Source organism: Malania oleifera, chromosome 12 (assembly GCF_029873635.1).
Source record: "Malania oleifera isolate guangnan ecotype guangnan chromosome 12, ASM2987363v1, whole genome shotgun sequence".
Lineage (NCBI taxonomy): Eukaryota > Viridiplantae > Streptophyta > Magnoliopsida > Santalales > Ximeniaceae > Malania > Malania oleifera.
The window spans coordinates 76,998,827-77,066,918 of NC_080428.1; the positions used below are offsets into that span (position 1 = coordinate 76,998,827).

Here is a 68,092-nt window from a genome sequence, read left to right on the forward strand (position 1 = left end):
GGGGATGCAATGACATTAGGAACTCTGATGCTGAACTTGGAGCTTCTGAAGATGTATCTGGTGATTTGCCAGTAGAAGAAATTTGTAACATTAAAGAAAGATGGGCCTTGCACCGGAGAAATGCAAAGAAACATCGTAGAAGGTCACCTTTGAAATTGAAATCTACCTTCAGCTAGCCCGTATAAGATTTATCCACAGCCTCTCTTTTTTGTGTATCTGAAATATAGTAGTATTGTCCTGGAATGTTATTATCATGTAGAGGTATGAAATTAGGCTCTTCTCGGTGCTAATATTTTTTGGGTCTTCCCCATGTTGTTATCCATAATGTTTCTGTTGCTCTTGAAAGATTAAATGTATTGCATTTGTTTCTGCAATTCCATTTCAACTTCAGCAAAAAGAAATCTCAAGTCTAATGTACTTAATTTTGTGCTTGCCCTAGATTGTTCAGCAAAGATATAATATATTGCTCTGGGCCCAGAGTTTCCCAAAAGCTATCAGTGAATCATTATTGGACCCCCCCTACAATAATGACAGTAAAAAAAAAAAATGAAATCCTTTATTGGGTTTCCAGTGCTGCTGTTTCCCCTTTATTTCTCCATTTTGTAACCTTCTAAAGTTAATTGCACTTGAACTAGATTGTTCATTTTCCCATCTTAAATTCTCAGATCAGAGATGAAATTTCTCTGTAATATGTGTGAGATTTGCATAAAGTCCAAGTAGATATGAAACAATCTTAATGTAGAAGTTCAAAAGTAAAACACAGTAAAACCCAGTGCCATAAATATGTTAAACTGTGTTTATTTTGTTTAACTGTAGAGTATATATACTTTAGTATGTTGAGGGATTAGTTATCAATTTACAACTGTATTAAGATTTCCTTTTTTTATTCTCCTTTTCTCTCTCTTAGGCGACTCTCTACTTCTTTCCCTTCTCCTTATCTTCTCTTTTTCTTCTTGCAAACCAAACGGCGTCTGTTACATTTGGGAGTGTGGATTTTGGAATTTGAATTTGGATTTATGTGGATTTAAACAAATTTTCATAAAATTTATATTATATTTTACCCAAATCCAATACAAATTCAAATCTAAAACTTTTTCAAACATACGGTTATGCCTAGTCTTCAAACACTACCTTTCTTATCCTACTTCCAGTGCTGCTAAAAATTGCCTCACCTTCTATCTTAAATTTTCTTCAAAATCTTTTGAAATGATCTAAGAGAAACCTTTATCTTGTCTCTTTGGCAGAGCAAGTAATTATATCAACACCAACAACCGTATATTATTGTTGTATTTTGTGGGTTAATAAAGAGAAATATTTGGAATTTTGCAATGTGATAAAAAATACTGTGAGAAATTAAAGAATGTTAACAAGAAATTCAATTTTTTTGTCAAAAAATTGGAAGTGAAGCTTGAGGATTTGTAGGAATAGCTGAGATCGATTGCAATTTATATTTTAGCATATCCAACTTGATTAATGTTTATATGACTAGGAAAATTAGTAAAATTGAATAGTTTGAAGTTTCTTAATGAAGAAAAACATAAAAAAGGAAGAAATGTCGTTCCCCTTTTTTCATGTGAATATCTTTGAATAATTTGTTTAATTGCATCTTCATTCATGTCATTAGTCACTCATTTATTAGATCATGTAGGACTATGTCATGTATAATAGATCATCAGCGCGACCGTGTGCTCACATACTATTATAGTTTTTAGTACTCAAGCTAATTGTAGTGAAGTTTATTCTTGCTTAGCATCACTTATTCAATTAGACTTTTACATTTTTCCACAATCACTAAAAGATAATTAACGCATCCCATTGAACCTATACAAATCAACACACAAAGTTTGTTTATTCATTTAAACACTCCAAAACTTTGTAGGCTTTAAGCTTGAGCAACTCACTAAACAATTTTCACAAGTTGTAAAGTTGTTGGGTGAGCTTCCAATAATGAGACCTAGATGAGTCAAGTAGACAATCTAATGAGTCTCCATATTCCATAGGGGCAACCTTCGGTATTTTTCCAACTCATGACTTCATGCTACTCCCAATAGGATGAGTTAGGCCCCTAAACTACTCAACCTCTCCATCCTTAGGCTGATCCATTTGAGGAGCTTATGCTATGTGTCATGGTCCAACTATTTTCACACCGTTGTGAAGGTCCGTGCGACACTAGCTAAAGCACTCTTGTTTAACTAGTCAGTCTATTGTTTACCAACATTCATTCACAAAACACTTTCATTAGCATTCAATCAAATGACAACAGAAACAGTAAGCAATCATGAAAGCAATGGCAAGCAAGCAATAAACATTGAATTTACGCAATTCATTAACAACACCTCTGTTGACAATGTGTGTTTAGCAAGGGAGGCAAGTAGGCTAAACATGTTGACAATAGCTAGTGAGTTTTACAATGACTGATGAGTACTCACCCTCCTCTAAAGAGCTTTCTAGGTCATTTCCACTCTAACCCTAGAAAACATAAAAGTGACCAAAGAGTCATATTGTCATATTTGGCATACAAAGATACTACTAATAGAAAATAATCCTACACTAATATTTCCATGATGGAAACTCATCTCAAGCACACAAGACAAGCGTCACAGGCAAGCATAATGCCATGAACAAGTTTAACTCGTGACACTTTGTGATGGTATTATAGATGAAACAAGTTACACAATTTTCAATTGTCATTAAGACAAAATTAGGGGAAAAAAAGTTTTTAGTCTTATCATCTTAAGAGTATTAAGGATGCCTACCAAAAGGTCCTTGCCATCGGATATCTCTTACACAACATCTATTAAGGAGAATTAACCATGACAGGTTTAGCCCGGTTTGGGAGCACTTTAAAAAAAAAAAAAGTGACATTTGATTTCCACTCCAACAAACACTGATTACAAAAAGTACTTTTCTAGAACTACTTTTTTTACAACTATTTAAGTGAATTTTGATTAGTAATTTAAGATAATTTTTTTGACACTTACAAGTGGTAATGTTCCAAAACAAAAAAGTGACATATGATTTCTACTCCAACAAACACTTATTACAAAAAATACTTTTCCAAAACTACTTTTTTGATAACTATTTAAGTGAATTTTAAAAAGTAATTTAAGGTAAATTTTTTTACACTTATAAGTGGTACTGTGCATAGGTAGTGTCAATTTTGTAAATATAAAAAAGTTTAGTGACTATTTTATAATTTAAAAAATTACATTAGAAGATAATCATAAATTATTTTATTATGTTTGATAATATATTAATTATTAATGAAACATAATTCAATTTTGGAATCAAGAAGAAGAACCATCTACTAATTTAAATTCATATTAAAAATTAAAAATACTAATTGGATTAATAATATTATTTTAACATAAATTAATATGAAATCATATGATACAAATATAAATTAAGAACTAGGCTATTGTTAATCAAAAAAATTAATATATTTTATTTTTACTTAATAAAAATATTTAAATGTTAATTAAAAATAACAATTAAAATAATTATTGATTAAATTGTTAATTTAAAATTAATTATATATTATTTTATTATACATTATAACCTATTAAATTGTTAATTAAAAATTAATTATATATTATTTTAGTGACTATTTTATAATTTAAAAAATTACATTAGAAGACAATCATAAATTAGTTTATTACGTATGATAATATATTAATTATTAATGAAACATAATTCAATTTTGGAATCAAAAAGAAGAACCTTAACATAAATTAATGTCATAATCATATATTATAAATATACATTAATAACATGACTATTGTTAATTGATAAATAATATTATACTAGTTTAGTTAATAGAAAATATTTAAATTTTAATTAGAAATTAAAGTAATTATCATTTAAATTTTTAACCATAAAAATGTTAATATTTTTATTTAAAATATATTTTAATATACATATTAGTTGTTATAATTCAATTTTGGATTGAACAAGAACTATTTATTATTTAAATTAAAATTTTAAAAATTAAAATTTTTAATTAAATTAAACTAATAACATTATTTTTTATCATAATTTAATGTGATACTAATATGTTATTAATAATCTTATACTATTTTTTCAATAGAAAATATTTATTTGTTAATTATAAATAATTACAATAATTTTTAATAAAATTTTTAATTTAAAAATAATAATATTTGTAATTTAAAATATGCTTATCATAGGGTATTCTATGATTGGTTACTAACAATTCAACATCTAACTACTGTGCCTCAATCCTAGATAACTTAGCATACCCCGACAACACGAAAGAATGGGTGGCATCTATATCAAACAAAACAATAACTTTATAAGGTAAAGTAGCAATAATACCTGTCACGACATCTTCAGCAGCCTCGACATCTCCCGGCTTCAATGCATAGACCCTCACCGTTGTTGTAAGCCATCGTCGTCGCCCACGCTGCACAGCCTTACAGCCGCAAGTAGCTATCCACTCTCATCTCCGGTCTAATCTGTCAAGTTAGATCTGGTCACCGCAGCCATCAAACCCCATCTCCAACTACCTTCACGATTCCTGCACCAGCGTCTTCCCCAACGCATGTGTGTTCGTCATCTCTGGTGCCGTCGCCCCTAACGGCCACAGTCTCCTAAGAGTGAACCCTAGCTCTAGCAATGACAACGACGGGACCCCAGCCCTCACAACGACGACGACTCGGTACCGTTCGGGGTTTGGAAGAGGAGACTCAGATGGCGGTCTATGCAGTTTCGGGTTTTTTTAGAGGAGATTCAGAGCTCTCACGACGGCGGTCTAGATTCAGAACCAGGGGAAGTTCGACACCCACGGGGACTTCGAGCTATGCCTCTCTCTCGCTCGCATCCCACATCCACATCCCCAGCCTCCTCCTACTGTGCGCATTTTGCCAGAGAGCAGAGTCATTAAACACAACCACGGTCGCCCATCTCGCCGCTTGTCAGATCTCCAGGTCATTGAATTCAGCAAGCCATTTTTCTACTGGTACTCGAAACATCCTTAATCAGGTATGTCTCTCTTCAACCATCTAAGATTTCGCTAAAGTAAGACGCCGACGGTCTAGGGTTTCAATGGCGGCGCCTTCCGGCCCTCCAGGGGATCTTCCACCAGTGGGGCCTCTTTTGAAAGGTGGTTCAAAACATTTGTCGTTTGCCCATGTAGTATCACGTTCTCATGCTGTTAACCCGTCATCTTCCTCTTTCAAACTAGCCATGAGATATCCTGTTGATGTAGATGGAGATATTGGTTTCATATTCTTTGAGGCTGAGATGAACAAAGTGACGAAAGATTTTTGGTTTGCATTGGTTTTGAAATTTTTGCACTTTAGACCATCCATTGACGTTATCCGTTTGAATATCATAAAGTCGTGGGGCCTTTCGGAGATCCCTTTTGTTAGTTTCATAGATGATTTTCACGTATTGGTTTAGATGAAAAATGAACGAGATTTTCTTCATTGATGGTCTCGTGAAGGAAGGATTTTGGTTGGGTTTCCATTTCGTCTTTTTCGATGGATAAAGGATTTCAATCTGAAGCAGGAACCATCCTTGACCTCACAATGGTTATTTCTCCCTGGTCTTCCGATACACATGTACAGGCCTAATTGTTTACAAATTCTAGCCACGAGGTTTGGTCGATACCTGGGAATTGACAATGCTACGCTTAACCAAACTAGGGCTACAGGTGCGAGAATGTGCGTGGAGGTGGATTTATTAGCAGATCAGGTAGATTGTAAGAACCCAACCCAAGGCATGTAGATTGAATAAATGAAAAAGGGTAAAAAAGGTAATTTTTGCAAGCTTCGTCGACGAAGCCATTATTTTCGTCGACGAAGGCCTTCATAATCTTCGTCGCCAAAATTCAGAGCCTCATCAACGAAGAGATACCGAACGTGTTGTAAAATATCGAAATAGGGTTCATCGCCGAAGGAGTCGGTTCGTCGACGAAATGTATGGATGATTCATCAACGAAGGCGCCATATCATCGATAAGGTTGGCCTGGTCAATGGGGCTATAAATATCCTCTTTCATTGCTTCATAGCTAGGTAACCTAAAACTCACTCTCTCTCTCTCTCTCTCTCTCTCTCTCTCTCTCTAAAACTAGCGGGATCTCTCTCTCTCTTCGATTCTTCACTGTTTGTCTCCTAATTCGACGATCTGACGTTACTGCATGGATCAAGGGAGGAATCTCTTTGAGAATAGTGGATCAGATCTTCGTTTCGGGGATTTTCGGGTTTTGACCCAAAATCGAGGTAAGGGTCCGATTTCAGTTTCGTTTTGGAATATATGTAGTAGCAAGAATTGTAGTGAAGTATAGTTCTCGGTTGTTTAGGTTTTGGTGTCTCAATTCGTAGTTTTGGAGGTGTAGAGTTCGTATTTTGGTATTCGGGAAAAGGTAAGGGGATTCTAGTTATATCAGTTTATTTTTGAAATCGAGATCGATAAACCTGTAGTTTACAATCGTATGTATGTTTTGACTACTTATTTGGGAAAATCTATTGGGTGAAAATACAGGATTTTTGGGTTACAGTTTTTGGGAAAATTTGGGGGTTTCGGGTATCATCTCTATTTTGTTGGAGAAACCATATATTGTATTAAAACTGTAGTATTGAGATGACCGTACCCATATTTGTATTAAACTTTATTCTTGAACTGAAGACGATAGGATTTGTTGCATACAAAATAAGTATGGAATGAATTGTTGTACGTAAAATGTTCTAAGTTTTGTAAAAACAGCTAAGGGTGGCTAATTACCGTACGCTAATGAGTATAGGGACATGAGTTCCAAAAATGTTCCAGGTTTTGTAAATCAGTTAGGGGCGGCTAAATACCGTACGCTGAATCAGCTAGGGGAGGCTAATGACCATACGTTGACGCCATGTCTAAGCTAATTACCGTGGTTGAGAATGTCCAACTCTATATCCAAGGGCGTGAAATATTGTCTATTCTTTTCGGCTGATCACTGATGGGTGTGAGCTACACCATAGTGGTAAAAATGTCGAAGTGAGGCTTCGGTTATCACAGGTTATCGAGTGCTCGTATTGGCAATGTTATCGATGTGAGGCTTTGGTTATCGCTGGGTAATTGGGTGCTTAGTATGACGACACTAACCGTATGTTTGGGTATCATATGTACTGGAACTAGATTGTGAAAAATACTAGAACTGTAATGTATTGTATTGTACTGTATTGTGTTATGTTTTATGTTGAAATAACACTCATATGCCACACACTAATATAACTTGTTTTCTTCCTTACTGAGAGGTGTCTCACCCCGAATATACAAATATTTTTCAAGTCTTTTGGGTAACCAAAACTAGCATCCTAGCATCCAGAAGCGGGGGTGTCGGTTAACTGCATTTAGTACCTATGTAAGTACGAGTTTTGTAACCAGGTTTCCATTGTTGGGTTTTGTAGACACCCGGAGTATGTACTAAAATTTTGGGAACATATATTCTAGTTCTGTATAAACTCTGGTATGGTATGATATATGTATAAAAAGAATATTTTCGTTGCGTATTTGATGAGTATGGATATGTATGTGAATGTGTATAGGGTGTACGTGTACCCCACGAGGTCAGACCCTCATTTAGTTTAGTATCATATATGTTTTAATTGATACAGAGACATGTTAGGTTACTATATTCACACCTGGGACCCATCTGCGGGTTTAGGGCGTGACATCTTGGTATTAGAGTTAAACCAGGTTGTTAGGTCTTATAGACTTGGTTAGGCGTAGTTATGTGTACATACCAGAGTATAGGATGTAGGAAGTGGGTAGAGTAGGTCGAGGGTTGTTTTTTTGCTAGACGGGGACTCATTGGCGGTGTTCTGTGTTTTTCATGGAATGACGATTTCAGTAAAATCATGGTAAACCATTGATGGATTCGTGTTGGTGTAGTAGGACAGACATGGACCCGTGAGAGTAGCAGTTGACAAGATTAGCTTTCAATGATTGTGTTAATTGTGTACGATATAGGAATTCAAACTGATTCCTATCTTACTTTCAGAATGGAGCCCAAGGATAACAACTTGGATAGTGGTTCTAAGGGGATTGCGAGTGATGAGTCTTCTTCTATGCCTCGGGGTTTGACGAGGTAGGTTATGCGAGAGATCGGGAAAAGTGTTAAGAGACTGAGCGTCTCCTACTGCTATGGGTTATACCATAAAGAGGTTCACCCGTATGCACCCTCCGACGTTTACGAGAGGACCCGATCCGATAGTAGCAGAGAATTGGGTACAGAAGACCGAGAAGATATTGGAAGTTCTGCACTGTACTGACCAGCAGAAGGTTCTCTATTCTACCTTTCAGCTGGTAGGAGAAGCAGAAAAAAGGTGGAAGGCGGTGAGTCTGCTTAAGAAGTAGAGAGCTGGTCCATCTGGTATGACGAAGAGTCGCTTCAAGGAGGTATTTTTCGAGAGATAATTCTCGACTTCCACTCGTGATGCGAAGGCAGATGAGTTCTCGAGCCTAACGCAGGGAACCCTGATGGTGCAAAGATATGCAGCCAGATATATCGAGTTATCTTGTTTCGTGTCATACTTGGTCTAGAACGAGTATGAGAAGGCTCGGAGGTTCGAGAAGGGTCTAAGGAAGGACATCTGCAAGCTTGTGGGGATGCTACAAATCCGAGAGTTTTCTTGTGACGACCTGCTTAATTACCACATTTTTTTTATAATACAATATCACAAAGCTCGACAGATCATAATCCACTTGGACCTGTGGGTACCAGGGATACATCAGAACACATAACGGAAGCCTAAGTAGCAGGAAACATACAATCACAATATTATAAATACGAAAACATCCATCACATCACCATAAATATTAGAGTCACTATATCCACTGTATTTTAGTATACACATCCCAAAAACAAGATCTAGGGACATTTCCCACAAAATCTAACTGTCCCTACTAAAACTTACCCTCAAGAAGGTAGACAAACAGCACTAAATTAGCGGGGCTTTTCCCGCTCTCCTATCTAGGGCTCCTGAAAAGTTTATAAAATTTTGAGGTGAGACACCTCTCAGTAAGGGAAATAAACTAATACCAGTTTGTGGCAACATTAGCATTCCGTGTTATACATATACCATAAAGAACATATTCAATAACTGTTATTTCAAATCTGGGAAAACATATATATATATATATATATATATTATATCAAAACATGGCAGAACATACTGCATTTTCATAAACAAATTTCATCTCATATAATAATAATATAAAAACATTCCTGGTAGGTTAGCTGGCTGTTGTCATGTATTACCCCCACATGACTGGGTTGTGTGGCCCGAAGGCGGGACCTGACAATGGTTAGCCGACCATTGCCAAGTCAAAAGTACAGTTTGTAAGTCTAATGGGTCTGCCAGACCTGGTCCATACACCAAGGGCGCTCACACACTTCTTAAAAACAACATCGACCATCCAATCTTACACCACTCCGTACAGCGGCGTTAACACAGATATCATGATCATGATGACCATGGACACATAGCAACGATACCGTGCAAGTACTAACCTAGACCAAACCATCCAGGTTCTGATATCATATAACATATACTGAAACTATGATACATGGATATTTCATATCATTAATTATCAAATCAATCATATCATTTTGCATATATATGTATATCATGAAAATCATTGGCCCGTACGCCGGTATTTCACATTTTACCATAGCTAGGCCCATATGCTGGCAAATCATATCCATAGCTCAGCCCGTAAGCTGGAAAATCACATCCATAGCTCTACTCGTACGCCAGCAAATCATATACATAGCTCAGCCCGTACGCTAGCAAATCATTTCCATAACTCGGCCCATATGCCGGCAAATCATATACATAGCTCGGCCTGTACGCCGGCAAATTATATACATAGCTCGGCTCGTACGCCAGTTTTCCATTATAAAATTTTGTATCATTAACACATTCCGAGAAACAGCATTTCATATTAATTTCTACTCATGCCACACTAAACAGGTTTTTTCGTATATTTAAAATATCATCACTTTCAATAGCATTTTCCCTAATATAAATCATATATAAATATATTTATTTTCCTGAAATCAAATGCTATAACAATATATATATTTTTCATAAAATACTAGTTTAGTTTATCCAATTACCTGATTCTTGAAAAAAAACCCCTAAGAAAATTTGTCCCGCACCCGCAGGGTTCCCAACTCAACATCTTGGAAATAGCATTCCCCATAACTAAAGTTTAGTATTTCTACGTGTATAAAAATTCCTACAACTGTCAAATAACCAAATACTGAGTAGAAAGTCTTACCCTGGATTTGGGATGGTTTCCAACTTAGCCCCACCGACAATTTGCTCCAGCAGACTTGTAGAGAACTTTCTCAGGAATGTCGTGGTGGCTTCAGATCGTCGAACCCACGAAAATCCGGCCGAAAATCTTAGTGAGAAAGAGGAGAAATCGTATGAGGAGAGAGAGAGAGAGAGAGAGAGAGAGAGAGATTCGGAGCAGAAAAATGATTGAAAATTCTCGTTTAACCCTATTTATACTGCGGGATTCGTCGACGAGCCATGTCACCTCGTCGACGAGTCTTATAGAAAGTTCGTCAACAAACTTCAACCCTCGTCGATGAATTTCAGGTTTCCACAAATTCTCTCTCGGTATCTTCTCGTCGACGAATCCTGTCCTCGTCGACGAGCTCCTCCTATACCCTCCTCAACGAGTCCCAGGTGTTAGTCAACGAGGAGCTGAAAATTCCTCGGGATTATGCCATCCAAAATGTAATGTCGTCGACGAACGCTTTGACTGCCTCCTTCTATTCCTGTTTCCATTTCCTTTTCTTTTATTATTTAAATAATATGATTCTTCGTGTTGTTACATTCTTTCCTCCTTATAAAATTTCGTCCTCGAAATTTATTATTCACATAACTCATCATCCTTTAACAGAAAAAAGGGTATACTTATTTTATTATTAACCCTCACTAATGGCGGAGGAATATCGTGGTTACATTCCGAGTCCTGGGAGATTACACATATACAAAAGAAAAATTCCCCCAAAACTAAAATGCTACACTAGTTAAACCATTACATGTACCTGCAAAAGAAATATTACCTAACTACTTAAGTTTCTTGAAATAGTTGTGAGTACTTCTGCTTCATCTGCTCCTCAGACTCCTAAGAAGCCTCTTTAATTGTATGATTCCTCCACAGAACTTTTACCTAAGGAATCTCCTTGTTACGTAACTCCAGCACTTTCCTATCCAGAATCTGTAGTGGTACCTCCTCATACACCAGTGAATCACTAAACTCTAATTCATCATAACTGATGATATGAGAAGGATCTAGGACGTATTTCCTCAACATAGCAATATGGAATACGTCATGGATCCTGGACAACACAGGTGGTAAAGCTAGACTGTAGGCTACCGGCCCCACTTTATTTAGAATCTCAAATGGACCGATAAACCTAAGACTAAGTTTACCCTTTTTCCCAAATTGCATAACCCCTTTCATCGGAGCTATCTTCAAAAACACATGATTACCCACATCAAATTCTAGATTCCTGTGGTGATTTTCAGCATAACTTTTCTGTCGGCTCTGAACTGTACTGACCCTGTCTTTGATAAGCCGAACCTTATCACGCACTTGCTGTACCAGCTCTAGCCCCACAACTTGCCGCTCACCCATCTCATCCCAATACAAAGGAGATCGACATCTTCTACCGTACAGTGCCTCAAATAGTGTCATGCCAATATTGGACTGGTAACTGTTATTATATGCGAACTCTACCAACGGCATGAACTGAGTTCAACTACCCCTAAAATCTAAAACACACGCACGGAGCATATCCTATAATGTCTGTATCGTCCTTTCAGTCTACCCGTCTGACTGAGGATGGAATGTCGTACTAAACGATAGCTGAGACCCTAAAGCTTCCTACAAGCTTCCCCAAAAATGTGATGTAAAATGCGGGTCTCGATTTGACACAATCGATACTGGCACCCCATGGGAATGAACTATCTCCTGAATGTAGATCTCCAATAAACGATTAAGGGAGTAGCTGATCTTGATAGGTAAATAATCACCCAGATGACATTCTGGCTATGCGATGTCGACGGCAGCCCTGAGACAAAGTCCATGGATATATGATCCCACTTCCATTCTGGAATAAATAACGGCTGCAACTGACCCGTTGGCCTCTAGTGCTTAGCTTTTACCTGCTGGCATGTCAAACACTGGGCTACATACTCAGCGATCTCTCTCTTCATACCACTCCACCAGTACGAATTTCGTAAATCTTTGTACTACCGAGATGAACTGTATACAAAGATCTGTGAGCCTCCTCTAAAATAGTCTTTCTAATCTCAGTATCAATCGGAACGCATAATCTAGAACAAAACCGTAAAGCTCCATCATCTACAACACTGAATTCCTCCCCCTAACCACTCTGCACTCTATCTATCACCTCGACTAATTTTGGGTCTTCTTTCTGAGCGGTTTTAATTCGTTCTTGCAGAGTAGGCTGCACTACTAAACTAGCAATGTGAGCCTGAGAACCACTCTTAACTAATTCAATGTCAAAACTCTCCAGATCCCTCATGATCGGATTTTGGATCTCCATTGTCGCCAACGTTGATTCCCTGAATTCGCTGCTCAATGCATCAGCTACCATGTTTACTTTCCCTAGGTGATAACTGATGGTACAATCAAAATCCTTAATTAGCTCCAACCACCTTCTCTGTCTCATATTTAGTTCCTTCTACGTGAAGAAATACTTTAAACTCTTGTGGTCAGAGAAAACTCACACTACTCGCCATACAAGTTATGCCTTTAAATTTTCATTGTGTGTACCACTGCAGCCAATTCAAGATCATGTGTAGGGTAGTTCTTTTCATATTCTTTCAACTGCCTAGACGCATACGCCATTACCCTGCCATGCTATATCAATACACAGCTAAGTCCCTTCAAAGATGCATCACTATAAATGACATACCCCTCACCCCCTGATGGGATAACCAATACTCGTGTTGTGACTAATCTTTGCTTTAGTTCTTGAAAACTCTGCTCACAGCTGCCGTCCCACTCAAATCTAACATTCTTCCTCGTCAGTCGTGTCAAAGGTCCTGACAAAGCTGAGAATCCCTCAACGAAACGATGGTAATAGCCAGTTAGCCCCAAGAAACTCCTGATCTCCCGGACACTCCTCAGTCTAGCCCAATTCACTACAGCCTCAACCTTACTAGGATCCACAAAAATATCGTCTCCAAATACAACATGCCCCAAGAACACGACCTTCTCAAGCCAAAATTCACATTTTCTGAACTTGGCATACAACTTCTTTTCCCGAAGCATTTGCAGAACCTGCCTTAAGTGTGTCTCATGCTCCTCATAGCTCCTCGAATAGACCAGTACATCATCAATAAAAACAACAACAAACTGGTCTAGGTATTGGTGGAAGACTTTGTTCATCAAGTCCATAAATATCGCAGGAGCATTTGTCAAACCAAACGGCATAACAAGAAACTCGTAATTCCCGTACCTGGTCCTAAAGGCCATCTTCGAGATGTCTTCTACTTTCACTTTCACTTGATGATAGCCGGATCTGAGGTCAATCTTCGAATACACCGTTGTACCCTAGAGTTGGTTAAACAAATCGTCGATACGGGGTAGAGGATACTTGTTCTTGATTGTCACTTTATTAATTTCCCTGTAGTTTATACACATCCTCATAGACCCATCTTTCTTCTTCACAAATAAAATTGGAGCTACCCACGAAGATACACTGGGTCGTATGAAGCCCTTATCAAGTAGATCTTGTAACTGATTCTTCAATTCTGCCAATTCTGCTGGCGCCATCCGGCAAGGCACTTTAGAAATCGGCGTTGTACTGGAAGGTAGATCAATAGGGAAATCTACCTCACGATTGGGTGGCAAGCCTGGTAACTCATCTGGGAAAACATCTGTAAACTCCTTTACTACAGACATGCTAGCAAGTTTCAATTCATTTTCTAACATCTCCTTCACAACAGCCATAAACCCCTGACAACCACTCAGCAGTAGTCTTCTGGCTTGAATAGCTGAAACTAGCTGAGGCGGGGATTGCACCTGCGACCCTACGAACTTGAATTCTGCTTTCCCCGGAGATCGGAATATCACTTCTCGTGCTCAGCAATCCATGCTGGAAAAATTAGCTACCAGCTAATCCATGCCAAATATAACATCAAACTCGTGCATGTCTAGCACTATCAAATCAGTAGACAAAGTCTTTCCTTGAATATCAACTAGACAACCTCGAAGCACCCTATTACACCTCACTGCTGACCCAGTCGGTGTAGATACCAATAGTTCGGTATTCAACAGCTGTGTTTCTGCCCCACATAGTTTAACACATCCCAAAGACACGAACGAGTGCGTAGCTCCTAAATCAAACAATGCAATAACTTTAAAAGAAAGCATAATAACCATGCCTGTCCCCACGTCACCTGTCGTCTCAGCCTCATCTGGCGTCAGAGTAAACACCCTAGCTGGAACCGCATTCGTCTGTTGGCCCCCACGTGGCGCCTGATAACCTCCCCAGTATGGTCTGGGAGCTAGAACTGCATCTGGTGGGGTAGGACAGTCTCGCACCATATGCCCCGATCTACCGCAGCGATATCACGCCACACCACCAGTTCGACACTCTCCTCAGTGCCTCCTACCACAAGTCTGATAGACTTAAGGACCCTGCCCTGTCTGCACCTTGCGTCCTTCTGTCTTCTGCCTCCGCCCTTTGCCATGATTTCCTCTCCTCCACTGACTCGGTCTATGACCCTGCTGGTAGCCCATAGATATAGATCTCTTCCTCTGTCCCTGCTCCTCTGCATCGAGACGCTCACCAATCTCTGCCAAGGCTGCCCTGTCAACTAACTCAACAAAGTCTTGAATCCACAGCACCACCACCTGCTTGAATATACTTCGCCTCAAACCCCTCTCAAACTGCCTCACCTTCTTCACTTCATCTAGAACAATGTATAGAGTGAAATGAGAGAGTTCGATGAAACACGCCGCATACTACTGGACGAATAACTGTCCCTACTTCAGACTTAAGAACTCTTCTACTTTAGCCTCCCTGATAGTAGCTGAAAAATATCTATCAAAGAATAATTTTTTAAACCGGTCCCATGTTATAGCTATTGGAGTTGCCTTCTGCTGCTCCAGTAGTCTCACCGCAGTTCACCACCTCTCAGCCTCTCCCGTCAATCTATAGGTGGCGAAGAGGACCCTCTGCTCCTTAGTACACTGCAACACGGCCAAGACCTTCTCGGTCTCCTGCAGTCAGTTCTCAGCGGCTGCAGGATTATCTCCACCTGAGAATGTCGGAGGATTCATCTTCGTAAACTTCTCGATAGTGCACCCATGGTCTGCAGATGGACCACCCACCTCCCTCGAGCTCCTAGCGATCTCATCCATAACATATTGAGCCACGCTACGTAATACCGCGTCAGAGTCGGTCCCAGCTGCACCTGAAGGCCCTGCTCCATCACTGCCACTCGCATAGGCACTACTGCCTCTTAGATCCATTCTGAAAAATAACAATTGCTACTCAGTAATCCTACCCTTATTACTTACCTACCTATCCTCACTACTTATCTTAACATTTCCAACTTATTTCTAATCCCCAATCCTACATTCTAGGAACACAACCCGACAATATCTTACTATGATTTTCCTGAAATCGTCACCCCAAGAAAAACATAGAAACTACCATGGAAGTTCGGCCTCTAGATCGTAGAACAGAACCTCAAATCAATTCCTAAACTCTGGCATTATTTCCACTGCATTCTAAAGTCTACAGAACTAGCAACCTAGGCTCTGAAACCAAACTGTGACGACCTGCTTAGTTTCCACATTTTTTTTATAATACAATATCATAGAACTCAGCAGATCATAATCCACCTGGACCAGTGGGTACCAAGAATACATAAGACACATAACGGAAGCCTAAGCAGCAGGAAACATACAATCACAATATTATAAATATGAAAACATCCATCACATTACCATAAATACCAGAGTCACTATATCCACTGTATTTTAGTATACACATCCCAAAAACAAGATCTAAGGACATTTCCCACAAAATCCAACTGTCCCTACTAAAACTTACCCATCAAAAGGGCAAACAAATAGCACTAAATCAACGGGGCTTTTCTCGCTCTCCTATCTAGGGCTCTTGAAAAGTTTATAAAATTTTGGAGTGAGACACCTCTCAGTAAGGGAAATAAACTAATACCAATGTGTGGCACATGAGTATTTCGTGTTATACATATAACATACAGAACATATTTAGTAACTGTTATGTTAAATCTGGGAAAACATATATATATCATCAAAACATGGCAGAATATATTGCATTTTCATAAACATATTTCATCTCATATAATAATAATGCAAAAACATTCCTGGTAGGTTAGCTGATTGTTGTCATGTATTACCCCCACATGACTGGGTTGTGTGGCCCGAAGGTGGGACCTGACAATGGTTGGCCGACCACTGCCAAGTCAAAAGTACAGTCTGTAAGTCTAATGGGTCTGCCAGACCTGGTCCATACACCAAGGGCGCTCACACACTTCTTAAAAACAGCATCGACCATCCAATCTCACACCACTCCGTACAGTGGCGTTAACACAGATATCATGATCATGTTAACCATGGATACATAGCAACGATACCGTGCAAGTACTAGTCTAGACCAAACCAACCAGGTTCTGATATCATATAACATATTCTGAAACTGTGATACATGGATATTTCATATCATTAATTATCAAATCAATCATATCATTTTTCATATATACGTATATCATGAAAATCATTGGCTCGTACGCTGGTACTTCACATTTTACCATAGCTCGGCCCGTACGTCAGCAAATCATATCCATAACTCAGCCTGTAAGCTGAAAAATCACATCCATAGCTCGGCCCGTTCACCGGCTAATCATATATATAGCTCAGCCTGTACGCTGGCAAATCATTTCCATAGCTCGGCCTGTACGCCAGCAAATCATATACATAGCTCGGCCAGTACATCGGCAAATCATATGCATAACTTGACCCGTACGCCAGCAAATCATATACATAGCTCAGCCCGTACGCCAGCAAACATATCAAAATCTCGGCCCGTACGTCGATTTTTCATAATAAAAATTCGTATCATTAACACATTCCTAGAAACAGTATTTCATATTAATTTCTACTCATGCCACACTAAACAGGTTTTTTGTATATTTAATATATCATCACTTTCAACAGCATTTTCCCAAATATAAATCATATATAAATATATTTATTTTCCTAAAATCAAATGCTATAACAATATACATATTTTTCATAAAATACTAGCTTAGTTTATCCCCTTACCTGGTTCTTGAAAAAAAAACCCCTAAGAAAATCTGTCCCACACCCGCAGGGTTCCCAACTCAACACCCTAGAAACAGCATTCCCCAGAACTAAAGTTCAGTATTTCTACTCGTATAACAATTCCTACAACTGTCAAATAACCAAATACTGAGTAGAAAGTCTTACCCTGGATTTGGGATGGTTTCCAACTCAACCCCACCGACGATCCGCTCTGGCATACTTGTAGAGAACTTTCTCAGAAGCGTCGTGGTGGCTTCAGATCGTCGAACCAGCGGAAATCTGGCCCAAAATCTTAGTGAGAAGGAGGAGAAATCGTATGAGGAGAGAGAGAGAGAGAGAGAGATTCGGCGCAGGAAAATGACTGAAAATTCTCGTTTAACCCTATTTATACTGGGAGATTCGTCGATGAGTCTTATAGAAAGTTCGTTGACGAACTTCAACCCTCATCGAAGAATTTCAGGTTTCCACAAATTCTCTCTCGGTATCTTCTCGTCGACGAATCCTTTCCTCGTCGACGAGCTCCTCCTATACCCTCATCGACGAGTCCCCTGTTTTCGTCGACGAGGAGCTGAAAATTCCTCAGGATTATGCCATCCAAAATGCAATGTCATTGACGAATGCTTCCTGTTTCCATTTTCCTTTCTTTTATTATTTAAATAATATGATTCTTTGGGTCGTTACATTTCTGTTCTGGTGGATATAGCTACCATAATCGAGGCTGACCTTCAGGGAGATGAGGTGGTACAAGAACAGAGGAGGAGGCCAGTATCTTATGGTTCTTAGACGGGTCCTCAACAGGGACAGTGGAAGAAGAAGAAGAACTATAGTTCAGGTTATCAGTAGAATACCGAGCAGCAGAGTTCTGAGGGGGATGGATCCTCTGCACCATACACCAAGTGTAGTAAATGGCACGATGGTGAATGCCAGTCGTTCTGGCATAATTGCTACAATTGTGGCAAACCAAACCACATGTCTTGAAACTGTCAGGTACAGAGGAGCAAAATGCCTACATAGAGCTAGAACCGTGGGAGTAATCAAGTGTAAGAACCCAAACCGTGATAAATGGGATTAAATAAATAAGAGAGGGGCAAATTGGGAATTTGGTAGATTTCGTCAACGAAGTTAGAGTTCGTCGACGAAGTTCATGTAAGTCTCGTCGATGAAGTTCAGAGACTCGTCGACGAGGAGAAGTCGAGGAGTCTCGGGAAACCAGTGATATCAAGATTCGTCGACAAGAGGACTATAGAGCCTCGTCAACGAGGACCCAATTTCGTCGATGAGTTTACCCAGGTCAAAGGGTTATAAATATCATATTTCATTGCTTAACTATTAAGAAACTTCAAATATCTCTCTCTCTCTTTCTCTAGAACTCTCCCTACTCTCTATCTCTCTAAATTTCTTTGCTGATCATTGCTGGAATCGGGAATCTGAAGTTACCACGAGGATCGTGGAAGGATTCTCTACAAGTTCTATGGATTGGAATCCCGTTTCGAAGATTTTTGGGTTTCAGCGTAAAATCAAGATAAGGCTTGGTTTTCAATTCTGATCTGGTGTTTTTGTAGGAAACAATCATGTGAGTATATTTTGTTCTATGATTTTTAGGTTTTGGAACTCGATTCGCTGTTTAGGGGCCTTGGAGTTTAGGATTTTCTATTCGGGGAAAAGGTAAGGGGAACTGTGTTTATATCGGTTATTTTTTAAATCGGACTCGGTGGAATTGTGGTCCACGGTCCTGTGTGTGTTTTGGCTACTCATTTGGGGGGATCTAACGGGGAAAACTATGGGTTTTTCATTATTACAGTTTTGGAAAAAAGAGGGCGACGGGCTGCATCCCTGGTTTTGTTGAAAACAGAGCATATATAGTGATTTATACTGTGTTATTGGGATGGCTGTGCCTTGACTTGTTTAAACTGTATTTTTTTGGAAAACCATGATTTAGATTACCAAATGGGTGTGGTTTGTTTGGTTATATGAGCATGCATGTGTGTGTGTAACTGTTGAAATGCTAGTAGGAACGTGGTTCCGAATTGTTCCAAGTACTGAGAGTGTCTAGCTTTATATCCGAGGGCATGTGTTTATCACCTGCCACGTAGGCAAGAGTCTCCGGCTCTATATCCAAGGGCGTGAGCCTATACCTACAGATCAGGCCGAAGGGTGTGGATTCACCAGTTAGCGCCGGTACGATACCATGGGAGTCGGGGACTAGCCATGTGTCGGTGGCGCCGTGTATGTGGGTTGGCTATGGGCCAATGCCATATAACACAGGCCAGCTTCGGGCTGAAGGGTGTGATGACACCAGGATTTCTGATCATGTCTATGTGTGCGTGTATGCACTGTGTAAACTAGTACTGGATTGCATTTAACTGCGTGTATATTACATCATAATAACACTCAAATGTCACACACCGATATAACCTGTGTTCTTCCTTACTGAGAGTTGTCTCACCCCTGCTGTACGTACATTTTTACAGGTCCTTTTAGTAACCGGAACTAGCATCTTGGTGTAAGGAGCGTAGTGGCCAATGTACTACGGTTAGCGCTTGGGTAAGTGTTAGGACTGTATTTTTTTTGGATTGCCATTTTGAGATGTATTTGGGCACCCGTTTGTACGTTTTTTATAAAGCCGTGTTCTGCTCTTGTATAGACTCTGGTATGGTACTGCATATGTATATATAGAATGACCTTTTCCGCTGTGTATATGATTGTGTTTGGATGTGTTTAGGGTGCTTGGGAACCCCACGGGGTCGGACCCTCATCCTTTGTACTGTATCTTTGGATGTTTTATCGGATACAGGGACATGTTAGATTATATTTTCACCTTTAGGTCCCATTTCGGGGTTCAGGGCGTGACATCAGGTGCCTCAGGGAAACTATTAGGCAAACACGGCTCTGGTGAGGGTGTACTCCCTTACTCCAGCAGATGAGCAACACGCTGGGAACGTGGTGACAGATACCATGTTATTACTTTCGAATAGAGCTTTTGTTTTATTTGATTTGAGAGCAACCCATTCCTTTATATCTGCTAGTTTTGTAAAACTGTGTGGGGTTGAAACTCAAATGATAGATGAATAGTTTTCTGTGGCTACACCAACTGGGAGTGTAACGATCTGTAGTAAGATGTTGGGAAACTGCCCAGTGGTTATTCAAGTAAGATAACTACCGGGGACCTTAGTAGTGTACGACATGTGTGGATTTGACGTCATACTGGGATGGATTGGCTATTCTTTAGCTATGCGGTGATTGATTATCATAGGAAGGTAGTAGTATTCAGACCTTCTGGGGAGCAAGAGTATGAGTTCGTGGGATGGTGTGTGCATTCGATGCCATAGATTCTATCAGCTGTATAGGCGAGAAGGTTACTCTTGGAAGGTTGTCAGAGGTACCTAGCTTGCGTGAAGGAACCACCTCGGGATGATCTAAAATTGGAGGATATACAAGTGGTTAACTAATTTTTGGATGTATTCCCAGAAGACTTACCCAGTTTACCTCCCGATCGTGAGGTGGAGTTCACTATCGAGTTGCTGTCAGGTAAAGCACCAATCTCTAAAGCTCTATATTAGATGGCTCCAAATAAACTTAGAGAGTTGAAAAAGTAGTTGCAAGAACTACTGGACAAGGGCTTTATCAGACCTAGTGTTTCGCCCTGGAGAGCTCCAATATTGTTTGTAAAGAAGAAGGGTGGGTTGATGCGAAGTGCATTGATTACCATGAGATCAACAACGTAATAGTGAAGAATCAATACTCGTTGCCCCATATAGATGATCTGTTTGACCAGCTACAAGGAACGCAGGTCTTTTCGAAGATCGATCTACAGTCAGGGTATCACCAAGTGAGATTCGGGATAGAGGATGTTGCGAAGACTACTTTTCGAACCAAATACGATCATTACGAGTTCTTAGTTATGCCTTTTGGGTTGACTAACGTTCTGGAGATATTTATGGACCTAATGAATAAGGTTTCCCATGAATACCTAGATCAGTTTGTAGTAGTGTTCATCGACGATATTCTAGTATATTCTAAGAGTTTGGAAGAGCACAGAAACCATCTGAGGTTGGTGCTTCAGGTTCTTCATGAGAAGAAGTTGTATACTAAGTTAAAGAAATGCGAGTTCTGGCGAAATCAGGTGTCATTTCTAGGCTATATCGTGTCAAAGGGTGGTATCGCAGTTGATCCTGGTAAGATTGAAGCAGTGGTCGATTGGGTGACACCAAAGAGCGTACAGGATGTTCGGAGTTTCCTAGGACTAGCTGGGTATTACCAGCGACTCATGGAAGGATTCTCTAAGTTATCTGGCCCTCTAACATGGTTGACGAAGAAGGGTGTGAGATTTGATTGGAATGACGAGTGTGAGCAAAGTTTCCACGAGTTGAAACACCGATTGGTCACTGCTCCGGTTTTAACCATCCCATCTGGGTACGGTGGTTTTGTGATTTACAGCGACACATCACTGAAAGGGTTGGGATGTGTGCTGATGCAACAGGGTAAGGTAATTTCTTTTGCTTCTTGGAAACTCAAGGAGTACGAGAAGAATTACCCCACGCATAATTTAGAGTTGGCGGCAGTAGTATATGTGTTGAAGATCTGGAGACACTACTTGTACAGTGAACAATGTGAGATCTTCACGGATCACAAGAGCCTCAAATACTTTTTCACACAGAAGGAGTTGAACATGAGGCAGAGAAGGTGGCTGGAACTGATCAAGGACTACGATTGCACCATTAACTATCACTCGGGGAAGGCTAACGTGGTAGCCAATGCGTTGAGTCGGAAGTTAGAGTATGCGTCAGTATCTGTAGTAGTAGGTCAGCATCATATCAGACGGGTTCTAGAAAGTCTTGGCGTGGAGTTGGTGGATGGTAATCATCAAGCTTTCATTGCTAGCTTGGTGATCTAGCCAACATTATTTGAGAGGATTAAAGCCACACAGGCTAATGATGCAGAGTTAGTTGAGACTGTGGAGAAAGTGCGGTAAGGGTTGGCTGCAGATTTTAACATCTCTAAAGGAGGTGTGCTGAGGTTTGGGACCAGGTTGTGGGTTTCAAATGACGAGGGGATAAATAGGACGATTCTGGAGGAGGTGCATCATTCTTTGTATATGGTACATCTGGGTAGTACGAAGATGTATCGGGATTTGCGTGAATCTTTCTGGTAGAGTGGCATGAAACGAGAGATTGCTCTATTTGTAGAGCATTGTCTGACGTGTCAGCAGGTGAAAGTTGAACATCAGAGGCCAGCAGGGCCATTGCAGCTATTAAGTATCCTAAGGTGGAAATGGGAGTACATCTCCATGGACTTTGTCACCGGATTGCCACCAACACTACATGGGCAGAATGTCGTCTAGGTAATCGTGGATAGGTTGACAAAATCTGCTCACTTTATACAGATGAAGGTTAGCTACTCTTTTAGTAGGCTAGCAGGTTTGTATGTGTAGGAGATAGTTAGAATGCACGGGGTACCGATGTCCATAGTTTCAAATCGAGACCCAAGGTTCACTTCTCAATTCTGGAAGAGTTTACAGGAAGCACTGGGGACGAAGCTTACTTTTAGTATAGCGTTCCACCCTTAGACTGATGGACAGTTAGAAAGGACGATACAGATCTTGGAGGATATGTTACGGGCTTGTGTATTAGATTTTAGAGGTAGTTGGATTCAATTTCTACCGTTAGTGGAATTTGCCTATAACAATAGCTTCCAGGCTAGTATCGGGATGGCACCGTTCGAGGCATTGTATGGTTAGAGGTGTCGGTCTCCTTTGTATTGGGACGAGATTGGTGAACGGCGGGTATTGGGGCCTAAACTCGTATAGAAGGCTTCTAAGAAGGTTGGTTTGATCAGGGATAAGATTAAATCAGCTCAGAGTCGATAAAAGAGTTATGCTGATGTTCACCATCATGAGTTGGAATTTGAGGTTGAGGGTAAGATATTTTCAAGAATCGCTCCGATGAAAAGGGTGATGAGATTCAAGAAGAAGGGCAAGCTGAGCTCGAGGTATATCGGACCATTCGAGGTACTAGAACGAGTGGGTCCGGTGGCCTACAAGATTGCACTACCCCCAGCACTCTCGAGGATCCATGATATGTTTCACGTATCCATGTTGAGGAGGTATGTGTCGGATCTGTCGCATGTGATTAGTTTCGAGTCCTTAGAGATTGGGGATGCTTTGGCGTATAAGGAGATACCCGTTCAAATTCTAGACCGTAAAGTTCAGAAGTTGCATACCGAGGAGATACTGTTAGTGAAGGTGCTGTAGCGGAATTACGCGGTTGAGGAAGCTTCTTAGGAGTTAGAGACAGAAATACTCCAGAAATATTCACAATTGTTCTAAGTAGTAGTTTTGATAGCAGGGTCAGTATGGTTATGTATGCATGTATGTATGTAATACTCTGTTATCGTAGTAGTATTATGTGGTTAGTATCTGGGCAAGTTTTGTAATATTGTGAGCTCTCGAGACAGCATATATATGTAACCACGCAATTCCTCCGCCATAAGTGAGGGTATGTATGTATTTGGGATGGGGCTTATATATGGGTGGCCACCGGCTCTTCCCAAGAGTTGGGTATACGTATAGGTATGTATATGACTAGGTAAATGAGAGATTGCAAATTTTGAGGACGAAATTTTTGTATGGAGGGGAGGTTGTAAGAACTCGGCCTGAAGTATGTAGATTGAATGAATGAAAAATGGTAAAAAGGTAAATTTTGCAAGCTTCGTCGATGAAACCATTACTCTCGTCGACGAAGGCCTTCATAATCTTCGTCACCGAAATTCAGAGCCTCGTCGATGAAGAGATACCGAACGTGTTGTAAAATATCGAAATAGGGTTTTTCATCAAAGAAGTCGGTTCATCGACGAAATGTATGGATGATTCGTCGACGAAGGCGCCATCTCGTCGACGAGGTTGGCCAAGTCAAAGGGGCTATAAATATCCTATTTCATTGCTTCATGTCTAAGTAAGCTAAAACTCTCTCTCTCTCTCTCTCTCTCTCTCTCTCTCTCTCTCTCTCTCTCTCTCTCTCTCTCTCTCTCTCTCTCTCTCTCTTCGATTCTTCGTTGTCTATCACCTGATTCGATGATCCGACATTACTACGTGGATCAGGAGAGGAATCTCTTCGAGAATAGTGGATCAGATCTTTGTTTCGGGAATTTTCGGGTTTTAACCCAAAACCGAGGTAAGAGTCCAATTTCAGTTTCATTTTGGAATATATGTAGTAGCAAGAATTGTAGTTAAGTATAGTTCTTGGTTGTTTAGGTTTTGGTGTCTCGGTTCGTAATTTTGGAGCCGTAGAGTTCGTATTTTGGTATTCGGGAAAAGGTAAGGGGATTCTATTTATATCAGTTTATTTTTTGAAATCGGGATCGATAAACCTTTAGTTTATGATCGTATGTATCTTTTGACTACTTATTTTGGAAAATCTATCGGGTGAAAATGCGGAATTTTTGGGTTATAGTTTTTGGGAAATTTTGGGGGTTTCGAATATCATCTCTATTTTGTTGGAGAAACCGTATGTTGTATTAAAATTGTAGTATTTAGATGCCCATACCCATATTTGTATTAAACTGTATTCTTGAACTGAAAATGATAGGATTTGCTGCATACCAAATGAGTATGGAATGAACTGTTGTACGTAAAATGTTTTAGGTTTTGTAAAAACAGCTAAGGGCGGCTAATTACCGTACGCTGATGAGTATAGGGACATAAGTTCCAAAATTGTATCAGGTTTTGTAAATCAGTTAGGGGCGGCTAATTACCGTACGCTGAATCAACTACGGGCGGCTAATTATCGTACGCTGACTCATGTCTCAGCTAATTACCATGGGCGAGAGTGTCCGGTTCTATATCCAAGGGTGTGAAATATCGCCTGTTCTTTCCGGATGGTCACCGATGGGTGTGAGCTACACCATAATGGCAACGATATCGCTGTGAGGTTTCGGTTATCGCAGGTTATCGGGTGCTCGTATTGGAAACGTTATCACTGTGAGGCTTCAGTTATGGCAGGGTAATTGGGTGCTTAGTGTGACGACACTGACTGTATGTTTGGGTATCGTATGTACTGGAATTAGATTGTGAAAGATACTGAAACTATAATGTATTGTATTGTATTGTACTGTATTGTGTTATGTTTTATGTTAAAATAACACTCGTATGCCACACACTAATATAACATGTTTTCTTCCTTACTAAGAGGTGTCTCACCCCGAATATACAAATATTTTTCAGGTCTTTCGGGTAGCCGAAACTAGCATCCTAGCTTCCAGAAGCAAGGGTGTTGGTTAGCTGCATTTAGTACCTGTGTAAGTACAAGTTTTGTAATCGAGTTGTCATTGTTGGGTTTTGTAGACACTCGGAGTATGTACTAAAATTTTGGGAATGTATATTCTAGTTTTGTATATACTCTAGTATGGTATGATGTATGTATACAAAGAATATTTTCGCTGCGTATTTGATGAGTATGGATATGTATGTGAATGTGTATAGGGTGTATGTATACCCCACGGGGTCAGACCCTCATTCAGTTTAGTATTATATATGTTTTAATTGATACAGAGACAGGTTAGGTTACTATATTCACACTTGGGACCCATCTGCGGGTTCGAGGCATGACATAGATGCTTTCCCAATTGTTATTTCTGCAAATAAGAAAATTTGGCAAGAAGTGAGGTACAAAAAGTAAGGATTTTATTGTGAGAAATGTCATAGACAAGGACATTCAAAGGTGGTATGCCGACGGGGTGAAAGGAAATAGAAAATTGGGGATAGAAGTAAGGATACGAAAAATGCTAGACAAGAAAATCAACAAGTTTGGCATGTGAAGAAAATGGATAAAGGGAATGAAGTTCAGAGAGAATTGATAGATCCATGCATTGTTGAAGAACCTTTAGAGGTGGCTCATGTTCAAGAGGGTGCAACGACATCACAAATTTTGTCAGTGGTTGAGACAGTTCCGCAAAGTGAGATGGAAGAAGGGGAGATTGTTCCTGAAGATCTAAGGCCTGAAGTGGAGATTTTGCAGATGAACACAAAATAATATGAGATTGTGCAGAGGAAGGAGATTGTTGAACCAGTCTTGGGTGCTCCCGACGCTAATATTCTGATAGTGGAAGATGGTATAGTAGTGCGTGATCAGTTAATTACATCTAGTAATATGGTTTCAGAAATCTTGGAACAAGAGTGTACAATCATGCCCAAGTATGTCCCACATAATTGTGAATCGGATAGGGAGGTGGAGGCAAATACTTTTAAGAAACTCCCATTGGAAAAAGGCTATTGTTCAAATGATGATTTACATGTTTCACTTGTTAAGTCGAAGGATATTAATGTGCAAAGTGAGAAAAAGTCTCAACGGGTTATTACCCGTCCAAAGAAACTTGATTTATGATTAATACAATTCTAGTGTGGAACATGCAGGGTTTAGGCACGTCTAAAAGCCTTTTACAAAAGTTAATGAAGAAATTTTCACCTTCTATTTTGGTTCTTTCAAAGCTATTTTCTGATGAAAGTCTGATGTCACAATGGGCTGACCTTCTAAAATTTTTGAATTTTTGTGCGAATGCATCAGTGGGGGGTAAACTTTGGATGTTTTGGGAAGAGAAAGTGCACTTTGAGTTACAACATATGTCTGATCAAGTTATTTCGAGTATTTTTAGTTCTGTGGACCAGAATTTCTTAGTTTCATTTGTTTATGATAAATGTCATCAAACATATCGCCAAGAACTTTGGAATGATTTGGAGTTTGTAAAGAGGGATGATTTCCCTTGGTTAGTGGCGGGAGATTTTAATATCATTCGTTCAGATTTGGAACATATTGGTGGTCATACGAGGCCATTATCGGTTATGGAAGAATTTAATACTTCCTTGGACAACTGTGGTCTTATGGATTTGGTTGGTACTAGCAGCAACATGTCTTAGTGTAATGGTCACAGTGGAAATTCTCAGAGTTGGGAAAAATTGGATAGGGTCCTCTATAATTCGAACCTTCTCTAATCTTTGCCAAATATTTATTTTGAGTATGGAAAGAGGAGAACTTCATATAATAACCCATTGATTATTCGATTTCATAGAAATTTGCATTGGTATGGTCCTTCTCCCTTTAGGTATCAGAATATGTGGAGCACTCATCAGTCTTTTAAGTCTTGTGTGGAGGAAGCCTGGAGGGAGGAGTCACATGGCACGAGTAGACTTGCTACTAAATTGAAGCATACGAAAGTTGCAATCCGAAACTAGAACAAATAGGTTTTTGGACATATGCATCAGAACATTAAAAAACTGGAGGAAAGTATGGAAGTTCTAGAGGCTCAGCTTCAAAAAAGGTATTCGCCAGAAATGGAGGAAGATTTCTTCCTTACTAAACTCGAGTTGGAAGCATAGGAAAAGAGGGAGGAGATTTGTATTTCTCAACTAGCCAAAAAGAAGTGGTTGGATGCGGGGGATAACAATACAAAGTTCTTTCATGCATTTGTGAACCAAAAAAGGAAGAAGACTATGATTCATTCATTGAAACTTCCGAATGGAGAAGTGTTGGATTCTATGGAGGCTGTTCATGAGGGTGCAGTAAGGTATTTTCAAACTTTCTTAACAGGTGTAGGCCCCAGTAGAACAGCTAACCTTGTTGATATAATATCTCCTATGGTTTCTGAAGAGGAGAATATTACTCTTTGTCGTGAACCATCCGTGGTGGAGGTAAGGGATGTTATTCTTTCTATCCCAAGAAATAGTAGCACAGGTCCGGATGGTTTTGGTTCGTCTTTTTTCCATGATTGTTGGGATATTGTAAAAGAAGAGGTGATCGATGCAGCTATTTTTGTTGGGTCTCCTCTTTCTAGATTTTATTCTGCATCTTACATTGTTCTAATCCCAAAAGTTCAAAATCCCAAGAGTTTTGACAAGTTTAGGCCTATTAGTTTTTGTAGTGTTATCTACAAAAATTTTTCAAAAATTATTGTTGCAAGGATGATAGGTTTATTGTCTGCATTGATTTCTCCGGAGCAGGGAGCTTTCATTCCTGGTAGAAGTATATTTGAAAATATTTCATTGGCACAAGAAATGGTTCATTCTCTACATAAGAAGTCTAATGGTGGAAATGTAATGATCAAAGTAGACATGGCTAAGGCATATGATAGGGTCGATTGGGATTTTTTAAACTTGGTTCTGAAAAGTTTTGGATTCTCACGGAGATTTTGTGGTTTAGTGGCGGAATGTGTTTCCTCTCCTTGGTTCTCCATTATGATGAATGGCACTTATAAAGGTTTCTTTAAACCTTCTCGAGGGCTTCGCCAAGGAGACCCTTTATCTCTTTATCTATTTATTATTTTACAGAAAGTTCTTTCTCGGTTTCTAAAGAAAAATTTTATGGAGAATAAGATAGGGGCTTACTATCATCCTCGTGAGGTGCCTTTGGTATCTCACATTCTCTATGCGGATGATATTCTTATTTTTGTCAATGGTAAGAGAAGTTTCATTCGAATGCTTATTAAGACTCTTAAGAAATATGAGGATTGGACTGATCAAATGATAAATAAAGACAAGTCAACTATTTTTTTTGTCAACGAGAAATGCTTATGCTCAGAAGAGATCCTTGCTAAGGATGACTGGCTTTGCGGATGGAGGTTTCCCTGCTACATACTTGGGTGTTCCTTTGGTATCGAGTCATCTTACGGCCCGTATTTTAGAGCCCTAGTTGCTAAATTAAGGAAAAAGATAGCGAGTTGGAAATTTAAGCTTTTATCTCAAAGGGAGCGCTTAATTTTAATTAAGCATGTATTATCATCAATGGCAATTCATCAATTGGCGGTAATAGACATTCCTAATATTGTCTTCACAAAAATAAATTCTATGTGAGGGTGGTTTGGGTATTAGGGATTTTGAGGAAGTAAAAAAATCATTACATATGAAATTTGTATGGAGATTGCTAACTATAGATAATCTGTGGACTCGGTTCTTTAAAGCCAAGTATTTGTATAATATACACCACTTGAGAGAAATGAAACTAGATAAAGGAACTAGATTTTAGAGATCGATTGTTCGTGTGATACCTAAAGTATTAGAGCATGTTCGTGTTCAAATTAAAGAAGGGTCGGCCTCTTTCTGGTTTTGTCGATGGTTAGCCTGCGGTCCTCTTTGTGCTAAGGTTTAAGAAATCAACAACCATAACCTACGAACACAGATTGTTGGGATAAAGATGGGTGGAATGTTGATTTATTAGTGGATATGTTGGATGAAGATCAAGTTGAGGAAGTAATGAACTCTACTATCTCTTGCAATGAGGGTCCAAATATAGTAATTTGGGAACCTTCAACAGATGGGAAATTTACCACAACAAGCGCTTGGGAAATTATAAGGGAGCGTAAAGAGGAATTCTTAGTTGCAAAATGGATCTGGCATCCTATGTTGCCAAAAAAGGTGTTAATTTGTATATGGAAATCTTAGTTCGCTTGTCTCCCGATTGATACTTGTATTAAAGAAGTAGGTGTTCAAATGGCCTCTCGGTATGATTGTTGTTCAAATGTCAAGATTGAATCTCTAGACCATATGTTTTGCACAAGATCTTTCACTTAGGAGGTATGGAAACTAGCAATAATAGCGTTGGGTGTTAGTTGTATGGCAACGAGTACATGGAAAGCCAGAGTTAATATCTAGTTTAGTTGTGCAAGACGGGCCTCACAATTAGGCATTTTGGTAGGTCTCATACCTAGTCTCATTATTTGGAGATTTTGGACTCGTCGATGTAGAGTTAGGATGGAATCAATTCATGATTCGGTGAGAACTGTACGACTTGATATTAGATATTGGCTGAGATCCATTTCGAACAAGTTAACTAAATGTGCACCTACTTCTTGTACGGATATTACAGTCCTTCGTGCTTTAGATATTCAAGTAAAAAATGTGAGGGTTCGTCTTCCTCGTGTAGTCAGATGGTGTAAACCTGAGATAGGTTGGGTTAAGTTGAATGTAGATGGAAACTGTAGAGGTAACCTAGGTATTTGTGGTGATGGAGGCGTGATAAGAGATGAAAGAGGTTTATTTAAAGCAGTTTTTTCCTCATTACTAGGTTATAGAACCAATAATATGGCTGAATTAAAGGCGATTATTATAAAAATTAATCTGTACAAAGATCTCGAATTTGATCAAGTGGAGATTACATATAACTCTGCTTGGTTGGTTAAGTGGATAAATTATGGGAAGCGTTTGGCTTGGAACTTATGGGAATTGTGGGAAGAGTTTGTGCTAGCATTGAGAGGCATACATTACAAAGTGAAACATATTTACAGGGAGGCGAATAAAAGTGCGGATTTTTTTGCCAAGCAGGGTGAATCTAGTATATCTCGATCATATAATTGTCAGGATAATCTTCCACAGCAAGTCAGGGGAATGATTCGATTGGATTTGTTGAGATTTCCTTTTTTGCGCTCGTGATGCTTTATGTTATCTTCCGCAATTTTATTTATTTTCCACTTGTAGTTGTTTAGTTCTTATTTATTTGTTTAGTTGTTGGTCATTAGTTTATTGGTTTTGAATAAGTTGGTTAAGTTAGTTTTAGAGTCCTAGAATTTAATTTTGTCGTCATCAAGTCTCAAGATTGGAACCATGGTATTTCTCCGTCATAAATGAGGGGTTTTCTAATAAAGATAGGAGATGCCGCCTTCTTTTTCCCAAAAAAAAAAAAATTAACCATATGATAAAAATAAGTATCCAAAATACCACTCATTTTAAACATAACCAAACACCACTTATAACTATCTCCACTACATGCACTACCCAAATACAAATATATACTCTGAGACTAAACCAACTAATTTACATTGCCACACATTAACCCCTAAATGATAAAAAAAATACAAAATAGAATTAATACATGCATCCTAATTTTCTAAATCTATGCATAAATTAGACATGCCGAATAGGTGGCCTAAATGGCAGTGACAGTCCACCTTCAGATTGTCTTGTTTACAATCTCTTATCCGTGGAGAAATCCATTTGGAGAAATCACCACAATCGCTAAGCAGCATATACATTGCACTCTATGCTTTCAGCATAATTGAAATCTCCTACTGGTGAGCTTTGAACTTGATCACCTGCATAGGACCCATTACCTGGGCATTGTACCGCAAACTGATTATCCATCAAGATATCAGAGTCATGCTTTTCATAGCTAATGAATGCACCCAATGCTCCAAGAAAGCCTTCGTGCCGCAAAAACATTGCTTTAGCCTCGCCTTTAGACCTGAAAAGATTTCAAGAAAAAGTTAGCTGAAATCTGTGAGAGAATAAAGGATGGAAGAAGCGGAAAGGGTGTTGAATTTAATGGCTTTATTGAAGACGAATACGGTACAGAGAGAGGCGAAGGAATGAAAACGAAGTACGAATAGAAAAAACAAGAGATTTTAGACACCACATGAAAATTAAATAATTCCCATTTTCAGTGTGGTATTCAAATGAGTTTTGATGTTTGCACACGAGGCACCATTTTTAGGAATTCAAGAAAAAATGTGGTATATTTTTATTCCAATAAATCATGCCTGGAGATAGCATGAAGGGAATACAAAGATCCAAATCCCATTAAGTAGAAAGACAGCCTCGGGCTTGACCTTTAGTCTGATACATGGTTGCAAACAATAGGGGGAAAGTCAGAAATCCTATTCCAAGGCAGAAAAAATTATAAATAGTCCTCATCATTACCAGAAATGAACTGCAACGGAGATTGTGTCCATAGTATAAGCATGGCCACGGATGAAAAATCCTCCAAAAAATATCCGCTTAAGTCCAAATCGAAGCGCATTCAAATAGGATATCTGAGCAGAAAAATTTAAATGGAACTATAAAAAATACTGACATTGAACTAAAACTAACATCATCTTTTTTATTTCTAGCTACCATCTCTGAACAAAAACAAAACCAGAGAAACATCTCGCACTCTGAAATTAACATCAAAGATAAAATATGAAGAAGTATAAATCTCATCAAAAGGGAATAATCCTTAATTTTGTTCAGAATGCAGATCTTGACAGAATATGGATTGCTGGTTGCGTCCAGTGGATGTTAGGAACTAGTTTGATCCTAATCTGCAGGTGAGTTGGTATGATAACAGTTCCTGAATCAATTGGACCAAACCAATATATCATTCGCAAGGCTAGTGGGGATCTTTAGAATTTCAAACAAGACTACTGAAAATGGAAAATATCATCAGTAGTATGACATGCATGTTAACTTGCATTTTTTAGGAGTTGGCTTTGGCCATCTTAAGAAGATGACAGCCATACAGTACACAGAAGGAAAATTTATATTCCTAATGCAGGCTTTTGGAAATGCAACAACCTAAACACTTACTTTTGCATGCATGAACACATAAACCAATTGGATAATAAAACTTAAGAAAAAAAGAGAGAAGGTCAAGTGAAATGATTTAATCAGGTACAACAATGATATATGGGAACTAATCTCGCACCCAAAATCTGAAAATTAATTCCAATTCCAAAAACCAAAGTTATACCTGGTCAAAAAGCTCAGTACCTTGTAAAAACAAATGATAATTAAGATTTTGACATTTTCCATGCTCACAAATTTCATGAGTTCCATTAATCTCTTAACCTTAACCTGAATTCAATGTTTAAAATTCACCAAAAACCAATGAAACCTTTGACAAAGAAAAGGCTCTAAAATTGACAGGGACTGCTAAAATGAGATGAATGGAAGTAATGCATCCGATCCCAAACAAAGAGCATGCATCCAACCCAAAACAAAGAAAAAAGCTCTTAAAAAACTTATAAATAGGAAAACAATGAAACCACTGCAGTCCTTGATTCAGGAATCCAATCACCATGCTTCACATGCCAAAAAGCTTTTTCCATTTTATTGAATTCTCGCCACCACGATTTATTTACTTAAAGTCACAAAAAAATTTTCCTAATCTCTCATGCCCTTACCATCTATCCCTCAATATGGGCAGGAAACTTGTCACCGGGAGATATGTTTGCTTGTCTGTGTTTTTATCATATTTTTACTGTCCATCATTTCATGTAGCTCAGTGCTACTTGTGCATGTTCAGAAAAAACAAATTTCAAATGACACTTTTATACCAGAGGAATGACCGAATGACTGTTTCACGTTACATTAATAATTTATCGCATCCAAGAAATCTTTTCCACTCACCTGCCCAATATTATTTGAGATCATTCGTAACAGCGATCTAGACAAATCTTCAGGTCTGTAATCTTCAACCTCTTTATTACCAGAAATTGCCTTGCCAAAGCTTGAAGCAATGGTTGTTGATGAGAGACCAATCTGTTATCATTAGAAAGTCAGCTGGTGCAATATTTATTATTAAGAAAAAACATGAAACCAACAGATGAGCGTCCCTTGACAGTATGACAACTAAAAAGCTCTAAGTTTCCAGCAAATCAAAATTTTCAATAATTACCGTTCTCACAAGATTCTCACTTATAGTAGCAAAAAATAAAATAAAATAAAATAAAAAAATCCATGGACTTTGAAGTCTAACTACCAAAAAGATTGAGCATACAAAGAATGCCCATTTCAGAGCCATGGGTTAAACCTAGGTGACCTAAGATGCAACTTTAATTTTTGAATACCAGAAAGTCAAAGTTCTGTACAGAAAAGAATCTCATTTTTGAGTTTGCACTGTCACTCTCATAAATATGGCCAGCCAGCTTGGCAAGAGATGTGCTCAAGCTTCATCAGTATCTGAGTCAAGTGAGAGTGTCTTTCTCGTTCTCGATTGACTTACTATTGCTCTGCATGCTAGGGCCTATAAGACTATTCTTAGTGCGGGCTAGCTTCTATGCAAATCATAATATATGGAATTTGAAACCACTTTCATAAATATGGACAAAGTCATAATATATTAAATGTGAAACCAACAAAACCATTTGACCTGTAGCAGTTCAGAGAAGCAGACATACTGCATCCTAGGAACACTGACACTTCTGGGTGCCTAAAGTGTTGGTGTTCGACATGTGTCGGATACTGACATCTGATACCTCCTGACATTCCACAGCAAATGTAGGAAATTAATTAATTTACTTTTACCCTATCTTTGGAGTTGTATTGGGTTTGGATAAAATGTAATGTCAAGTTGTGTTGAAATTTATCCAAATCCACCCAAATCGAAATCCAAGACCTGAAATCCATGCTCTCAAACGCATCTTTACTTTCGGACACGGTTGAGACACTTCTTGACATGGCAAAGACACCTCCGGGACACCTATTGCACCAAAACACTGCGTTTGCTCCCCCCTCCCCCCTCCCAAAAAAATTCTGTTAACAAAACCAAAAAGGAAAAAAAAAATTTGAAGTGAAATCAAGAGAATAAGTCATCAGTCGAGGTTCAAGGGCAGGCCTTGGATCAACAGCAAGTTCTTGCCTTTGTGACCTGTTGGTCACGAGTTTGAGTCCAAGAAAACAATTTTTTTGCATAAAAGTAGGGGTAAGGCTGTGTACACTGAGAAGACCCTCTCTCTACGTTCGCAAAGCAAGGAGCTCAATGGCTCAATCATGCCCTTTAGTCAAGATGTTCTTTGCATTGGAGTAGTTGGAATTTGGAGCCCTACATCCATTGTGCTGGCCTTGTAGAGCACCAGACCTCCAAGGATCCAAAATCCCTCCCCCCCCACCCCAACTCCTCTCTTTAAAGCTATTGTCAATTAGCCACTCTCTAATAATCTTTTTCTTCTTCTTTTGAAAAAAAATAAAAAATGTCCTTGATGAGTCATGTTCATTGCCACTATTATCCATGACCTTGAGATATTTTTTTGTTGAACAACAAGAAGCAGCCTTACATCCCACTAGGTGGGGTCAGCTTCATGAATCCATTTCCGCCAAGTCACACAATTAAGGGCATTTTCCTAGGCCAGTTTAAGGGCTATTAAATTCTTCCTCACTATCTCATACCATATTATTTTAGGTCTGCTCCTACCCTTTCTAATACCATTAAAAATAACTAGCTCACTTCTCCTCACTAGTGCACTATTTAGCCTGCATTTCAAATGGCAAAACCATCAAAGTCGTCCCTCCCTAATCTTATCTTCTACCGGTGCTATGCCTAACTTATTGCAAACATGTTCGATCCTTAACTTATCCTTTGATCTTAGACCACTCATCCACCTTAATATTCACATTTTAACAACTTTTACTTTTTGGATATGCTTTTTTTAGTTGCTCAACATTCTAATCAATAAAGCATGGCTGGTTTTATAATTGTCTTATAAAACCTTTTAATTTTAAAGGTATTCTACAGTCACGCAACATGCCCAAAGCACTCAAACTTGCTCTAATTCTATGTATTACATTCTCATTAATTTCTTCTTGCGCTTGCATAATAGATCCAACAAATCAAAATTTGCAATTAATTTCTTGACCATCAAATTTAATCTTATCTCTAGTATTCCTCCCTACATGGATGAAACTAATTTCATATACTCTATCTTATTTCTACTTGTCCTAACACCTCTAGACTCTAAAGCTACTCTCCAAAGTTCTAGCTTTAGATTCTACTTCACTCCTACTTTATCAATTAAAACAATATCATTTGTAAACAACAAACATCATTGGATTGTCTTGGATATTCTTTGTGAGTTTATCAACCACTAAGGCGAAAAGAAGGGCTCAAAGTAGAACCTTGATGTGATTGGAAATTTTCTAGACTCTCCTCCTATAGTCCTAATACTAGTTGTTACTCTATCATACATATCTTTAATGACATCAATAGACCTGCTACATACTTTTCTAAAATTGACCACTCTATCATAGCCCTCTTTAGGTCAATAAAAACCATGTGCAAGTCCCTCATCTTTTCCCTAAACTTTTCCTTTGATCTTCTTAAAAGATAAATAACATTTGTTATTGATCTCAAAGGCATAAAACCAAATTGTTCTCTAAGACCCTCATTTCAAATCTTATTTTTTCCCAAATTTCATTGAATGAGTCATAAGTTTAATTCCACGATAGGTATTAAAATTTTGAATATCACCTTCTTTTTTTTGTATATTGGTATTAACAAGTTTTTCCTCCATTCATTTGGCATTCTCTTGGTTTTCATAATAGTGTTGAATAGATTAGTTAACCATATACCTCCATTATCTCCCATACATTTCCAAACTTCAATTGAAATGTTATCTAGTCCTATAGATTTCCCACTTTTCATCTTTTTTAAAGTCATCTTAAACTTCAGTTAATCTAATTTTGTAAATATGTGATTTTTAGTCTTTTCCTCATTTGTCACTTCTAAGTTTAAGGTTTCAATCTAGTTTTCACTAAACAACTTATTAAAGTAGCTTCGCCACCTATCTTTCATGCCTTCTTCTTTAACCAAGACATTATCGTCCTCATCCTTTGTACATCTTACATTACCTAAATACTTACACTTTTTTCTTTAGCTCTAGCAAGCTTATATATGCCTCTTTCCACTTCTTTTGTATCTAGTCTAGCACATTAATTATCATAAGTTCTATGTTTTGCTTCACTAATAGCCTTTTTTGCATCTTTTCTTCCCTCTTTATAATTTTCAAGGTTTTCGATGTTTTTACGATTTTGCCAAGTTTTATACCAAATTTCTTTTGTCATCCCACCACCAACGTTCTTTATTGCCCAAGAATCTTCCTCTAAATTAACCTAAAATCTCTTTTGCTATCTTTTTAATAGATCTAGCAATCCAATTCCATAAAGCGTTTGATCTATCTTATGCCCTATTGCCCAATCACCCTCTTTGATCATTCTATCTTTAAATTTTACCATATTTTCTATCTTCAAATTCCATCACCTAGTTCTCTTGCATTGATTTATGTTGTTCTTTCTCTTCCATTTTCTCGTACATATATCTAATACTAAACTCTATGTTGTATAGTCAAACTTTCATCTGGGAAAACTTTTTAAAATCTTTACATGATAAATGATCTTCCCTCCTAGTTAAGAGAAAATCTATTTAGCTTTTATTTTGTCCACTTTTATAGGTTATTAAGTGTTTTTTCTTAAAACAAGTATTCATCATAACAGGGTTGTTTGACATGTCGAAATCTAAGATATATCACCAGACTCATTTTTTTAAGTCCATATCCATAGCCTCCATATATCCTCTTGTAACCTTTATTGTCCTTTCCAATGTATCCATTCAAGTCAGTTCCTATGAATGTTTTTTCAAACCCTAGTATCCCTTGTATAATACAATTCATATCATATCTTCCCAAAAATATCTTTTAAGGGTTTCCTGCTTAGCCTAAATAGGGAGCATACACATTAATGACATTTATTATCTCTTGACCTAGGGTGAGTTTACCCCCCCCCCCCCCTTTTTGCATACTTTTTAAAAACAAAAGATTGGGTCTAATGTGTTTGGTAATAAGCTTTTCTAGCTTTTAATGCTAGCTCTTAGCTTTTTTGGGAAGTTCTCTAAAGTTGCATATTTGAAGCTTTTAAAAGCTAAAAGCTAGTTTTTTCTGCAACAAATTATTGTATTCCATTGTTGACCTTATTTTTTTTCAAATATTACAAAAATATCAAAGTATTAATTATATCTTCTAAAAAAACATGTCCATTTTAGTTATTTTAAATATTTTTGGGCACCTTACAACTTTTTTACCAAACACTAAAAGCTAGTTTTTTTCTTTTTAATAGCTCCTTTTTCAGAGAGAGGGAGGAGGGGGGCAAACATTTTTAGAATAATATCAATAAGTTTCTTTTTATTAGCTCCTTTTGAAAAGGTCCTTTCAAAAAGCCACTAGGGGCTCAGAGTCCTAGAGCTATCTTGATTTTTATAATTCTATCACCTACTCTTTTAACATCTGGCACACTATCTTTTAGGTCCCGGTTTATAAAGATTCCCACCCCATTTTATGTTTTCATTTTCCGGTGCAAAGCTTAAATCCTGATTTTTCAATTTCTCTAACTTGCTCCCGTATTTAGTTAATCTGTTGGAGCCAAATTTCCCCCCCACCCACTTGTTTTTTTTGTTGTTGGGCTAATATTCCATAATATGAATATAGTTGATGATTGTATAAATGCAGTTTGTAATTGATAATTTTACGAATAGTGCTTATGTTTCATTTTATATTAAAATACCACAATTTTATCATCTAAAAGGAAAAAACATGCCTAAAAGCATATATAAATATATTAATTAATTAACATATCCATGGCGTGTCGTATCCTCATTTTTTTGAAATTTTCATATCGTCATTTTAGTATTGTGCCATATCCGTGTCTCATGTCGGTATCAGTGCTTCCTAGACTGCATCTCTTTAAAGAAAAAACAATGAATCAATAGGAATTAGATGGTCTAAAAAAAGTTCAAAATAAGTCCAAAATAAGCATAAGGTTGAATGATCTTTCTTTGTAAAGGCATCAACTGTTAACACCAATCATTAATTTGAAAGTTCTTGCAGTAGCTTTTGTCATTGGAATCTCACATTTTCCCTTCTGTGCAGCCCATAAAAAAAAATACAAAATAACCCCTTCAGAATCAATCCAGTAGTCATCAGAACTATTCAGCATCCTCATTCTCATTTCTCACAAATAATATATTCTGCCTCACTAGCTTTTGTTCACACAAGAAGCAAAATTACAATGAAATAAATAAGAATATATACCTTGGTATAGTCCATTCCACCATAAATATCCCCAACAAGCATGTCTATCACTCTATTATTTCCATTATGACTCAATTCCAGCAACTCATCAAAACTGAAAGGAGAATAATTTTATCCTTTAATAAAAGGTTATTGAATGAAGAGACTAGTAAATATACTCAAATAAGCAAAAAATTCTCGTAACCTCTTGCACTTTGTTAATATCCTTCCCAATCCCCAGAAAGTTCCACCACCGACATTTGTTCCACTAACACGCTCAAACTTGCCGTCACCATCCACCTATACAAGCAGAGGACTATAAATCATTCTAAGAATTAACAAGGATGTAATGAGTGAAGCTGAAATGGTCAATTGCTGTTAAGGCATATGATGACTACCTTGATCATGCTCACACCAGACCCAATATTAACAAGAAGGTAGGGGTACAAATCATTATGGTCAATCTGCACAAATTCCTTCCGACCATCCATGTATGTGAAAGCTTCGTGGTGGACAGCCTACTCAAAGAACAATAAGAAAATTTCAGCCTGTCAGCCAACGTGTGAGACAAATTAGGAAAAGAAGCAGTATGCTTAACAGTATACGACAATGAAGTGAAGAAGCAACATGCTTAATGTTAGCATGAAGACCCTTGGTGCAAGAGGAAACATGTCAACAATAAGAGGGGAGTGTCTTCTGTAAGGCAGTGCCACGGGGAAGCATCCATGACTGAAGCCTGCATGGCTGCATCCGATCAGACTTCAAAGGATTGGGTCAATATCAGTCCTCCCTCAGACATGATTCCTAAAAATATCCATTTCCAGAAAGAGAAGCATCCGAAAAAAAAAAAAGCTGATTTCTGAAAAGTCTTTAGGCAATGATTTGATACAACATAATCCATGTTTGTTTGAACATATAAATACAAGTGTATTATAACTAGAAGCAACACAATATACCAGTTCCAATAAACAGCAATGAAAGTAGAAGTAGAATTCTATATTTAGTTATCAAGAGAACTTTCATATTTGATGGCTAAATGTATTTTGGGTTATCAATGAAACAGCTACTCTTATTGCAGGGGCAAGGCTGTCTACATTAGACCAGCCTCCCCAAACTCCTCACTTATGGAAGCCTCATACACAGGGCTTGCCCTTATTTATGAAAGAGAGAACATTATAATAATTGAAAATAGTCTATACAATTGCCTCAATATATTTTATTAACAAATTTGTAAGATCCACTTATCTGACAACAGATCATTTTGTGATGCATAAATTACAAATCTTGTATTAATATAACAGAATGGAGGAAACAATACCAGTTCTTCAGACATCAAAGTGCTCATATAAGACTGGTTGCAGCCAAAGAAAAATCACTTCTTTAACTGCTCAGCCAATTCATGCATCGAACCCAACTTTAAAATAATTTATTTTAAAGATTATAACCAAGAATATTTGATCCAAATTTTATCAATTACCCCTTTTACGGAGTTCTTACCTGACTGACATAATTATAAGTGAAGCCATCCAGGATGTGCTTATGTTGAGCAAATACTCTTTAGCCTTTCCAAATGTGGAGGTAAGGCTGTGGAGTCTGTACATCATGCCCTCCCCAGACTTCAGAGGCATGGGAGCTTTGTGCAACTTGCACTTCATGTTGCACCCTTCAGGCTATTCAGGGGTCATAGCCAACAACAACAATCTAAAACTGACAATTTGGGAAGTTTTCTTCGACATGTCAGAACTAAATGGCTTCGTGGAATAGCTGTTCCTTGGAATAGGATGGAGTGTAGTGAAAATCTTGGGAATGTAGGTAATAGCTATTGCTTGTTTGTTCCTTATTATTTCATTCAACATATAATAAGAAAGGAATAGACATTCCCATGGTGAAATTTAAGAATAATTATTCCTTGTTTACTCTTCGCTACGAACTCATAAAAAGTTTCACATTTTTATTTGTTGTATGATATCAACATAATTTATTGTATAACTAATTGTAACTGACCTATTATAACTAATTGAATCCTAGGAATAGACATTCTGCAAACCAAATGTAGGGTAGTTGTTTCCCTAATATTCTGATAATTGAAAGAGATAAAGCTTTAAACTTCTGTCGGAAAGTGTATCTCAGTAATACCTCCACAAAAACAAAGTTAATAAACAAATAGAAAAAGAAAGAAAGAAAAAAATCTAGAAAAATGACATTAAGTTTTGAAGGATTTGACAACATAATCAAATTATGGAATAGTTAAAGTGTCCTATTTCAGTGAACCATTGTTCATTTGTCCTCATTTGTTCATCATATGGTTTAATGATTATATCTTTTGTCATTATTCACTCATCATATTCTAGCATCACAGAGGAAAAAATGGAATAGAAATATATTGAAAAATAAACAAATGTTTCACATGCCAAGAACTCACACAAAAAGATATTGTTGAGACAAGATCATCATCACATCAATTCAAATAAAAAATGTCTATAAGTTCACCAAAAGATAAAAAAGGGGAGATTGTTTTGTATTATTAAAAAAAGCTAACTTGCACATACCAAAAATGGAATATATATGTACATATATATGTGGTATAAGAAATTTAGGATCACACCTTAAGCAGAAAATTTGCTCCAGTCACAAGACATTCCATTTCATCTTCCTTGTCAAGACTAATTCCAAGCTTTTCATGGAAGAGATCTGCAAACATGTAAGCCCCACCACCTGTGGCCTTCTCACCAATTTTTGTGACTGGTTAATAGATAACCATGCTCCAGAAATATTCAGCATATTAAAAACCAAGCATCTTATAACAAAATAAAACATACTCAAAGATATTAGCACTGAAAATAATTCCAATTCTCAAAATTGTTTACATCATAATATGTGTAACAGAAATGCTTGCAGGCTATATCCATACTCAAAATTTAGGATGTCAAAGAGCTAACAACAGGAAGCAACCTTCTAAAAGGTTATGTACGTGTGATATAAATTTCAAGTTACTCATTTGGGGTACCTAATAGACTCAAATGAATGCAGTATAGCTAGGAGGTGTCTTTCGATGAGCAAAGAAAATAAAAAGCAAGGAGAACATTAGATTCTCAACCGAGTCATGCGACTCATGCCAAAACCTTGTAATTCTGTGTGTAATTATCTAAAGCTCATGCAGCATATATTTGTGCAAGTCTCGACTGACTAGGCTGAAAGAACTGTAATTTTTTCACACAATAGTTTTTTATAGGATTTTCCAAGTCAATTAAAATTTTAAATGAATACCTCAAAGGAAGAAATCAAGAAAGATATAAAATGAAGAACTACATAGTTACTCATCCACTTCAAGAACATAACTTGGCAAAATTGATTCACATTTTTACCTTAATACTAGTGTTGCAACTAGTAGGAGCCTTGTCATGCCAGTGACCTGAAATAATATGCATATATCAGAAATTTACCAGAGGTAGAAAAATCTGAGGAAACAACTTTAAGCAAAATTATCAGTAACAACCACTAGAATGATTTCCAATCCCTTAACTGGGCATTCATCTCACAGCTTTTTTCCTTTCCACATCTTTTGCAACTACAGACCATAGAACCCAAATAGATTTCCAAACAACATAGTTTAATCAATTAATTTTGCAAAATTTTACAAAATATATTATTCTATTTCATGTTTACAGGAATTAGAAAAAGATAAGCGCGTAAAAGTACTTCTTTTCAGGGAATTTATATTCAAACTTATCAGCGTTGATGCAAAAGCATTTTAGGAACCATAATCTCAAAAAGAAATATTGCAGCTTCTAAAATTGAGATTTTATGATCAAACATTCTCAAAAGTCAGATTGTATCCATGCTTACTGGAAATCATTATGATAGACATTTCCAAAGATAAAATTTAGCTGACTACTAGATGCAAATGTTCCTCAAATATAGTTCCAAACACACCATTACTTGGTCTAGAAATTTCTAAAACACTTCCATTTAAAGTTGTGACAATGACAACAAAAACACAAAACATAGATGCATACCACCACGGTGAAGCCGATTGGAATGAATAAACTCTAAGCACTCGTTTATCTTTCTTGTCTCAAACTTTGCAAAATGAAGCCTCCCATTAATGTTAGGATAATTCCCATTGGAGTCAATCAACCTCTTGTCCTTAACATCAAATGAATAATTATTGTTCCTTGAAAAATACACCAACTTGATGAGAGTACCTGCCAATATAACTGATTTCTTTCAATATCTAAATAAATCGAAACAGAATGATGATCCACATTTCCCAACCCTAAAAGTCAATTTACACTTTGGACAGAGGAAAGCTAAGATTATCAACAAAAACATTTTTCAAAGATTAAAGAAAAAAAAAAAATTAATGAAAGCAACTTCCATGAAACAATTATACTAGAAACAAAATGACAGAAGTGAACAAAAAAAATGACAGCTAGACCTCCAACTGCAAACTACAGGAGTACATCTAGAATGACAATATTGCAAAAATATTTAGCAAAAAGAGTTCAAATCTTTCACCATCAGCTTATTTTTCAAATAAAACTCTGAATCATCTCTGGCATGTACTTTGATGCAGATAAAAACAAACAAATTTTCTTAGTTTGATGACTTAATGCTGCTGCTGATTGTTCTTAAACTGGTTGACTAGATATAATCCCCTAAAAACCAGAATTGTTTTCTGCAGGGCTGGTGGGGATCCTGATACGCATGAAAAATGAAGATAAATCCACCACATACCAACCTGCAAACTAGATGTTCACAGATTTTTTTTCTTTTCTTGAGAGAGGGTTTGTGGAATTAATGTGCTTTTCTTGCTTCTTCAAGACGTAGCCAAAATCAATGCAATATTAACTTTTTTGGTACAGATTCATTTATTAACCAAGAGCACAAGCACGGGAAACACTTTGAAACAAAAGCAAATAAAACAAAACATTAGACGCACAATCTTACAGCAAGCCAACTTAAAAATAAATAATGGCCTAATTGCCATTAATCCAACTCAAAAAAGAGTAACACCACAAAAATTTACAGAAATTCACTAGTCGAAAACAGCTCTCTCCCCTCCAGATTTTATAAGGTGCAGGTCCAGCAAGCTGCAAACAACTTACGGCATACTAGACACATGAGCATAAAATCATCCTAAACATAATTTTTTAACTTTTAGAAGTAATAAAATACTCTTAATGCTCATCAATAGTCCTCATATACTTGTTAACCAGATTATGTTCATATGTAATTAATTAGGGAAAGAAAAACTACCTATACAACCATTCCAAAAAAACAAAACTGAGCAAAGAAGGAAGAGCACACATACAGCCACACACACACACACAGCAGTAAAATGGTAGCCATGTTGCCAAGTACAGGGCAAACAAGAAAGACAGCATCATCATATCTACCCGGAAAATGGAGTCCTTTCCTGGTGATTGCTCATTTGCTTGCCAAAGAGATTGAAAGGAGATACATCAGAAGAAAACAGAAGCACGCAATTCTTAATCATAACAAATGAGATATGTTCCAATGACCCATAATGAAATCAAATTAACAGAACGACCCAGTGTGATCGTCAAGCTTAAAGTTTCAAACAATCATCAACAAGGTAACAATGAAACATCAGAATTAGGGAAAAAACAATAGTTAATTTAACCTATATTGAAAGTTAATTTGGAAGCAAAAAAAATGGAAAAATGAGAAAGATCACCCCCAATGTCCAGGGCCAGATGCGATACTGAATCAATCTCGGAATTCTTCTCATCAGAGTTCACTTCAATCTTAGCCTCTCTAGAATCGACCTCAGGCCCACAGCTGGACCCCTCCATCGCAAACACCCTGCCTCCCCTTCACCGATTTTGGACTGGGTCTTAATGCTCAGAAATAGGATTGACTACGGATTCAAGCCATAATACATGGTTTCGTAAAACCGTACGATCTCATATATATAGATAGCGGCGTTAGAAGAAGTGGGTCTTCTTCCAAATGCAACCCCTTGCGAAGAACGGATGCAAAGGGCTCTTAAATTTCCATCAACCAGGGCGCGAATTTGCAAGAGATAAAACGAGATGCGATTGCGATGCATCCGATGCTTACATCAGATGCAGAGTCATTGTGCTTCGGATTTGACTTCCCGAGCTACCCAGAATTGAATAATGGAAGAGGCAGCTTTACTGTTTGGTAAACTGGTAGTTGTTCAGTGATGGAGGCAAAGTTACGACGCTAGCAGCCAAAATCATTAACCTTAAACCTTATATGACACCAACACCATCAATCAGAAATTTTGAATGTCCTATTTGTCCGCACGAGGGGCATGCGTTTCACAAACCATTGGAGTTTTTTCCTGTTCTTTTAGTTTTATTTTATATAAAAATATATAAGAAAAGTTCGGGAAAATTTTATTTCTTAGTTTGATGTTTCTAGAGACAGCTCTTCCCAATATGAGGCCCTAGACAAATTATTTAATTAGAAGTCCTTAATATTTTGTTTAATTTTTATTTTTATTTAAAATTAATTTTTCTCAGTACACCAAATAATTTTAACTGCCCTGCATGTGCACTCCACCCACCAAACACGCATTCCATGAAACTAATAGAAATAGATAATAGTGAATGCATGCATGGGGATGGGATAACGAATTGAGAAATGAACAGTTAAATTAAATCCCAAGGGTTGGAGAGAGAGAGAGGTCATGCGCGGGTCTATAATTTATATATACATATAAGCGCATAGGCTTTATTGTGTGTAGGGGTAGTAGCTATAAATAATGTTAACATTATTGTATTAAAAAATATATTTTGGGGCCCCAAGGCAAGCACTTCAATGACCTTAATGAAAAACCGGCCCTGCCTAAAGAGTTTAGCATTTTTTAAGTAAAAGACGTTAGATCGTCCAACGTTTTTTGTATGCTCCATGCAGCATTCACTAGTCCAAGTTTTTTTTTTTTTTTTTTGTGCTATGAGTTATTTCAATATTTAAACAATTTTCAACGTTCTTTTTAGACATTAAATATTAGAAATATTTAAACAATTTTGATTTTTAACTTGTAAATCTTTTTATCACTTTTAAACACAATGAGTGTGTAATAAAACTTGAAAAATGAGTAATTCCATTATACTTTTACGTACCGAAGGTGCAATTTTAGTTTATAATAGATAACGTTCAATAAATATTGTCATGAAATAATGTAGGATATAATCTAGTGAACAAACTTTGCACAAATTAGACTGTTGTAACTCAACCTTTATACTATGGTAGAAAATCAAAGCACCTCATCTTTAGATTATGCTATTAGGTCACCTCCTTTGTCTTTTGATTTAGGAAACTCATACTATTTGAAATTTTCATTCAATCCTTAAACATTAGCATACATGAATTGCATCAAGTAGGCATTCATTTTGCAAATCATAGCCCTGTTTTTTAAATTGAAATTGCATTTCCAGTTTACACGTAATTCATCCGCTACATGCGGTGTAGTTCAAGAATAATAATTAAGCTTAACCTCATATATGCATTATGTAAATCATTTACTATTTCCATATATCATTTCATTTGCATCGTATTTCACGTTCATGACATCAATTTAGTCTAGGAAAACCATGGCGATGTATGTGTAAAAATTTCGGCAGAGTCTCCTCTTAATCCATGTTTGCACTTATTCAAAGAGAACAATTTTCATTTACAATCGATAACAATATTTTCACAACTTTCATACACAATTGTCTACATTTACAATACATCAAATTCTTGTAAAAAAATTTGACAAAGTCTCCTCTTAAAATCGAGTAGACTCATCCATGCTTGTACATGTTCAAAGAAAATAATTTTTATCGGAAATTGATAAAATTATTTTTACAACTTTTATGCACAACTGTTCATATTCATACTACATCGAATTACTGTAAAAATTTTGACAATTGATAACAGTATTTTCACAACTTTCATTTACAAGTTCATACATTAAGACTATGCAAACAGTATTTTTCAATTACATATACATATTAGGGAACAACAAATAAACATCCTCAATTATGCATAAATAATGCAATGAGGTCATACACATGAAAACATAAGAACAAGACTAATGTACGACACGACCCAAAAATTCGTACTATTTTTTTTTATATACTGTAAAATCATATTATTCTGATACCCCTGATAAAAATCTATTATAACATCTCAGTCCCAAAGTGGGAACCAATGAATACATGTTCATAATAACACACCTATGCAGCAAAAAACATAAAGTCATACATCCATAATTATAATATCATAAATCAGTTTGTTTTTTCCCAAACCATATATACATATACATCTTTCCAAAAATTCTCCACCAGACTTCCTGGATGCTACTAATAATCACACTCCCCAAAATACTTACCCTTATGCCTGGGGAATATAAATATCTTTTCTATCTTCGAGCCTAATCTGCTCGTTTAACTGGATCACCCGAAAAATGTTAAATTACTGGAATGAGACAACTCTTAGTAAGACAAAATATGTTATTACCAGTGTGTGACAACTAAGTTTACATGAATAATACACTGTTAAACAACTGAAACTAAGATAACATGAAAAATAATATATATAGTATAACTCACACCTATGTGACTTAAAATACAACTGTAATATTTGAGTTTTCTATTTAATCATACTTTTAGTACTATAAATATGTTTGTTGTTTTTCTATAAATTTGTGTGTGTGTAACTGTAAAAACTTCCCTAGATAGTTGTATGTCATGATTTAACCCCCTCATGATAGGATTGTGCGATTCATTGGCTGGACTAAACACCGATTGGCCTACCAGGATAAGTCAACTGAATCTCCCTAGTTAGATTGGCTGCCTCAACCCGGACTACCGGGGAGTTTGCAGTACCTCCCAAGGCACAATCGACTGCTGATAAATCCACACACTATCTGAGATATGTGGTTGCACTCTGATCTGTAATAGCTATATGGTACCGTGCTCTGAAAACTAATCTGATCCATCAGGGTCTGATACTATATAATACTATTCTGTATATATCTTACTGTTTTACCATGATCCTGTTTCAACTAAAATAACCATAACATTGAAATAACTGATCTGAATAACTGAAATATTTGAATAACCGAAATATCTGAATAACTAAAATATCTGAATGTTATGGTTCTGAAATCTGTATATCATGGTATTTTATAAATGTTTAAAAATATATTTTTATGTGTTTACTATAAATCATGATATTCTGAAAGTTGTGTAAATTCTGTATTGAATTGATAATTACTCATGCCACACAATTAGATAATAAAAATCCATGTACTGTAATCTATATTTTCTTGATAATAAAAGTAATTATAATCTGTAAAATATTCCCTGAGAACACATAATTTCACACAGAGTTCATATCCCAAAATACATACATTTTACTAATAAAATTCCTAAAATTACTAATATAGCATATTTTCCTTACCTGACTGACTAGAAGGCCTGACTCCAACTCTATCCTCACGCCTACAATGTATCAAACAAAAAATCTTAAAATAATTTATATTCCCAAATTCAGTCAATCCAAACTTAGATAATAACTATATTCGGCTTTTCCTCAGGCTCACATATTTCTTTATCCATAAAATTCTAAACTACTATTTTTTTATCAATATTACCTGAGTCCCTAAGAAAACACTCATTGGGATCCTCAACCTATGTCTGTGGTGTTTGGAAACCCAAATCCTGAAATCACAACACCCTAATTTAATCAACTCAAACAACAACATATTAACATCTAATACAAAATTTGGGTTCGGAAAAGTTTGATAACATCAAAAACCCCAAAATAACTTATTTACCCTGATTTTGAGATGGTGCCTGAACTACTCAAACCAAAATTATGCTCCGGTCAAGTTGTAGAGAATCTCCCTAGGATGATCGTGGTAACTTCTGATCGTCGAACCGAGGAAAAATGGAGCCGGAATCTTAGAGAGAAGGTGGGAGAACCAAATATATATATATATATGTAGAGAGAGAGAGAGAGAGAGAGAAAAAAAACCAGAGCTAAATTCTTGCCAAAAATCTAATTTTCCCGTATTTATAGGTGGCTGGCCACGTGGCTTCGTCGATGAGACACGTGGACTTGTTGACGAACCGAAGAAGAGAGTTCGTCGATCAAGGTGATGAGCTCGTCGATGAACCAAATGGTTCTAAATTACCCCTCTCGGTCACTTCGTCGACGAGACACTGAAGCTCATCTACGAACCGTATATGGGCGTTCGTCGATGAAACCAGGGGGTTCGTTGACGAACCATGCTTTTATTTCTTTTGAATTTTCCTTTATTTTTCGAGTCTCTACAATATAGGTCATAAAGTACATATACAACAAATGATTACTCAAGTGCCACAAGCAGGAGGTCTCCGGTGTCAAGGTGGCTACCGTCTGCATCCGCCCTCTCCATGTTGGCCATCTCTATCTGGTATGCTACCCCGTCATCGTCCGATAGGTCTACCATCTCAGCCCTAAGGTACTGCATCATCATCCCTATGAAGCGGATGGGGAGATAACTCATATAATGATGTTGTACGGGAGCAAAGTGGCATGACTGGTGCATCCACGTCCTCAGTATCTAGACTGTCGTTGAACAGGCTTAACGTGGATAGGCTGGTAGGAGAGTCGTACGGGGTACTCAAACTTGAAGGGCAGGAGGATGAAGGAACATCTCCAGCATACGGTCTGCTACTGGATGACTCCACAATATCAGCTCCCATCGAACATGCATATGGTGCTGACGGGCCAAACACGTATGTTAAAATTGGTGTGATCCCAAAAGGGGACTAAATTGAATATTTAAAAATATTTTGGCTAAATTAAATAATTACGCCGATTCTGTAAAAATCCCAAAAAGAGATTTAAAAGATTAGTGGATTGATTTCCAAAAAAAATAATAATTAATTAATTAACTAATTAATTAATCGAATTTAAAAGAAAATTAAAAAAACAAAAAAATTAATTAAAATTAATTTTTATTTTTATTAATAAAATATATTATTATTATTAATAAATTATATTATTATTATTATTATTATTAAATTACCTGAAGCTTAACTTCTTGGAAACTGGTGCAACCCCCCCCCCACATCATCTTCTTCTTCTTCTTTTTCTTTCTTTCTTTTCTTTTCTTTTCTTTTCTCTTCTGCGCAGCCTCTGAACTTCCATTCTCTCTCCTCGCGTTCTCTCTCCCTCTCTCATCGATTTTGTGACGAATTTTCGCCCAATCGAAAATCCAAAGATACCACTGGACTCCATTCGCCGCTGCCATCATTTCTACCGGAGCGGATCGGTGGTAGGAGCGGCGTAGGCGTATTCCTTGGGGTAAGCCATTTTTTCCTTTTTTCTTTAATTTCTTGCAAAATATAAGCCCAATTAACGAACGGACACCACCACGAGAATCTAGGGATGATTCTCTACAAGTCCAGGGGGATGGAATTCTCGTGGGGGTGTCGAGTCAAAACCCCAAATTTGGGGTACGGGGGTTATTAAGGGGCTTATTTTTAATTAATTAGTATTAATTTTAAAAATGCTAAAATATTAAGCATCTGGGACTGAAGTGGGATTTCTGGAATTTAGGACCCGGGTGAGCGCCGCGGTTGTAATTTTGGGACCCGCAGGAAAAATTTAGAAAATTAAGTGAGGATGTTAAATAATAGTTTAAATATTAATTTGGGGTATATGGAGCCTAGGGAATGCTAGATGAGTATTATTTTGGAGAAATAGATTAATTAATCTGGGGAAAATGTAAATTGTAGGAGTTAAATTTCGGGCACCAAAGGCGTAGGATTTGGGTCCTAACGAATTTCTCAGCAGTTAGGTAAGGGAATAAACTAAAACAGTTATTTTCCATACAAATTATTATTAATTATGAGTAAATTTATTTTCAGAAAAGCATATGCTATATTGTTTATTATAAATGAAATGTACAATTGGGAAAATACTGTTATGATGATTAAAATATATATATGTATGTATGAGGTGCTGGAAAATCACGATTTTAGAATATGAAGTATGACTTTTAACAGCATATGTGTGGCATAAATATTATTTTACGTGAAATGTATTATGATATGAAGGATTTTACGAACAAAGCATGATTTCAGGTATTATGAAAAGATGAGTTATATTGTGATGAATTTGATGAATATATGATAAATGATTTATTTTTAGAATATATATATACCTGAAACGATTTTGGCGCGAGGCCATGTATTTATGTTATCGGCACGAGGCCGTATTTATGATATCGGCGCGAGGCCGTATTTATGCATGATTTCAGCACGAGGCCGTAATTACTATATTTTCGGCACGAGGCCGTAATGATGTTATATATATGATCATGTATTATATGTTATCACAACCAGGATGTTAGTTTAGTTTAGTTCAGGGGCTCGGTACCGTAGCTATATTGTAGATCAGATATCTACATCAGATTAATGCTAAACATCCCACGAGGGGATGAGAGATGGATAGTCGATGTGGCTTTCAGTAGAGTGTGGACGTCCACCGGGCAATCCAAACCTGGGTGTGGCGGGTTCATCGTACTTACAGACATATTTCACTCGGCAGTGATCGGCTAGCCATTGTCGGGTCCCGCCTTCGGGCTGCACAACCCGTCATGTGGGGTAATACATGACACCTAATGTAGTGACCCGAAGAATAATAACATATTAATAATAAGAGGGAGAGAAAATAGATACAGAAACAGAAGGAACCCATAGACTTCATCGCATTTTGGAGATAATATTAAATAAAAATAATTTCAGAAAAATTGTCAAGCTTCGTCAAGGAACATAGGATCTCTTCGACGAAGGTCTTCAAAATTTCATCGACGAACACATGGCTTCGTCGACGAGAAAATACCGAGAGGGGTTCTGAGGCAGCCTGAATTTCATCGACGAATACAGGGCCTCATCGACGAAATTTGTGAAGGACTCGTCGATGAAATCCCCTGTTATATATATACGAGAATCTGGGAATAAATTCATTTTTAAGAAGTCTCTCTCTCTTTTCTCTCTCTTCTCTCTCTCTCTACGACTCTCTCTCCCTTCTCTCTACGTTTCCGGCCCCACCAGTCGCTGAATCGACGATCCAAAGCTACCACGACGCTCCTGGTGGAATTCCCTACAAGTTTGCCGGAGCAGATCGTCGAGAAAACGAAGTTGAATTTCATCCCAAATTTTAGGTAAGGTCTTTTATTGAGTTTTTGGCTTTAAGATAGTTATAAGAAATAATGCAGGCGAAAAAATAATAATATTTTGTTCTGGGATATTGTGTTTTCAGGAGGTTGATCTAGGAATCCTGCGGGTATAGAGCCAGATTTTTATAAGAGCTTTTCAAAGTTGAGGTAAGGAAAATATGCTATGTTAGGAGTTTTAATAGAGTTAATAGAGATTTTATAAGTATATTTTTATGTCAGTCTATTATACAGTTTTTATTAAAAATGAGCATAAATGCTTGTGTGGCCTAAGTAGACTTTCATGTGAAGAATGAATTTATACAGTTGTTATGAAACATCATACTATACTAAATACAAAGATATAGATAGTATATACATTTGATATGGTTTTCCAGCATATGAGATTATACAGAGATAGATTTATATTCGCAGAGAAATGTACATGCATATACAGTTTTTATATGAATAGTTCAGGAAACAGATATATATATATATATATATATATATATATATATGCAGATACATATATACAGTATTATTCGGATCAGTATTTATACCACAGCTTTATACAGAATTTGTTATGCCACGTTTCCTATTACCGTAATATACAGACAGAAATACAGTGCAGTAACCAGAAAAAAAAATATAATAATAATAATAATAAAATAATAAAATAATAAAATAAAATAAAATAATTAAATTAATAAGTAAAATGAACAGTATGATAAGGAACAAATATATATATATATATATATAAAAGGTATGAAAGCTTCTTAAAGAAGCTTTACTTTACTTTACTTTATTAAGGTTTATTATATATATATATATATTATTAAATTAGCACAAGCTTCTTTAAGAAGCTTTGGAAATCAAATTTTGGATATTTTTTTGGAAGTGCTCTCTCTCTCTCTCTCTCTCTCTCTCTCTCTCTCCTACGACTCTCTCTCTTCGATTCCGGGCTAGTTTTACGCCGGATCGACAAACCGAAACCACCACGACGCTCCTGGCGAGGTTCTCTACAAGTCTGCCGGAACTGATCGTCAGGAAAACAAAGTTGGATTTCATCCCAAATCCAAGGTAAGGCTTTATATTCAATATTTGGATTTTTGACAGTTGAAGAAAGTAATATACGCGTAAAAATACTGAACTTTAATACTGGAAATTTTCAGTTCCAGGGTATTGATTGGGAACGTTGGGAATCATCCCTAAGTTGAGGTAAGACTTTTTAAGTCGAATTTGACTTAGTGGTAGTTATAGAAAATATTGTACGTACGAAAATACTAAACTTTAATTCTGCGAGTTTTCATTTTCAGGGTATTGAGCTGAGAACCTTGTGGGTACGGGAAAGATTTTCTTAGGGGCTTTTCAGGAATCAGGTAAGGGGATAAACTAAGCTAGTTTTGTTTTGAGAAAATGTATGTATATATATATAGCATCTGGTTTCAGGAAAAATAAATATATTTATATATATGATTTATATTTGGAAAATACTGTTTAAATGATGATATGTTGAATACGTAGAAAATTTGTTTAGTGTGGCATGAGTATAAAAATGTTGTGAAATACTGTTTTTTTTTTTTGAATGGGGACGATATGGATTTCTATGATGGAAAACCGGCGTACGGGCCGAGATATTTTTATATGTATATGTGATTTGCCAGCGTATGGGCCGTGTTATGTGGATGAGATTTGCCGGCGTACGGGCCGTGCTATGTGATTTGCCAGCGCACGGGCTGTGCTATGTGATTTGCCAGCGTACGGGCTGTGCTATGTGATTTGCCGGCGTACGGGCCGTGCTATGTGGTTTGCCAGCGTACGAGCTGTGCTATGTGATTTGTCGGCGTATGGGCCGTGCTATGTTAAAATGCGTAATACCGGCGTACGGGGCGATGATTTTAATGTTTCACGTATATATGTGAAATGATATGATTGATGTGAAAATAAATGATATGAGATATTTATGTATCACGGTTTTAGTATATGTATATGATATCAGAACCTGGTTGGCTTGGTCTAGGCTAGCACTTGCACGGTACCGTTGCTATGTGTCCATGGTCCTCGTGATCATGATATCTGTGTTAACGCCGCTGTACAGAGTGGTGTGAGATTGGATGGTCGATGTGGTTATTTTCAAGAAGTGTGCTGTTATCGCCCCTGGTGTACGGACCAGTCTGGGTAGACCCATCGGACCTACAGACTACTGTTTGACTTGGTAGTGGTCGGCCAACCATTGTCAGGTCCCGCCTTCGGGCCACACAACCCAGTCATGTGGGGGTAATATATGACAACAGCCAGCTAACCTACCAGGATTGTTTTATGTTATTATTAGTGTATGAGATGAGATATGTTTATGAAAATGCAGTATATTCTGCTATGTGTTGATATGCATATATTTTTCCATATTTGATAAACAGTATTGAATATGTTATGTATGGTATATGTAGAACACAAAACACTCATGTTGCCACACACTGGTATTAGTTTATTTCCCTTACTGAGAGGTGTCTCACCCCTAAATCTTATACATTTTTCAGGAGCCCCTGATAGGGGAGCGGGAAAAGCCCCGCTGATCTAGATCAGTTGTTTGCCCTCTTTGGAAGGGTAAGTTTTTGGTAGGGACAGTTAGGTTTTGTGGGAGATTGTCCTTAGATTTTATTTTTGAGATGTATATACTGTGAGATAGTAATTGTAGTGACTCTGGTATGTGTTATGCACATTATGATGAGATGTATATGATTTTATACTTTCTACTGCGTAGGCTTCTACTGTATGTTTTGTTATATCCCTGGTGCCCACAGGCCCAGGTGGATTGTGACCTGCTGAGTTGGAATGTATGATGTGATGATAATTTATTTATATAAAAAAAATATATATATGTGAAAAAGGAGCAGGTCGTTACATACAGAGGTAGCATCAAGATGCTACAAATGCAGTATATAGTTTTACATTATATATATATATATATATATATATGTATATATAGTACATAAAGACAGCATTACGGTAATTTTGGAAACATGATGAAAACAGTAAAAGAGTATATATGTATATATGTATATAGTAACAGATCCCTAAGGAAAGGTACACAGACAGATACAGATTACAGAGCATGGTACCGTTGCTAGATACAGATAGAGTGCAACCACATATCTCAAATAGTATATGGGTACCGTCAGCCGTGCTAGAAGAGTATGCAGCTCCCCAATACACTGGGTTGAGGGGGCCGGTTTGATGAGGTAGTAGCCAGTCCCGAGCTTAAGAGATGATGTAGTTTGGTCGGGCTGAGGTAGTGTAGAGTATGATGACCTATCTGGAGGGCCGACCAGATAGAGTCCCTCTTATGGGCCGCACAACCCTGTCATAAGGGGGTTAAATCATGACGTACAGAGTCCCAGGGATAAAAGCACAGTTAAATATATATATTTACAGTTTTACAGTATATGATGAGTATAATATGATATATATTATAAGTATGAAAAGTAGAAAAATACAGATGATACAGTGTACTTTAAATTGAGAAGGAAAGATATGTTTGAAATATATGATTTACAGATTGTTTATTGCATTACAGATTAGTCATTATTTTAAAAACATACTTAACTTAGTTGCCACACACTAGTAATAGCATATTTCCACTTACTGAACGTCGACTCACCCCATTACATTACCATTTTTCAGGTGAGACAATTGGGCGAGCAGATCAGGCTTGCGGATAGAGGGTATTTAGATCACCTTGGGTTTTGGGTGAGTTTTTGACGAGTTTGTATTTTTGGGAAAGATGAGGATAGAGGGGTTTACTTTGTATGGATATGATCTGTATATATTGAATTCTGGTATTGTATAGTTATATTGTAATAGTGATATGCTTTATGTTTCTGTTGTGTAGGAATGTTTATTGTATATAAAAAAAATGATAAGAATTTTGAGGTTGTTATAGTTTGGTATCAGAGCCTAGGTTGCTAGGTTCTGTAGACTCTAGAATGCAGCGGAAAACAATACTAGAATATAGGAAAAAGATTTGAGGTTTAATTCTGTGATCTAGATACAGGATTTCGTGATTGTTTCTATGTTTTCCCTGGGGTGACGATTCTAGGAAAACCATAGTAAACTGTCAACAAGTCATGTGTTTAGGTTGTAGAAGTGGATTTTGAGATTAGAAACAGAAGGGATAGTTAATAGAGGTTTTGGAGTTTTAGTTGAACAAGTCGAGTCTATAGGAAGATAGAATTTTGAAACGGTGTCCTATGTGCTTGCAAGATAGACCTAGGGGACAATAACGCCCACGCCAATGAAAATGATGGAGCGGATCCTTCTGGTGCAGTTGGTGGGGATTCAAATGCTGTGCTACGCAGTATAGCTAAGTAAGTCATGGCTGAGATAGCGCGGAGCTCTAGAGAGCAGGGAGGTCCATCCTCAGCTCAAGGATGTACCATAAAGAAATTTATGAAGATGAATCCACTAGCTTTCTCTGGAGCTACTAATCCTACAATTGCTGAGAACTGGATGCAGGAAATGGAGAAGATCCAGACAGTACTTCACTGCACTGATGAGCAGAAAGTTTTGTATGCTACGTATAGGCTGGCGGGGGAGACGGAGAGATGGTGGACAGCCACCAGATTGTTGGAGGAGCAGAGGGCTACACTAGTGTAGATGACCTGGGCCCGATTCAGGGACATATTCTTTGATCGATATTATCCTGTTTCGGTCAGAGAGACTCGAGTACAGGAGTTTCTGAGTTTATTCCAGGGGTCGTTGACTGTCCCACAGTATGCGGCAAGATTTATTGAGCTCTCTCGCTTATGCCCTTATATTGTCCCAGATGAAGCAAAGAAGGCTAGACTATTTGAGAGAAATTTAAGGAGGGATATTTATAGGCAGGTGGCGGTACTGAAGATCCAGGATTTCTTAGAGTTGGTTGATAGGGCCACTATCGCGGAGGAGAGTCTATCTGTAGAGACGGAGGCACAGAGTCAGAAGAAGAGGGCTGCGCCCTCGAGTTATCAGGCGGGTCCCAGCCGAGGCCCTTGGAGAGGAGGTAGATCTGGTGGAGGCCAGAGACAGATGGTAGAGCAGTCAGTCTCCTGCTACTTGTGCCAGGTGTGGCCAAAGACACCCGGGTGAATGTCGATTTAGGGAGAATGTTTGCTATCGTTGTGGGAGACCCGGTTACATGGCACAAGCATGTCAGATGCCATCGGGTTATGCACAGGCTCCCAGACCATTTTGGGGTGGATATTAGGCGCCCCGCGGTGGTCAGCAGAGGAACATTGCGCCGGCGAGGGTTTATGCGTTGACACTAGGAGACGCTGAGATGGCTGGGGACGTTGTCTCAGGTACCCTTACTGTTTTACCATATAGAATGATTGTTTTGTTTGATATAGGGGCCACACACTCTTTTATATCGGTAGGGTATGTGAGAATTACTGGAATAGAGACACAACCATTAGATATAGAATTGTCAATGGGCACACTGATGAGATCTGTGATTAGATGCAGGAGGGTACTTTGGAATTTTCCAGTAAGTATTCAGGAGAGAGTGTTGTTAGCCGATCTTGTGGTCCTAGAAATGCAGAGGTTTGATGTAATATTGGGTATGGATTGGTTAGCCATTTATCATGCTAGCATAGATTGTTATCAGAAAGAAGTAATTTTCAGACCCTAGGTGAACTAGAATTTAGACTTGCAGGTTCATGTGTACGTGCCTCGCCACAGCTGGTGTCAGCTATTCAGGTGAGGAGACTGTTACAGGATGTTTGCCAGGGGTATGTTGCATACATAAAAGAGTTGCCATAAGAAGAGTTGAGACAAGATGACATACCAGTAGTGAGGGAATTCCCAGATGTATTCCCAGAAGAATTGCCTCGTTTGCCGCCAGACCATGAGATTGAGTTTACTATAGATTTGTTGCCGAGGTCTGCACCAGTATCTAAAGCACCGTACCGTATGGCCCCAGTCGAGTTAAAAGAATTGAAAGACCAGCTACAGGAGTTACTGGATAAAGGTTTCATCAAGCCTAGTGTGTCGCCTTGGGGTGCGCTAGTATTGTTCGTGAAAAAGAAAGATGGAACCATGAGGTTATGCATTGATTATAGGGAGATAAACAAATTGACAATCAAAAATAAATATCCTCTCCCTAGGATCGATGATTTATTTGATCAACTCCAGGGGACCCAAGTTTATTCTAAGATTGATCTGCGGTCAGGCTACCATCAGGTGAAAGTCAAGGCAGTGGACATTTTGAAGACTGCTTTTCGTACCCAATATGGGCATTACGAGTTCTTAGTGATGCCATTTGGGTTGACTAATGCACCAGCGGTTTCTATGGATTTGATGAATCGGGTATTCCACCAGTATTTGGACCAGTTTATGGTTGTGTTCATTGACGATATAGTGGTCTGCTCAAAGAGTTCTGAGGAGCACGAGCATTATTTGAGGCTGGTGTTGCAGGTATTGAGAGAAAGGAAATTATATGCAAAGTTCAAGAAATGTGAGTTCTCGTTAAGGCAGTTTACTTTTCTCGGCTATGTGATCTCAGAAGCAGGAGTATCAGTTGATCCAAGCAAGATAGAAGCAGTGGTGAATTGGGGGAGTCCAGGAAATGTTCAGGAAGTTAGGAGTTTTCTGGGGTTGGCAGGTTATTACCGACGCTTTGTGGAGGGTTTTTCCAGGCTATCAGGTCCATTGACACGACTTACGAGAAAAAATGTGAAATTTGAATGGACTGATGACTGTGAGTAGAGTTTTTAACAGTTAAAGAAACGGTTGGTTTCAGCTCTAGTACTGGCTATTCCATCAGGAGAAGATGGTTATATGATATACAGTGATGCTTCTTTGAAGGGTCTTGGGTGCGTGTTGATGCAGCACGGCAGGGTTATTTCATATGCATCTAGACAGCTCAAAGAATATGAGAAAAATTACCTTGTCCATGACTTAGAGCTTGCTGCAGTGGTATATGCTCTTAAAATATGGAGACATTATTTATATGGTGGAAAATGCGAGATCTTCATGGATCACAAGAGCCTAAAATATTTCTTCACTCAGAAAGAATTAAATATGAGACAAAGAAGGTAGCTAGAGCTTATTAAAGACTATGACTGCATGATTAGCCACCACCCAGGAAAAGCGAACGTAGTGGCGGATGCTTTGAGCAGGAAATCAGGGGGATCAATGCTAACAGGTATGGAGATTCAGCACTCGATTCTAGTGGACTTGGAGAAGCTTAGTATAGAATTGGTGGAAGAGAGTCCTCAGGCAGTTATTGCCAGCTTGGTGGATCAGCCTACACTTTACGAGAGGATTAAGGCAGCTCAGGGTGATGACGCAGAGTGGGCAGCAGTGATGGCTAGAGTACGTGATGGTCAGACTGAGGAGTTCAGCATATCAGATGACGGAGCTCTGTGATTTCGTTCTAGGCTATGTGTTCCTGCAGATGCTAAGATCAGGAGGACTATACTGGAGGAGGCTCACAGATCCCTATACACGATCCATCCCGGTAGTACTAAAATGTATAGGGATCTGCAAGAGTATTTCTGGTGGAGTGGAATGAAGAGGGAGATAGCTGAATTTGTTCAGCAGTGCTTGACGTGCCAGCAGGTTAAAGCTGAGCACCAGAGACCAGCAAGATAGTTGCAGCCATTGTTTATTCTAGAGTGGAAGTGGGACCACGTTTCGATGGATTTTGTTACGAGGTTACCACCAGTGCGGTAGGGATTGAATGCAATTTGGGTAGTTGTTGATCGATTGATGAAGACTACTCATTTCATCCTTATTAAAATTAGTTATTACATGGACAGACTGGCAGAGATATATGTTCAGGAGATAGTTCGTGTTCATGGAATACCAGTATCCATAGTCTCGGACCAAGATCCTCGGTTTACTTCATGATTCTGGAAAAGTTTTCAGGAGGCTATGGGCACGTAGTTAGCTTTTAGCACTGCTTTTCATCCCCAGACTGATGGTCATACTGAGAGGACCATTCAGATATGCTTCGTGCTTGTGTGGAATCATCGGTATCTGCAGTGGAGATTCAGCATCCGATTCAGATGGATCTGGAGAGGCTCGGTGTGGAGCTGGTAGAGGGCGATCACCAGGCGTTCATTACTGACTTGGTTTTGTAGCTGACTCTATAGGAGAGGATTAAAGCAGCTCATAGGAATGATGCAGAACTAGTAGAGCTTATGGGAAAGGTATAGGATGGTCAGGAACTAGAGTTCAGCATTTTAGATGATGGAGCCCTGAGGTTCCGTACCAGGTTATGTGTTCCTATCGATCCTAAGATCAAGAAAGTCATTCTGGAGGAAGCACATCGGTCCCTATATACTGTACATCCAGGTAGCACTAAAATGTATAGGGATCTTTGAGAATCCTTCTGGTGGAGCAACATGAAGAGGGAGATAGCTCAGTATGTGGATCAGTATTTGACTTGCTAGCAAGTGAAGGCTGAGCATCAGAGACCGGCGGGATCGTTGCAGCCACTCCACATTCTTGAGTGGAAGTGGGAGCATATGGCGATGGATTTCGTCTTAGGATTACTGCCAGCATTGCATGGACAGGACGCTATCTGGGTAGTGGTGGATCGATTAATGAAGATTGCCCACTTTTTGCCGATCAGAGTTAGCTACTCCATGGACAGATTGGCTGAGTTATACATTCAGAAGATAGTTAGGCTCCATGGCGTCCCAGTGTCCATAGTTTCAAATAGAAATCCACGATTCACATCTCGTTTTTGGAAGAGTCTGCAAAGGGCCATGGGTTCTCAATTGTTGTTCAGCACGGCTTTTCATCCTTAGACAGATGGATAGATAAAGAGGACAATACAGATTCTGGAGGATATGTTGCGAGCATGTGTGCTAGACTTTGGAGGTCATTGGATGCAGTATTTTCCACTGGTTGAGTTTGCGTATAATAACAGCTACCAGGCCAGCATTGGGATGACACCGTATAAGGCGCTATATGACAGGAGGTGCCGATCCCCGTTGTACTAGGATGAGGTTGGAGAGAGACAAGTATTGGGGCCAGAGCTGGTATAGCAGACTTAGGATAAAGTCAGACTCATCAGAGACAGAATCAGGACAGTGCAGAGCCAGTAAAAGAGTTATGCTGATACTCGTCGGCGAGAATTGGAGTTTAACACAGGAGATCACGTATTCCTAAAGGTGTCACCACTGAAAGGTGTTATGGGATTCGGGAGGAAGGGTAAGCTGAGCCCTAGGTATATTGGACCATTCGAGATTCTTGAGAGAGTGGGTCCAGTTGCCTATCATTTGACACTACCACCAGTCCTATCTAGGATCCATGACGTATTCCACATTTCTATGCTGAAGAAATACGTCCCAGACCACTCCCATGTGATCAGATATGAGGCACTGGAGTTGGGTGATACTTTAGCTTATGAGAAAGTGTCAGTGCAGATTCTTGACTGGAAGGAATAGAAGCTACGCACAAAGAAGATTCTACTGGTAAAAGTTGTGTGGTGCAACCATGCCATTGAGGAGGCTTCTTGGGAACTAGAGAATCAGATGCGCCAGAGATATCCGCAATTCTTCAGTGGAGTTTAGAGTTGAGCTAGTCAAGTGAATGGAATAGTATTATAGTTTTTATTTGTATAGTGTAACGTAGGATAGATAGGGTTTTTAGTTTTGAAATGTGAATGGTTTTGGGAGAATTTTGAATAGTTGTAATCTCCTAGAGCCCTCGTTATAACCACGGTATTCCTCTGCCATAAGTGAGGGTCATTAATAAAAATTGGAAGTGTTTTCACTAAGGGAAATAGGGGAATGACAAATTTCAATGATCAAATTTTTATAAGGAGGGAAGAATGAAAAAAACCCCAAAAAAAGATATAAAAGATTAGTGGATTGATTTCCAAAAAAAAAAAATTAATTAATTAACTAATTAATTAATCAAATTTAAAAGAAAAAGGAAAAAATTTAATTAAAATTAATTTTTATTTTTTTTATAAAAAATATTATTATTAATTAAATATATTATTATTATTATTATTATTATTAAATTACCTGAAGCTTAACTTCTTAGAAACTGGTGTTGCCCCCCCCCCCCACATCATCTTCTTCTTCTTCTTTTTCTTTCTTTCTTTTCTTTTCTCTTTGCGCAGCCTCTGAACTTCCATTCTCTCTCCTCACATTCTCTCTCCCTCTCTCCTCGATTTCATGATGGATTTTTGTAAGAACCCAAAAAATATAAATGGATTCCTACAAATTTCGTCGATGAAGCTAGATTTCGTCGACAAAGGCAGTAGACTTTTCGTCGACGAAATTCAGAGGTTCATCAACGAAGAGAAGCCGAGAGGTCTGGAAAAGTTTAAATATCAGACTTTGTCGACGAGGTTGCCGACATCCGCTACGAAATTCTTGATTTTTCGTCGATGAAGGTACTTTTCGTCGACGAAAACCGGGCAGGTCAAAGGCTTAAAAAGGGGATATTTGGTTTCTTCTTCACTAAAGTCTCTCTCTCTCTAAACTCTCTCTACTCTCTCTCTCTAGATTTCCTTGCCGGTCGTTGATAGAATCGAAAATCTAAGGTTACCACGAAGATCGTGGAAGGATTCTCTACAACTTTTGTGGATTGGAATCTCAGTTCGAGCATTTTCGGGTTTCGGGCCAAAATCGAGGTAAGACTCGGTCTTCATTTCTGATTCGGTATATGTATAGTAGTACAGATCGTGAGCATGTTTAGTACTGTGATTTGTAGATTTCGGAGTCTTGGTTCGTAGTTTTGAGGGTCGTAGAGTTCGTGGTTTGGTTTCGGGTTGAGGTAAGGGGATTTTGTTTATATCAGTTCATTTTCGAAATCAGGATCGGTAAGCTTGTAGGCTACGATCGTATGTATGTTTTGACTACTTATTTGGGAAAATCTATTGGGTGAAAACACAGGATTTTCGGGTTATAGTTTTCGGGAAAATTGGGGATTTCGGGTATCATCTCTAATTTAATTGGAAAACCGTTTATGTTATTTAAACTGTGTTGGAATTGGTGTATTCCCAAGAGGTTGGGTGAATTGGAATTTAAAACTTTTTCACTTAGGTTAATTTATTCAACAACATTATATATACAACCTAGGGTCAGTCTATACAATTTCCAAATGTGTAGATACGTATAATGTGGAAATTAAGTCATACACATCATTCACCCATAACATACATGTGCGGTAAGTATAAACTGCAGAAATATAAATAAACACACAATATGTTATCGGGGTTCGGCCAACTGTGCCTACGTTCCTACCTCTAGCTCACAAGCTGGAGGATTCCACTAATAGCTCACTTAAGGGTGGAGCGAAACCGTTTACAACCAGGTAAAATTAACATAAGGCTGACTTCAACCTTAACTAGGTCAATTAGCGAGGCTGACCTCAACCTACACGCCTTAACAGGATGACGCACCTAACTTTCCTAACCGGGTCTAAGCCAATCCGAAACTATTCCAGGGCTAGTCTCCCTCTTCAGGCCCGTGTCTGGATATACAACAAATTTGTATATAATCAGATGGTACAGTGATTGTGTTTTCGTGTAAAGCAGATATGTACCCAGATGCGCACAATAACATACACCACAATATGATTCAATATGTAAGCTCAATGTGATCTAAATGGTCCAACTCTCAAAGGTATTTTATATATGTGTAATGTGTACGTGAGAGTGGTAAACAAGCAATCTTTGTATCACAAGATATTCAGCAAATAAGTTCACACAAAGATGCAAGCTAGACAATATATATGTATATTTCAATCAGCAGATTTTCTCAGATGTATGATGCTCAAGTAATATATATGCTTTGTTTGCAAAAAGAGTTTAATCTTTGTATTCAACGAATGATATAAATCAATGAATATTGCAACAAAGATTTCTGTCACACAAACAAATATCTCTTCAAAGATTTATCAAATGAAACACACTAGATATTTGAAAGTGATTTAGAAAGAGTTTTTACAACCAAAATCAAATATAAACTTCTCAAGATATTGCAATGACGATGCAATACTTAAAAGTTCCAAAGAAGTTTTCTTAGGAAAGACTTATTGATAAAGTCACCTAAGAACACTTGCGGTTGTGCTCTCAAATAAAATAAATTTAACACAAGCACAATCTTGAGAGAGCAATCCTAAAGGAACAACAACACTTAAATCACACTTACAAAAGTATTTTAGAAGTAAGATCTGGTAAGAATAAGTGTTGGAAGCTCAAAGATGAGTATTATGGGTTTGATGATTTTCAGAGAATTTCACCCTAATCAAAGTAGTTAATCCATGCTAATTTTCACAAATGATCTCATATATATAGACATTTGAGAAAATATGACCGTTGGGAACTTATTGGGTATTATTAAGAAATTTTAATGACATTTAGAACATTTTAACCCTGTTTAAAAAATATTAACTGCGGTAAAAAAATCAGGGCAACCCGAGAGGTTCGATCGACCAGAACAAGTTCGGTCGACCAAGTCTCATATGCTTCGGTCGACCACGAGGTTTTTGAACTGAGGTCTGGGTCGACCAGAAGTGGGCGATTTCCCAAATTTTCGAGGTTCGATCGACCAGACCGCTGGGAATTCTCCCGAGGACCCTCCGGTCGACCAGGTAGTTAGAGTACAAAAGTGGTCGGTCAACCAAGAGGTCAAAATGTTGACTTCCAAGTGGTTCGGTAGACCGGGGTCATATGAACTATAATGGCTCATCGACCGGACTGTGGTCAACATGTTGACCCGAACCGGTTTCGATCAACCAGGAGGAAATAACCTGTGTGGGTCAATCGAACGAAAGTACAAGACTTGTACATTTCTGTCCTTTTTCAAGCATCCAAATACCCAAGTCAAATATTCAAACATATGTATGCATGAGTGAGTGTCCTAGGGTCATTTGGTCCAAAATTAAGACACCGAAAAAGTACGGTGTCGGTCGACAAAGGAAAGCCCTAAGGTCATTTCTGGGTCACTATTTGGTTTGAGCTTACAGATTAAATCATACATGTGTTGCGTGTGCTTATTACAAACCAAATGTCCTGATTACTATTACAAACAAAATAGACCACTGAATATGTTACAACTGAAAATAATAACTGGTCTTCAAGCTTTAAACTTTTTACATGCCATTAATGATCTGCTAATATGGACCTGCACATGAACTAGATATTTATTAAATACAAAAGTATTTGTCATTATCAAAACTAGGGCGTGACCTATATGGTCAACAAACTGTATTATTGAGGTGACTGTAATCCATATTTGCATAAACTGTATACTTGAAATTGTAAACGATATGATTTGCCGTAAACCAAATAAGTGTGGTATGTGTGTATGTGTGTATGTTATTCCAGATATTTGTGAAAAACAGCTATGTGGCAGCTTATTACCGTACGCTAAAATGTATAGGGACGTGAGTTCCAAAGTGATTCTAGGTTTTATGAAACGGCTAGGGGCGGCTAACTACCATACGCCGTAACAGCTAAGAGCGGCTAACTACCATACGCTGTAACAGCTAGGGGCGGCTAACTACCGTACGCTGTGCCCTGTAACAGTTAACTACCGTGGGAAAGAGTGGCCAGTTCTATATCCGGGGTGCGAAATATCACCAGTATGATTCGGTTGGTCACCGAATGTAGCAACGGACCATAGTGGGCCTAGGTTGACGCAGCGTAGTTTGCACATGGTAACGTAATCGGGGTTAGACCAGGTGACCTTGTGTAGTTGCATGTGTAGCAATGGATTCACTATTGGGCCTAAGTCGGAAACCTTCGTAGTTTAATGTGTTGGAACGTAACCGCTTTGAGACTAGGTGACTTGTGGAGTTGTGAGTAGTGTGATGACACTGACCATGTGTATGTATGTATGTATTTGAGTATAGTATAAACTGGAATGGTTTTGTGAAAATACTAGAACTGTATGGAATTGTATGGGAATGTATGGAACTTGTTTTGAAATTGTAGGTATGTGTTTCAAACTGTATCGTATGTATGTGTTATGAAGTATGAAAATGACACTGGTATGCCACACACTGATATAACCTATTTTCTCCCTTACTGAGAGGTGTCTCACCCCGAATATATACAAATGTTTTTCAAGTCCTTCGGGTAGCCGAAACTAGCATCCTAACATCCGGAGGCAGGGGGTGTGTTTAGCTACTGCTAGTACCTGATAGGTACGAGTTTTGTAACCAGGTTGTCGTGATGGATTTTGTAGACACCTATAGTATGTATCGTCTTGTGGGAATGTATAACCTTGTATGGTATAGACTCTGGTATGGTACAGTTTGATGTAAAGAAATATCGTATTTCGCTGCGTATATTGATAAGTATGGACATGTATTGTATGTATGTATATAGGGTATCCGTTACCCCACGGGGTCGGAACCTCTTGTATATGGTATCATGTTTGTTTTATATTGATACAGAGATAGGTTAGGTTACTTAATTCACCCTTAGGTCCCATTTCTGGGTTCGGGGGGTGACGATTTTCACCCGATCGAAAATCCAAAGATACCACTGGATTCCATTCACCACTGCCGTCATTTCTACCGGAGCGGATCGGTGGTAGGAGCGGCGTTGGCGTATTCCTTAGGGTAAGCCATTTTTCCCTTTTTCTTTAATTTCTTGCAAAATATAAGCCCAATTGATAAATGGACACCACCACGATAATCTAGGGATAATTCTCTACAAGTCTAGTAGGACGAAATTATCGTGGGGGTGTCGGGCCAAAACCCCAAATTTGGGGTATGGGGGTTATTAAGGGGCTTATTTTTAATTAATTAACATTAATTTGGAAATGCTAAAATATTAAGCATCTAGGACTGAAGTAGGATTTCTAAAATTTAGGACTCGAGTGAGCGCCGCGGGTATAATTTTGGGACCCGCAGGTAAAATTTAGAAAATTAAGTGAGGATGTTAAATAATAGTTTAAATATTAATTTGAGGTATATGGAGCCTAGGGAAGGCTAGATGAGTATTATTTTAGAAAAATAGATTAATTAATCTGGAAAAAATGTAAATTGCAGGAGTAAAATTTCGAGCGCCAAGGGCGTAGGATTTAGGTCCTAACGAATTTTTCAATAGTCAGGTAAGGGAATAAACTAAAACAGTTATTTTCCATGCAAATTATTATTAATTATGAGTAAATTTATTTTCAAAAAAGCATATGCTATATTGTTTACTATGAATGAAATGTGCGATTGGAAAAATACTGCTATGATGATTAAAATATGTATGTATGTATGAGGTGCCGGAAAATCATGATTTTAAAATATGAAGTATGACTTTTAACAGCATATGTGTGGCATGAATATTATTTTACGTGAAATGTATTATGATATGAAGGATTTTACAAACAAAGCATGATTTCAGGTATTATGAAAAGATGAGTTATGTTGTGATGAATTTGACGAATATATAATAAATGATTTATTTTCATAATATATATATATATACCTGAAACGATTTTGGTGCAAGGTCATGTATTTATGTTATCGGCACGAAACCGTATTTATATTATCGGCACGAGGCTATGTTTATGTTATCGGTACGAGGCCGTATTTATGTTATCGGCACGAGGCCGTATCTATGATATCGGCGGGAGGCCATACTTATGCATGATTTTGGCACGAGGCTGTAATTACTATATTTTTGGCACGAAGTCGTAATAATGTTATATATATGATCATGTATTATATGTTATCACAACCTGGATGTTAGTTTAGTTCAGTTATGGGGCTCGGTACCGTAGCTATATTGTAGATCAAATATCTACGTCTGATTAGTGCTAACCATCCCACGAGGGGATGGGAGATGGATAGTCGATGTGACTTTCAGTAGAGTGTGGACGTCCACCTGGCAGTTCGGACCAAGGTGTGGCGGGCTCATCGTACTTACAGACATATTTGACTCGGCAGCGGTCAGCCAACCATTGTCGAGTCCCACCTTCGAGCTGCACAACCCGTCATGGGGGGTAATAC

The 68,092-nt window shown here is 37.9% G+C and overlaps 2 protein-coding genes across 3 annotated transcripts in view; one reads left to right on the forward strand and one right to left on the reverse strand.

The window, feature by feature from the left end:
- Positions 1–401, forward strand: part of LOC131144422 (uncharacterized) — a 4,958-nt gene extending 4,557 nt beyond the window's left edge. For both annotated transcript variants that reach the window (XM_058093060.1, XM_058093061.1), the window contains one exon: positions 1–401. This exon is cut by the window's left edge and continues 292 nt beyond it. In XM_058093060.1, coding sequence (XP_057949043.1) covers positions 1–176 — 176 coding nt within the window. In that variant the 3' untranslated portion in view covers positions 177–401.
- A 30,653-nt stretch (positions 402–31,054) lies between these two features.
- LOC131144423 (pantothenate kinase 1) lies at positions 31,055–45,200 on the reverse strand. Its single transcript, XM_058093063.1, has 10 exons — positions 44,642–45,200; positions 42,957–43,145; positions 42,306–42,352; positions 41,546–41,662; positions 39,339–39,458; positions 39,146–39,240; positions 38,962–39,055; positions 33,515–33,646; positions 32,045–32,157; positions 31,055–31,589 (listed from the first exon to the last, which is right to left on the reverse strand). The coding sequence occupies exons 1-10, from the start codon at positions 44,757–44,759 to the stop codon at positions 31,364–31,366; spliced, it is 1,251 nt and encodes a 416-aa protein (XP_057949046.1). The 5' UTR covers positions 44,760–45,200; the 3' UTR covers positions 31,055–31,363.
- Positions 45,201–68,092: the final 22,892 nt, after the last annotated feature.

Excerpts from the sequence above, each read along its gene's own strand:
- LOC131144423 (XM_058093063.1), bottom strand. The coding sequence starts at position 44,759 with ATGGAGGGGTCCAGCTGTGGGCCTGAGGTCGATTCTAGAGAGGCTAAG. Across the intron at positions 32,158-33,514 it reads TCTCAAATAATATTGGGCAG|ATATCCTATTTGAATGCGCT; the intron begins GTGAGTGGAAAA and ends TTTTCTGCTCAG. Across the intron at positions 31,590-32,044 it reads TCCGTTGCAGTTCATTTCTG|GTCTAAAGGCGAGGCTAAAG; the intron begins GTAATGATGAGG and ends AAATCTTTTCAG.